This window comes from Pleurodeles waltl, chromosome 2_2 (assembly GCF_031143425.1).
Source record: "Pleurodeles waltl isolate 20211129_DDA chromosome 2_2, aPleWal1.hap1.20221129, whole genome shotgun sequence".
Taxonomy (NCBI): Eukaryota; Metazoa; Chordata; class Amphibia; order Caudata; family Salamandridae; genus Pleurodeles; species Pleurodeles waltl.
This window is the reverse complement of record NC_090439.1, coordinates 548,571,692-548,643,780: the sequence shown is the minus strand read 5'-3', so window position 1 is coordinate 548,643,780 and position 72,089 is coordinate 548,571,692.

Genomic DNA, 72,089 nt, shown 5'->3' with positions numbered 1-72,089 from the left:
GAGCAGTTACCTCCTTCCACTTCTAAATTGACACAGAGACTATTCCAGACCGAACAGCGTTGGGTCTGGAGATTACACTCGGACATAGACGGTCTGAACGACGAGATCCCTTGGTTCGCTCTTAATAAATGAGTCCTCAAGCTTTTTCTCCTTTTTCCTTCCTGGCCCCCCTTCCCTTTCTTTCTTCCTCCCTCTTTCCCCCCCTCTGCGTTCTCTGTTTTGTGTCACTGGTATTTCTGTTACCTTTCTCCTGGCTGTCTCTTATGTCCTCTTTTTCTCCTTTGTCGTCCTCCTTATCTCCTTTTTTCCTCCCCCTTCTTCCCCTTCTTGCGTACTTTGTCTTGTGTCACATGTATTTCTTCTCCTGGCTGCCTCTTATGTCCTCTTTTTCTCCAATGTCCTCCTCTTTGTCTCCCTTTTTTTTCCCCCGTAAAACAGTTTTTCCTCTTTTCTGTCCCCCTTCCTTTTTCAGTTAGTATTATGTCTATGTTTTTATCCTCTATCCGTTTGTTTCCCCCCTTTTTCTCTTCTTTTCTTTTCTTCCCTTCCCCCACCACCCTCTGCTTCCCTTCCCCCTTTTTTCTCAACCCCCCACCTCGCCCTCCTCCACGTCTCCCAAATCCCCCTTTAACCCCTCTCTCTCTCTCTGCCTTATTGCTTCTTTTTCCTCCTCTTTACCGCATCGCATAATGCGGCTGCTGGGAATTACATTTTTCAGCGGCCACAGGCGACATGCGATGCCTCCGGGCTCCATACCCCGGCCGGAGGCTTCCAGCCCCGGGCTCCCGCGGCACGCGCCTGCCCTTAGCCGGTGATTTCTAACAGCTGTGGCACACACGGCAACCATACTGAGGCCAGAAACGCACCGCGGGCCTGCGGCGGTGATCCTTTTCACCTGAGAAATGGCGAGTGCCAATTATCGCGCTAATTACGAGCGCCTCACACACCGAGCTGCCATAAAAAGACCGTCTCCCCTCGACCACTTGTACCAAGCGGTCCCAGGAGAGGACGGCATAGGCGCACGGCGAGCGCCCCCCTTGATGTAGTGAGTGATTGAATGGACCACAGACAGCACACCTCCCCTTTTCCCTTATTTTTATTATCTGTTTTTTACTATTACTTGTAGCCATCTCCTGTGACTACCATCCTCATAATGAGGTATCTCTTTATCCATTTATTATTGATGGTGGGTTCCTAGTGGGAACCTCGCCTACTGTTTCTTTTCCTCTTTTTATATACCCTACCCTTGGGTTATACTCCCCCTCCACTTTATTTGACATTCCTCACCTTTTCTCCCTATGTGTTTCCTTCCGCGTTTTTCCTTAGTGTTTGACTATATGGGATACTCCCCCTCTTGGATAACAGAGGCCAGTAGCCTCTAGGGAAAGGGTAAGACTATGTAATTCCCTACAGTGGTAGGACTGCCTACCTGCCTACTTAGATTTACCTTCTTTGTCACCTTGTGCATGAATATTGTCTACGATGAGCATATATATTTTGTGCATGAATGCATCCCCCTGACACGTGTGTGGTTGGTTTGATTTTGCAGTGGCGTGTGTCACAATTGTTCTAATTATCTGTTTATCCTCTACAAGCCGCCTCAAGGTAATTCCTTGGGTAAAGTAGACCTTTTACATTACACCTCTTAATATTTAATTAGAGTTTTTCTCCTCCAACGTGAGGCTTAGGGATCCTGGGCCCTTATGAATGCCCCGAGACCATCCTTGGCTCACTCCTGAGGGCAGAAACATGTTGGCTACCATTTGATAGTTAGGTGACCCTGTGAGTCCCTGTTCTCACAGATGAGTCCCAACCCCTTTTTTTAACCACACCAATCAGACACCATCATTAAAATTGTCACTTCTCACAGGTGTCTGCTTAGGTGTTTTTAATTTTTCACTAGATTAGCTGGATCCCGATCTTTCCAGAATAAAAGTTTATTTACGCACTCCCTCCTGTTCCTTTAACAGCGAGGTTGAGTCCACCCAGGTGGCACTGTCCTACCTGGGTGGGGCTAGGTGGTCAAATGATGAAGCATGACACTATATAGTGTGTGATACCACCTAGTCCGTGAAGGGAATTCCCCCCCTTTTCTTTCCCCCCCCCACCCACACACTTCGCAGCCTCTTACTGACCTCACACTGACCTCACCTATCCAAATAGGAACACGTACAACCAAGGGCAACAATTGTGCCCTTAACGTCTTCTCTATAGAACCCCGTACTTCTTTGTGTGCTTTATGGGCCTAGGGGCAACACAAACCATATACTAAAATAGTGGAATGCGAATCACAAATTCCCCCCTAGGCAAGTGTAGTGTGTAGAGTGGTGCTGGGAGTGTAAGAAAACACCAAAGAAAAGTAAAATACCCCACCCCAGAGCCCAGGAGAGCAGGAGCAAAGTACAGCAAGTTTCCTCAGGACACACTTCAAGTTGTGTTAAGAGATTTTGCAAGAACCAAGCAAGATTGCAATCAACAAATGGTGGATTCCTGGACCTGAAGACCTGTGGAGAGAGGAGACCAAGTCCAGAAGTCGAAGAAGAGTCCAGGAAGAACAGGAGCCCCTGCCAACCTAGACGATGGGCAGCAAAAGTGGGTTCTCCGGTAAGAAGAAGAGTACAGAAGAACACCAAAGAAGATGGCTGTAGGTTCCTGCTTGGTGCAGGTGACGTCCCACATTGAGTTGTTGGATGCAGGCTGTTTGTGTCACTGGATTCCACCAACAAGCCTTGGTGAACACAAGTATGCAGTTTGCGTCAAAATGGAGCAGCCTGGACCCAGGAGGGACCTGGGGGTCTCAACTCAGAATGAGGAGACAGAGGAGACTCTCAGCAGTTCAGAGAGCTGACAGAAGACCAGGCAGTACCCACAGGAGTCCCAGGACAAGGGTACAAAGAAGATGCAAAGTGTGGTTGTCGCAGAACAACAAAGGAAGTTCCCACGCCGCTGGAGAACAACTCAGGGAGTTGTGCGTCACAGGATGGAGTGCTGGGGTCCTGGGCTACACTGTGCACAAAGGATTCTTGGAAGAAGTGCACAGAAGACCAAGGAGCTGGAGATGACTCAGTGCACCGGGGTAGTGTCACAGCACGGAGAGGCAAGGTCTTACCTCCACCAAATTTGGACAGCTGGACCTTAGGACATTATGGGTCATATTGGTTCACCACCTGTGTTCCACAGAGCACGCTCGTCATCAGGAGAGGAGTCGGAGAGTATCGGTCGCAGAAGGGTGTTACACCCTCTCCCTTTGGAAATTGGTGTTACAGGCTTGGGGTGCCTGCAGAAGCAGGGAAGTGACTCTGTCACTCCACAGGAGATTCCTTGGTTCTTCTGGAGGAGGAAGAAGACAGGCAGTCCTCAGAGCGTGCACACCTTGGAAACTGTTGCAAATGCTGGCTGGAGCTGAATTTGCAGGTCACTAGATTCGTTCTGGATACTTTGTTGCAGTTATAGCGATTCATGGAGCAGTCTACAGGTGATCCGACAGTCAGAAGCTGAAGCAAAGGATGCAGAGGATACCTGGAGGAGTTTTGCAAGCTGAATCTGAGGACACACACCAGAGGAGAAACCCTAAATAGCCCTGAGAGGGGGATTGGCTACCCACCCAGGTATGCACCTATCAGGATGGGTATCTGGCATCACCTGCTGGCACTGGCCACTCAGAGGTCTCCAGAGGGTCCCCACACCTTGGAATCCAAGATGGGTAACACCAGGGACACTCTGGAGGAGCTCTGGGAACCACCCCTGGGGTGGTGATGGACAGGGGAGTGGCCACTCCCCTTTCCTTTGTCCAGTTTAATGCCCGAGCAGGGACTGGTGGTCCCTGAACCGGTGTAGACTGGCTTATTCAAGGAGGGCACCATCTGTGCAAAGCATTTCCAGTGGCTCTGGGAGGCTACCCCTCCCAAGCCTGTAGCACCTATTTCCAAAGGGAGAGGGTGTAACACCCTCCTCCCATAGAAGTGCATTGTTCTGGCTTTTGGCTTCGTGAGATTGAGCTGCTCAGTCCCCAGGAGGGCAGAGACCTGTCTGTCGGGTGGCAGCAGCTAGGGCTGCAGTGGAAACCTCAGAGAGCTCATTTGGCAGTGCTGGGGGTCCATGGTGGAGCCTCCAGGGTGCATGGGATTGCCCCCTCAATGCCAAATTTTGAATGGGGGGACAGTTCCATGATCTTAGACAACTTACATGGTCATATATAGAGTTACCATTGTGAAGCTACATATATGTATTCACATATATGTAGTGCACGCGTGTAATGGTATCCCCGCTCTCATGAAGTCCGGGGAATTGGCCCTGGACAACGTGGGGGCACCTTTGCTAGTGCAAGAGTGCCCTCACACTTAGTAACTTTGCACCTAGCCTTCAGTAAATGTAGGTTAGACATATAGGTAACTTGTAAGTTACATAAGTGCAGTGAAAATGGCTGTGAAATAGTGTGTGCACTATTTCACTCAGGCTGCAGTGGCAGTCCTGAAGATAGGTTTGTCTGAGCTCCTTATGGGTGGCAGAAGAAATGCTGCAGCCCATAAGAATCTCCTGGAACCCCAATGCCCAGGCTACCTAGGTACCATATACTAGGGACTTATAAGAGGGTCCAGTGTGCCAATTAGAACTGGAATATGGAGTCACTAAACTATAGTGACAAATCTGGTAAGTAAGGAGAGCATAAGCACTGGTTAGCAGAACTTCAGTGACAGAGTTAAGCATACTGACAACACACACATAGGCCACAAACTATGAGCACTGGGGTACTGGCTAGCAGTATCCCAGTGAGACAGGCAAAACACACTGACAAATAGGGTTTTAACTATGAGCACTGGGGTCCTGGCTAGCAGGATCCCAGTGAGACAGTAAAAACACACAAACACTCACAAACAGGCCAAAAATGGGGATAAACATGCTAGTAAGAGGCTACTTTCTCACATAACCCCTCCACCCCAAACGAAGGACAATAAGGCTAACCTTGGCCAGTTGATATGTTATTTTCAAAATTGTGATAAGTGGAGAGTAGATCTGCAATAGAGTTGTTACTCCCTTTATCATCCAGTGTATGGTTACTTCCCTGTGGGAATGTAAACCATCCAGTTTAGAGATTTTTACCTAGTTTCTATTTGTGAGTTTTAAAGTTGGGCAGTGGGATTGGTCCACTGGGCCTATGTCAAGACAGGGTTGCTGTCCTAAGGAAGAGAATGCCAGACAGGGATGTTGTCTCAGTAAAGCCATTGCTGGGCAAAAAGTTTATCCATATGGCTGGAAGAGAGGACAGGGCTGCTGTGTCTTTTGGGTTGAAGCAGGGCAGGGCTGCTGTCCTATAAGCTCCACACTAGGAGAGGGCTGCTGTCCTAAGTGTTCAGAGGTAGTGCAGGGGTGCTGCACTAAAGTTTCTCTTCTCTGGGAGGGCTGGATGGTTGCTCCAAATTTATTCAAACAGTGCAATTTTGCACCTCTGATTTAGTAGTTCCACAGAGAGGTACTTTTACCTCGGGAAGTCCAGCTGTGGTAACTGAGGGCTCCTTTGGTACATGTTCCACTCAAGGAGAGGTTTCTCCCACCACATGATTGGTTTCCTTAGTAGTAGGGTGGAGAGGGGATACTTTGATACCCTTTTTACCTGTTGGTGAAGAGGGATCCTGAGATTTCAGGCCTTTTCTCTCCTTTGCTTTTTCATTTCACTTTAAATGAGAAGAAGCAATTCCTCAGAGAAACCCAGCATGGATGCATTAGTCTTTACCTCTACCTCAGCCCAACTTGAGGCCTCTAGGTCATTACCTAAGAGACAGTCTACAGGTAAGCTAGGTGATACAACCACCTGCTTTGGGTGAGTAACACTACACCAACTAAGTTGTTCTACAGCTAAGGGAGAGACTGAGTGAAGTTGTTAACATCAGTAACCTGATACATATGTCCAAGCAGGTGTTGTACAGGTGACATCAATTTTTCAGTCACCAAACTGATACTAGCACCTGTGTCCCTGTAAGCCGGGGCCTCAACACCATTTATTACAATTGACTGCTTGTACGTGTCCATGTTAAGGGGACAAGCAGCCAAGGTGGCAAGGCCATTGCCACCAGGTGTGACAGAAACTTCTTGGGAGTGTCTACCTGAGTTTCTAAGATGAACCCAAAAGTGAACCCAACTACACCCTTTGTTTGACTATTGCCAGTAGTCCCACCACTATCACCACTACTGCTAGGGGCACGCAAGCTTGATGTATTAGTGGTGGTAGGCTCAGGGGATTTACCACGGCAGGACTTATCCCCTGGTCTATGGCCTTTACCTCTGCACACATAGCACAAAGGCTTTTTATTGTGTGTAGAGTGAGAAGAAGAGGAAGATGATTTATCAGCACCCCCAGAGGAGTGTTTTGGACCTGAAGAAGGATCTCTGTACTTACTTTTATCCCCATGCTTATCCTGAGATTTTTCACTATCTTTCTTCTTGCTGTCCTTGTCACCCCTTGTATGAACTTTTCTGCTCACCCTTGTTCCGACCCATTTGTCTGCCTTCTTTCCCAATTCTCGGGGAGAGGTCAGATCTGAGTCCACAAGATATTGGTGCAACAAATCAGCCACACAATTGTTAAGAATATGCTCTCTCAAAATCAGATTGTATAAGCTTTCAAATTCAGTCACCTTACTGCCATTTAAACAACCTTTTAAGGCCATCACTGAACAGTCTACAGAGTCTATCCTATCCTGTGAAGACTCTTTTCTGGTTTCTCTGAACTTGATTCTATACTGTTTAGTGGTTAAGACTAGTCCATGCAAGAGTGCACTTTTCAAAACATAATAGTTGTATGAGGCAATCTCTCTGACAATAAGGAGTGTGTCTCTCCTCTTGTCAGTGAAAGAGAACCACAGGATAGCAGCCCACTGTGCCTGAGGGACCCACTGAACTTTACAGGCCCTCTCAAGTGCAGCAAACCACTTGAAATTTCATCCCCATCCTTGTAAGGGGGTACAACCATATGCAGGTTTCTGGAATCAAATGTGTGTTCTTTTTTTTTGTGTTGTAATTTTTTTATTATTGAGAATAGCAATAAAGATACATTGTAACATAGCATCAATAAGCAAATAAGTAAGCAATAGGGACAAAGGCTAACAAACAACGGTTCTTACATAGTATGGTCCAAAGAGCACAAGCGTATTGCCTGAGGCAGAACTACAGAGACAGAACGTATGCATGTTCAGTGGAGTAACCAAACGCTGAGAAGAAAAGAAAGAGAAAAAATACCAGAAGAAATTAGGAGGGATGGGGGCGGCCAGCGATATGAAATGGAATGACCTACGCCAAGGGGAGGGGGAGAAGGGAAACGGGGGGTAAGTGGGGGATTCAGACCTTTTAGAAGTCTGCTGACAAAAGAGGAGGTCATCCAACATATTTGGGCAACATTCCGAGGTGGAGCCGTCTCCCAGGATCCCTGAATCCCTGTATGTCATTTCCTACGTTGGTGAGGATCGATATGGACAAAGATGCAGTACAACTGTCGCAAACGGGATCTGTCCTGCAGCAGAGGCTATCGGACAGGGGAGGTGCGGCTGCAGGGGAAGCAGCGCCTTGGCATTCAGACAATTCTAAAAGTAAAAGGTATGAAGATATGCATGAGGAAAATGTAGGATGTCTCCAGATCATGGAGGGTTAATTGAGAAACGAACAGAAAGAAAAAAAGAGAAGAGGGGGAGGGAAAGGGGGACGAGGGAAGGAAGACAGAGGTGACAGAGAGAAACAGAAAAAAGAAAAAAGAGGGGGAAAAAAACTGGAGGGAGGGAGGGGGTGGTGACTGGTGTCGAAGAAAGAAAGAAGAATAAGAAAATACAATTAAGTATAGATATAGATGGGAAGTGGGGTGAGGGGTGGAGGGGTGAGGGAGGAGAGCGAGACCAGACGGACGAGCGCAGTGGCCCCAGGGCAAGGGCAGCAAAGAGGAAGAGAGTGTAGAAAAGGAAAGGGAGGGGGGTGCATGGATGTGGGAGAGGGAAGGGGGAGGGAGAAAGAGAGAATGCGAGGTGCATAGAATTAACTGGGGGTCAGTAATGGCGACAATGGTGAGGTCGAGGCGTCAGTAAGGAAGGGGTCTCACACCTGAGCAAAGATGGCAGCCTGGTCCTAGAGGTTATAAATGACTCTCTCATGTGTAGCTATGCTAGTCATCGCCACAATCCATTCCTTGGGCACGGGGGAGTTGCAGATCTCCAGTGCTGTAGGATACATATTTTCGCAGTTGCCAGGGCTGTATGTAGAAGCTGTTTTTGCTGTCGTGATATGGCCAGGAGGGAGGCCATATCGTGCAGCATGAGTAGTGAAGGGGGAAAGGGGGTTGGAAGCGGCATGGATTCCATCAGAACATGTTCAACCACTCTCCATAGAGGTTGTACCAATGGACATCTGCTGAGTACATGGAGCAAGTCACAGCGTGGATCTGCGCAGCGCCAGCATGACGCATGCGGAAGACCAGTCTTGTGTAGTTTTACAGGAGTCCAGTACCAATCGTGGAGTATCTTGAAGAGGCAGAACTTTAAGCGAGCTTCACGCGTACCTCTGTCTAACGCTTTCACCGTGTCTACCAAGTCCTCCTCATCAAAGGTCTGCTGGAGGCGGGTTTGCCATTGCATACGCAACTTATCTAGAACAGGTTGTGAAAATAGGTGACTTATAAGGACTTCGTACAGGCCAGCCATTACACCCTTGTGCTTCCCCCATGTCACCAGGTAAGCTATTATAGGTGAGGGCTGCAGCCCCCGTCTGCAATGTCGAGGTTTTGGCGCATGCAATGCTGGAGTTGCAAGTATTTCCATTCCTGTGCAGGATGGAAGTGGAATTCCTCCCGCAGACTGGCGAAAGGTTTGAACCTGCCGTTCTCTAGCACCGGGTCTAGTCGGTTAAGTCCGGTGTCCCTCCATTACGGCCAGTTAAGAGCCATTTCCCATATGCGAATGCTTTCATTGTGCCACGAGGGAGCCTGGGTGTGGAGCAAGGGGTGGACCCCCAAAAGACAGTGGGCCCTCCTCCAAACCGCACCTGTCACCTTCAGGATCGTTTTTGGGTCATTAGAGGGTGCAGAGGTCATGCGGTAAAGCCCGTTAAGGTCTCCCTTGTGGGAAAGCAATTCTCTCTCTACGGATATCCATTGTAGTGACTCTGGGGGGTCAGACAGGGCACCTGCCAGTGATGACAGGTGGAGTGATAAGGCATAGTGTTCCACCGAGAGGAGTCCCATTCCTCTGTGTGATCTGCGCGCTATGAGTTTGGCCAATGGTAGTTGGGGGCGCATAGACCCCCACACAAATGACCTAATTGCGGCGTCCACCGATCTCAACATGGAGAGGGGTATCTGGAGGGCCAGAAGACCTAGTATGCATGTGAAGCGCGGTACTGTGACCATCCCCACCGCCTTCCCCACATGGAGAGGCCTAGTTGGGCCCATTTGTCAAAGTCAAGTCTCATGCGTGCAATGAGGGGATCCAAGTTATCTGCCGCCATGAGGACCCCCAAGTATTTAAGGTGTTTTGGGGTCCAGCGGAATGGGAAGCCCAAGAGTGCTGCTTTATTAATTCCCCGTGACAATGGGAGGGCCTTTCTCTTGTCCCAGTTTACCCGATAGCCAGAGAGGGGAGCAAAGCTGTCAATGATCTCCATAAGAGCAGGCAGTGAGCAATCGAGGTCGGTTAGGGTGAGCAGAACATCGTCAGCGTACAGGTAAAGTTTAGAGGTGGTACCGCCCGGCAGAGGGAGGCCCGCTATCCTGGGGGATGCTCAGATGGCAGCTGCCAGCGGCTCCAATGTCAATAGGAACAGAAGGGGGGAAAGAGGGCACCCCTGCTGTGTTCCTCTACAGATGGGAAAAGGATCCGAAAGAAAGCCACCGCAGTTGACCCAGGATGATCATATAGCAGACGGACTGTTCCAGTGTGCCAATTGAAATTGGTAAAAGTGGTCACTAGCCTATAGTGACAAATTTAAAGGCAGAGAGAGCATGAGCACTGAGGTTCTGATTAGCAGGGCCTCAGTGACACAGTTAGGCACTACACAGGCATACACATTCAGGCCACAAACTATGAGCACTGGGGTCCTGGCTAGCAGGATCCCAGTGAGACAGGCAAAACACACTGTCAAATAGAGTTTTAACTATGAGCACTCGGGTCCTGGCTAGAAGGATCCCAGTTAAACTCACAAACACTCACAAACAGGCCAAAACTGGGGATAACCATGCTAGAAAGAGGCTTCTTTGTCACACTGTATATATCAAATGTGACTTTATCCCAAACAATCCCATCAGGAATTGGTATAGTGGAAATTTTCATGAAAGATAAGTCTATGCGGACCTTTTGAGAAGAAAAGTGGGGTTTTAGGTCCTGATCCGCCAGTTCAACTGTTGATCTTTTTCAGGAAGAAAATGACCATGTATTAAAAGCAAGAATGTTATGGCAAAGCCAATCCAAAGGAGTAAAGCTAATACAGTCAAGGAAAGCCACAGATAGTTCCATGGTAAAATAAAGTAATTTGTTTTAAGCCAGTTTATCAGCTGACGTGTTCTGTGTTGTTTGTTGTAACTGATGTTAGTGGAATTACTGCAAGATCATTTTACACCCTCCCCAAGCTCGGAGTGGTGTCAGCGTTGCTGCTCAAAACTTGTAGAGGGACGTCTTGACCAGTAGTGAGAGGGATTCTGGACCTAGTGTCTGCTCCTCTTGATCTGCTGTGTAGGATCGGCCACATGGTGTAACTTGACTTTGTCGATAGATACAAAGCGATTTTCTTTAGCACCAACCAACAAATGTAGAATGACAGTTCTGGTACTGTGTATTCCCAAGAATTGGACCGGCGCACGATAAGAAGGACTAAACTACTTTTTCAAGTACTAGGTCCCCAACTTTTAGAATCTAGCTGGTGGGTGTTCTGCGGAGGCAGCACTGACAGAAGCGTTGTCTTCACAGAACTGTTGTAATTCCTGCAAGACAATGACACATTCATTTAAGTCAAAGGGTGTTTCTGCCGCCTCCACACCAGGAGCATCAAGATCTGGAACATACATTTGAGTTCCAAACAGGCACCTTCTAGGAAGATTGTCAAGTGCTCTCTGGACTCCATACAGGTTATTAAGCCAACTAGGACCTGTGCCTAATATTCTGGCTGTTAAGGGGTTAAATCACGGTTTTGTCACTCCACAACACTATTTCCCTCGGGTTGAAATGGAGATGAGTAATGGAGTTGGACCCCTAACGAAGCCATGGCATCCCTGAATGCCCTTGAGGCAACGGCAGGGCTCTGGTCTGAGTGGAAAGCCAAAACTTCATATGTGCCGATAAAAACTTGCAAATCTTTAATAACAGTCCAAGCGTCAGCCGAGCATTGTAGCCACAGCCATAGAAATCTGGAGCAAGAGTCAGCAGTTAATAAAATGTATTTTTATGCACTGTCCAGTGCTAGGGGAACCAATGGTCCAAGTACACACCTTGTAAATGTTTTTTGGAAATTAGGAGGGGTGTCTGCGGTGGGCGTTTGGCGGTGGAACCCTTGATTTGTTGGCAGATGTCACAACAAAGGACATACTGCTTGGCCTGTTTGTATAGACCTGGCCACCAATAATGTGCTTGCAATAATACTATTGTAGCTGCCACACCAGCATGGGCATATGCAACCCCCTCATGTGTTGCTTTAATGAACTCTGATCTCATGTCTTTGTTGGGAATTGCTAAAACTCCCACACCTGGTATCTTTACTTCGGTTTCAAGGAAGCCTCCATTCGGTAGGAATATGTGGCAAGAAATGCTTTTGGATAGCGCATGACTTCAGCCATGGCTTTCACATATGTTATTGTTCTGTTTCGTTCCAGAATGGATTACTGCAGCACCAACAGCCGTAGCTACTGCTGATTTGGCTGCTTCATCAGCCAGTGTATTTCCAGCAACATGTATTCCAACAAGCTGGTGTCCTAGTGTATGTACAACATGGACGTTTGGCAGTGTTTCCTTCAGATCTGCTACTTTCCCCCACGGAAGTCTGTGTTTAATGGTGTTGCCTATAGAATCTCTGAACCCATCCTGATGCCAGTGATGCAGGAATTCATTGAAGAACTGAGACAGTAATACGAATCACAGACTATCAGTGTTAGCTGTGCAGGATCCGTGTGTTCCAGTGCCATCACCAGAGCTTTTAGCTCTGCTAGTTGTGCTGGGCAATCCCCTAGGGTTTGGGTGAATGTATTCTGGGGACAGCATTTATTATCCTAAATATAGCCACTTACGACTGTGCAGGCAGCGGAGTATTGATGTTTTGTGCCTATTGCAGGTTGGGCTGAGCCATTGGTCTACATGACTCTTTGACATTGATCAATAGGCAATGTATTTTCTGGACCTGGGTATTCTAGTTCATATTGCAAAAATTCTTGAGTTTGTAACTTTGGGTCGAAAATGTAGTCAAAATCAGTGGCTGTCAAAGACCTTGCCAATTGAATCCAACGTGGATGTGATGCTTTAGTATTTGGAATGCTGGCTTTGGTAACAGCCTCAATGGCTGGAACTGGACATACAATAATAATGTGTTTTCCCTGGGCTAGTGGTCTTTCTTTAATGACAGCCATCTGAACAGCAGTGAGAATTTTCTCAGTGGGAGCAAAGCGTTGTTCTGCTGCTGAATACAAATGTGATTTGTATGCAATTGTAACCGTCTCACCCTCATTGAAAGTTACACAGGTGAAACCAATGGCAGCAGCAATTACTCTGAAGACTAGGGGCCTCATTACAACCTCGGCGGTCTTTGAAAAAGACCGCTGAGGCTGCGGGAGCCAGAATACCGCCATTGCCGGCGGTATTCCTGGCTCCCTATTATGATTTTTCCGCTGGGCCAGCGGACGGTATAGTGTTACCGCCCGCTGGCCCAGCGGAAAAGTCACATCAACATTGCTGCCGGCTCATAATAGAGCCGCCGGCAATGCTGATGTGCAGCGGTTGCAGTAGCACCCATCGCACATTTCACTGCCCGAAATTCAGGCAGTGAAATGTGCGACGGGGCTATGCCTGAGGGCCCCTGCACTGCCCATGCCAAGTGCATGGAGAGTGCAGGGGCCCCCAGGGGCATCCCAAGTCCCCTTACCGCCAGCCTTTCCATGGCAGTGTTTACCGCCACGGACAGGCTGGCAGTCGGGGACTCATAATCACCAGGGCAGCGGTGCTTGCACCGCTGCCCTGGGGATTATGACCGCCAGGCGGAAACCTGGCGGTATGTTGGAGGGGCCGGCGGTATGGCCGTGACTATTGCACCATGGTCATAATAGCTGGCGGAACACCGCCAGCCTGTTGGCGGAACACCGCCAGCCTGTTGGCGGTGTTACCGCCAGCTTACCGCCAGCCGCCAGGGTTGTAATGACCCCCTAGGTGTTTTTTATTGTCCCTTGTGCTGCAAGCATGTCTGTTTGCAAAGCTCTGAGTATGCATGTGTTCGACTGTCCAAAATTTATTGGAAAAGTCAGGACTTATTAAGGCATATAAAAGTTTTATGCGTCATGCGTAATCTGGAATGTAAGTTCTGCCAAAATTTAGGAAACCCAATAGGGATTGGAGTTTTTAAATTGTATTTAGATGTTGTAACTGCGTGCATTTTTCTAGGAATTGGCGCGCTAGGCTCTTCCTTTCACTTGGTAATTCGTATCCCAGAAACAGGATACTAGGGAAGGCTATTTTTGCTTTTTTTAAGTTGACTTTATAGGCGAATTCGTCAAATCCTACAACAATGTGGGCTACCCGTCTTAGATGTTGCAGTAATTTATCAACCATGAGATAGATATCATGTACATAGAACAATGCTTCATGGTCAATGTCATACACTATTGAAGTCACGTGAGCCGCAAACAGTCCTTGACTGTTCTTGTACCACTGGGGTAAACAACAGAATGTTTTCTGAGAGACTAGTGCGCTGACACTTTTTAAGTCTCTACTTTGAGGTGCTGTATTTTGGCAGAAGAAACCATTGGAAATATCCAGTGTTGTTTTCTATTTTTTGTGCACTATGTTGTTCATGAGTACTGTGCTATGTGAGTTTTGTATATCGTATGTGCGTGTATGACTGTTTAAATGTCTGTAGTTTTAGACTACTCTGTATGAATGGTCTTGCTGCGTAGACTCTCATTATTCTAATGAGACTACTGGATTTTGAGCAGCAAGATCGTCCACAGTGTGGGAGACTGAGTCTCACCCACGGTGAGTGACACCTGTCGCTCCAAATCCCGGTTTTGCTCCGGCTAACTAGCAGTGCCTCATCTCTCCCGAAAGGTAGAGATGATTGGGCAGCCGAGTGCATGACATATCATACTTCTCAGTGAAGTCGTGGTCACTCAGGTCGCATCCGGTTCTCTCATTCACAATTCGGTCTCCTACATAAATGACAATGAAAGCAGAATAAGTTTTAAAGACTGGTTTAATAAAACGACTGCATTTTAGATAGCAAAGCGTGAGCTGCAATAACCAAAATTACACAACATAACAATATTAAAATGGTGACAATAAGAGTGAAGCATAAGAATAATGCTACCATATTGCCACTAAAGTCAATGGACTATTTTCTATCTCAATCATAATTTGAGCACGGCATGTTAAGCTCTAATCCTGCCTTTCAGGTTCCCCCGGGAGGACATCAACCCTCATACCTGAGCAAAGGCCTGTAGTCTGCGTTAGCATCTGCAGCAAAGCATTCAGCATACAGTTGTGGTTCCCTGGATGGAATCTCCCTCTTGAAGTGTAATGGGACTAGGAAGTGTTTTTATAATAACACAGCTAATGTTTTAAGAAAATGTCCCTACGTAAGGATGTGCATTTTCTACGAATGTTGGAGACTAAACTTCTACCACGTTCACCAGCAATTAACCAAACTGTAGCCTTGACTGAAGCACAGAGTGACCAAGAATGTGTTGTTTGAGAACACAGTGATGGGCTAAGCAAAACAGTTAGATAGAAGAAATTAAAATAAGACCGTAAAACTGGTTAGTGTAAAAATAACAATGCAAAGCTGAATAAAATATATCTAGGTCAAGGTGCACAGCGGCCTAGTGTATTAAACTAAAGTGCATAGAGCTGTTACTAAAATGGCTACACAACAGTCTGGTTTAGCCACTGGGAATAAGGGATTATTCATTGGTGAGACACAGGTTTCAATTACGCCCTGATATTCCAGTTGTGTGAGGATTTCCCTCACTGGTGCTTTTGCATCATGTTTTATTGGATATTAGGGTTGTGGATGGGGTTGATTTTTTATTGGAATTACATGATAGGGGGAATCTTCATCCCACCCTACGTGGTTGCGCTATAACGCGGGTGCCTGCACCAATGCCCAATCTATGGCTTAGGATTCTGCAAGCTCTTCGGGAAGAAGGGGTGAGAAAGAGTGTTTGATAACATCTTCCCCATATGGGCAAGTACGGACAAATTCAGGTGGCCAATTCCTTTTGGCCAGTAGAATATCATATATATTTATGAAGCGGTCCCAAAAGATTGCATTGATTGTGCACTCAATGTCTCCTTCTAACTGTAACATTACCTTGCATAACCTATCACGCGTGGAGACACGCATGTCCGCTGTTTCAGCTTGTAGGAAGTCATCAGTTGCTTTCACCTCCAGATGCTCTCGAAGAGTCTAGCGAACTATTGTGACCCATGTCACGCTGTCTAATAGTGCTAATGCCCACTTCTTGTTCTTCAATAGAGCCCTCTTCTTGAGTGGAATATTTAACTGCAACTACTGCCACTTTTTTCTTTTTGAATTGGGGATTTTGTTGAGGAAGTTTCTCTTCTTTTTTAACAGAAACTGCTGTTGAGCATTGTGATTCCTGTCTCGGTTTCACCTATTCATTTCTTTGCTCTGACTGCCCACCTCTCTCACTGCGTTTTTCAGTGAGTCCTGAAAGGAACGAGATTGGGGTGTATCAGTATATTGATATCTGTCATGCGTTTTTCTATTATCTCAATTTCTGAGATTATATCTCTTCTGTGGGGTCTCCGTATGCGAAGATTCTTCCCTTTCTTTTTTAGGTGTTTTTTGTCTTTTATCCCAGCGTTTCTTAGTACCCTCAGGGGCTTGCTTGGTAGAATCTTTATTAGATTTACCCTGTAACTGTGGTTTTGTGGGTCTGGCTCTCAGACGATCTCGACCAATGCTAGAGTAGATCACCGCGATAATCTTTGGCAGCTCACGTTCTTGATCCTGTGTAGGAACGTCCCAGAGCCACATGTGCACCGCTAGAGCAACTGCTTCCTCTTGAAGGTTACTTAATATAATTGAGGGTACTGTGGCAACATTGCCCATTAGTTGCATCCCCAAATCCAGGGCCGGGGCAGCCCCGTATTCATCTTAGATTTGTTTCAACACTTCTGGTAAATTGGCGAGTGTCTGTGTACCGTGTGCTGTAGTATAGAGTGCGTCAAATACTGTGCCCCAAGTATTGCAGCTATCTATTGTGGCAACCATCCCAAATGGCAGGCACATAGTTAATAATCTATGCCTAACCTGAGGTCCCAGAATTTCTTCTCGTCTGTATATTACTGTCAGTTCAGCATATAAGCGACAGACTTCAGCTGCTGTTAAATTCGCTGCAGCAGGGTGAGGTGTATATGTGGTCAATAAAGGCCAGGTAGGACCATCACTACTTAGAGGACCTAACCTAATGTGTAAAATTTTATGAGTTAGGGTGCCATCAAGCCAATCATTATGTTCTTGATAAGATAGAGATATTTATAGATATGCATTGTTCAGGTATATTTGCAGGTGATGAAATGTATTTGTGCTCCCATCATCTGCTGAAAATGTGACCCAAGAATACAAAAAGTCTGTTCTATAGGCTGAATGAGCCTCAACAACAAATCTAACTGGACCCCCCTGGTCCATTAGGCCATGTGCGAGTAAATGTGCAGTAAGGGGTGATTGCATGCTGACTGTGATTGCTACCTGTTGCGGATTCGCCATAATGAATTGTCAATTTTGTTCGGAGATTAGCACACCAAATGGGGGTTATCCTTTTAAGAGTTCAAGCTTGAACAACCTACAGCGTTAGTTATGTACTCCCTACTTAGCTAAGGAGGAAAATCCTCAAAACCACGGACATCTCTGTATATAGTACTAAGGTGACTTTGTATATAGTGAGACAGAGATACTCAGGAGGACCCGAAAATTAGAGCCTGACCAAACGTTGGCAGCACCATGTCGCATAAGCTCTCATTATTCTGGTGAGACTACTGGATGTGAGTGGTAGAATCACTTGCACTGTGGGGGACTGAGCCTAATCCACTACAGGTGACACCTGTCGGTCTAAACCAGGTTTTGCCCCGGCTAACTAGCAGTGCCTCATCTCTACCCAAGAGCAGGGCCATGATACAATTGATTCCTCAGGGAAATCGTTGTCACTCAGATCACATCCGTTTCTCTCAGTTACATTAGTCTCACATATACAAGGACAATCAGAGCCAGTATATGTTTCAATAAAGTTTTAATGAAGGAACTGCATCTTAGATAATAAAACATGTACTGCAATAACCAGGACAATAAAGCATGACAGGATTAAAATTGTGACAAGGAGAGTGAATCTTAAAAATAACGCTACCATATTGTCTCTAAAATCATTAAAACAATTCCTACCTAGGCTATGTTAGAGCACAGTATGTTAAGCTCTAGTTCTGCCCTTGAGGCTCCCCTGGGAAGACATCATCCCTCATAACTGAGCAAGAGGCCTGTAGTCTACATAAGCAGCTGTAGAGAAGCATTCAGCAATCAGCATACAGTCGTGGTCATCTGGCTAGAATCTCACTCTAACGTGTATGGGAAAGAGAAGTGTTTTTATAATAAAACATCTGATGTTCTGAGAAAATGTCCCTACGTAAGGAAATGTATGTTTCTATGAACACTAGAGACAAAGCGTTACCACGTTTACCGGCAACGTATCTTACTGCAGCCTTGAGAAAAGCACAGAGTGAAAGAAATGTCTTGTTTAAGAACGCAGTGCTGACCTAGTCAAAGAACAGCTAGATAGACAGAAATAAGACCGCAAATGTAGCTATTGTTAAAATAATAAATTAAGTTGAATAAAATAGATCTAGGTTAAAGTGCACAGTTGCAGGCCTAGTTCACTAAAATAACATATATGAAGCTTTAACTGAAATGGCTACACAACATGATTATTCCTGGGGCTTGCAGATGAGTCGAATGATGAGGAATCCAAACAAGAGGTTCTTATACTCAGAGTCCAGACTTCAGTGAGGTGCCTATGCTCAGTAAACAAATTTTACCCTTTCCATAAACCTTCCATACAGGGTGGAGAAGATTGTTTTACTTAATACAGGCATATAGACCCGGTCCTCTCTTCAAAAGATTTTATGTAAGGAGTGGAAAATCATTGAGAAACCTCTTCATCCACATTTTCTGACTAGGAGATACCCTTTGCATAATGTCCAGGATGAGTTTTTGTCCTACTAGCTCATGTCACTTTGGGACCATAATCCTGGAAGATACTTCTCCATCAGACATGGTACACAGAAATGTGGACATATCAGTAAAGTATACAAGCATCTAAATTTGCCGGGAGAGCTTCTGCATATGCCTCTTACAATGTCCAGTCTGTTTTAGGGGATTTTCAGTCCCTAGAAGATGACATTTAAGATGGATTGATCTCTACTGAGATACTCCCAGCTACGGAACACCAGGCCAGGAACTTGGCTGATATTGCTTTTTATTTCTTTAGGGCTTCAACTTTTACATCAGACACTGCCATATCTGCAAGAAGACACATATGGGTGCATTAATGTATGATAGATGCTGCTCAAAGTGCCATTTTGCGTATTGTTCCTTTTACTGGAATTGAAATATTTGGAGCCCAGTAACAGGATCTGATTAAGAAAGCTGAGAATAGAAAGTTGATGACTCCACTACATTCACCTATAAGAAGACTTGTGCAGGCCTTGCAAGGAAATATCCCAGTCCCAGCTAACAGAATCAACCCCGTATTCCTCCCTAATGTCCTAACTATGCTGTCAGTAGAAGGTCATCTTCTTCGGTTCTTTGACAAATGAAAATGCTCCATATCAGATAAGGGGTGCTAGGCATAGTCAGGGAAAGATATATAAAAGGGTTTCAAGAAATATTAAGGGATTGTTTTACAGTGTCTTGCTCATCTTAGAATACTCAAAGAAGGAAAGTAATCCTACAGGGAGTTCAGGATTTATTACAAAAAAGGCCATAATTCCAGTACCACAATCAGAACTTGAAAAGGGCTGATATTCCATATTCTTTGGGGTAAAGAAACCTTCAGGAGGATACAGACCCGTTGTGGAGCTCAACAAACTGAACACATATCACTAGTCCAAACCTTTCAGAATATTAACTCTTCAAGTGTTTCTTTCTCTCATATGCCAAAGCAACATTCTTGCCTCCTTAGATTTATTTGTTTATTGTATATGTATATTTGTTTTTATATATATTTGTTTGTTTGAGGTATCATTATCAATATAGAGGTCTTCCCTTAGACTTTTCTTAAGCCCGTAGATTTTGCACTAAGGTGTTAGCTTTTTTAGTGAGTAAATGGAATGACCAAGGTAGAAAATAATTTGGTTACATTGATGATCTATTAACTAGTCAGTGCCTCCTCTTTTTCAAAGGCCCAGCAAGATGTTCAGGTGGTTTGTAGTTTTCCCCAGTGTTAGACCTGACATCCTTGGTGGTTTCCCCTAACTTTGTGCCTTCTGACCTTCTGTTTTGAAGACCTCATTTTACTGTCTTTACGATTCTGTACACTTTACCACTGCGAACCAGTGCCAAAGCACAGGTACTCTGGGGCATATTTATACTCTGTTTGAGCCGGAATTGCGTCGTTTTTTTTTACGCAATTCCGACGCAAAACTAACTCCATATTTATACTTTGTCGTTAGACGCGTCTAGCGCCAAAGTCCATGGAGTTTGCGTCATTTTTTAGCGTGGACGCCTACTTTGCGTTAATGATATGCAAGGTAGGCGTTCCCGTCTAAAAAATTTACTCCGAGGCATGTGCGCCGTATTTACACTCCCGGGCAAAATTCACGCCCCGGAGTGGGCGGGTCAAAAAAAATGACGTACGGCCGCTTTTGCGCCGTTTCTTAGCGCCTGGTCAGGGCAGGCGTTAAGGGACCTGTGGGCTTGGAAGGAGCCCAGAGGTGCCCTCCCATGCCCCCAGGGACCCCCCCCTGTCACCCTTGCCCACCCCAGGAGGACGCCTAAGGATGGAGGGACCCATCCCAGGGACATTAAGGTAAGTTCAGGTAAGTGTTTTTTAAAAAAAAAAATTGTGGCATAGGGGGGCCTGATTTGTGCCCCCCTACATGCCACTATGCCCAATGACCATGCCCAGGGGACAGAAGTCCCCTGGGCATGGCCATTGGGCAAGGGGGCATGACTCCTGTCTTTGCTAAGACAGGAGTCATTTCTATGGGGGTTGGGAGTCGAAAAAAATGGCGCAAATCGGGTTGAGGCGGAAAATTTGCCTCAGCCTGACTTGCCCCATTTTTTGGCGCCCAAGCTCCATATCCCCCTACGCCGGTGCTGCCTGGTGTACGTCGTTTTTTTTCACGCACACCAGGCAGCGCCGGCGGCTAACGCCGGCTAACGTCATTGAATAAATACGGCGCCCGCATGGCGCTTCAGAATGGTGTTAGCCGGCGCTAATTTTTTTGGCGCAAAACTGCGTTAGCGCAGTTTTGCGTCAAAAAGTATAAAGATGGCCCTCTGTGCTCTAAAAACATGGGGATATTGGCCTATTCAAAATTGGCATATTTAATTTACGTGTAAATCACTAGTTAAGCGCACTATATTTGCCCAGGGCCTGTAAATTAAATGCTGCTGGTGAACCTGCAGCACTGATTGTGCCACCAACTACAGTAGCCCGTTTAAAACATTTCTCAGATAGGCCACTGCAGAGCATATGTGTGTAGCCTTAGACTCTAATTTCAACCTGGCAAGTTCCCCCACTTGTCAGGCCAAAACCTCTCTTTTTAGTACATGTAAGTCACCCTTAAGCTAGGCCCTGGTCAGCCCTAAGGGCAGGGTGCAGGGTATTTAAAAAGTTAGACATGTACTTTTAAGTTTCACATATCCAGATAATGAAAAACGATTATATTTGTTATTCACTACTGCATGGCCTGTCTCTCACATAGGTTAAAATGGTGGTTACCTTGAAGCAACCATTAGCATAACCTCCAATTGGGAAAAGATAGAAGTTTGAAATCTTTCATACAGAAGCTGCAAAGGCTTGTTTTCCAGCCCCGAACAAAGTGAATCTAAGAGAGTGCCTGTTGAATTGTCTGGAGGAAAATTGTGCAACCTCAAGAGAATGGTTGAGAGTTCAAGGGGAGATGGCTTCCTGTATGGTTATCTTACCTTGATCATGTCTCTAATCTGTATCCCCTAGTCTAGCATCTCTTACATTGTTGGAATCCTTCAACTCAGGACTACGAATGGAACATTCCAGTGATGTAGACAGTAAGAGTACATCTGCATTAGTGGCTGTATCTGGTTTATCCAATTCCAAAGAATATTACTACAAATGCCAGGCTGAGAGGCTGTAGGGGAGTAATGGAGAATCTCTCTGTCCAGGGTATCAAGCAAAAGTTAGAAGGGCATCAAACCAGAGGGAGGTAGTAGTTATCTTCAATGCCCTTCAAGCCATATATGCATAATCAGGCTGTAAGAAAAAGAACAGGCATGAGGGTAGCCTGTACATATATGAACAGCCAAAGGTTTGGCCTTTAGCTCTTCTGGCCTAGAAAAAAGGGATTTGACTAGAGTCAAATCTCCTCTTTCTTTAGGAAATTCATCTTAAGGGAATGACTTTGGTTATATAAATACCACAATCCACTTTGTTCCCTATAAACTTTCTCATAAGACCAATTTACTGCACCAACAAAGAAAGTGTGGATGAGCAGCTTGGATTGCAAAATTTCTGGATGGGTAGCCAGTGTTGGTCAGTGGAGTAAGGAGTGATGTGAGCATTTCTGGGGACGTGTACGATGAGTCTAGTGGTGATGGTTTAGGTGGTCTGGAGTTTTTGCATGAGCTAGTTGGAGATGCTGACATAAAAATGTGCCTCCGTAGTTCAGTCAATTGTTTATCAGGGCATGGGCGACCGTGCATCTTGTGTGCATGGGGAGCCATTTGAAAATCAGGCAAAGCATTCTGAGGATGAGGCAGCAGGATATGATCACAGCATTAACCTGTTTGTTCATTGTGGTTTTGTTGTCAAGGATGATGCAGAAGTGGGTATCAAGGTCTGTGGGAGTGCGCATCAATCCTAAATCGTATAGCCACCAGGAGGAGTCCCAATGAGAGTTTTTGTTTCTGAAAATCTCTGTTTTATCTGTATTGAGTTTAAGACATTTCTCTTGCAACCTTTCTGCACGCCTCTGTGATAAAAAAAGAGCCTTGATATTGTTTGTTAACATCAAGTGACTTCATGGCATGGAAGTAGGCTGCATGACTGCTTTGGAGTGGCACCCCTTTTTTCCTTATCCCAAGCAGCGCATGCTGTTGATGCCAAATGCACACTATAAGAAGCATGGCGACTTGCCCTGACAAAGACACATTCAGCATCATCACGATGGACTGGCACTAAAAGCAGGAGGAGTGTTGCTGCTTTTTTAATTTCAAAAGAGAGAGGTAGGTACTGGAGAAGACTGAACTTGTTTGGCACTTCCTCAATAACTATCAACCCACTCAGTGAGTGGTTCATCCTCCTCTCAATCAACTCTGCTTCCCGGAACATTACTCTTGCCTTGCTGCCCATGGTAGGGCTCGAGTCCACTCTACTTTCATCTGAAGAGGGGCTTGAAGACGATGGGTAGTTGGCCTTCTATTTTTCAGAGGAGGAAATGACGAAGACAATGGGTATGACAAAAGAGCAGGCACAACATTCTGCTGTGCAGCAAGCAAAACATCCTGCTTTTCTCAAATGAGTTGGAGCAAAGTTGTGTTCATGTTATGTTTGTTGAGGTGATTCTTTTCACTAGAACAATTTCAGTTCTGACTCACTGATCTCAGCCATGACTGTAGTCCCTAGAGCACTAAGAAATAACTGATTTGTTTTTGGTGATGGTATTGTGAGACTAGAAATGACTCTAACAACCTCTTGTACAGAAGAAAGTACATTAGGTGCCCTGTGTTGTGTATCTTGACAGAAAATGCAAAGAGGTGTTGGGACTCCAGAATCATCAGATAAACAGATTTGTCTGTCTCAGACCATCCTACCCGAAGACAATAAAAAATCAAGATGGATGAATGTCAAACTTGACTATTCAGTTAAATGCGATACTCATAACACATAAGAATAATACCACCTATTGGTTGGCAGGGACATTAGATAGACAAACATCCTTCCTGAAATACTGATAATGCATAAATGTTAATTAATATAAATATTAAAACATTTACTTAATACAAATTCCTTCATAGTTAAAGGTGATGCAAGGACAATATACCCCCATGAGGCCTGCATAGGTGTATGGAAAAGAGAACATTTAAATGAATTATAAACCCCAACCATGGATAACATGGTCCAACAGCATGAGAGAACATTTGTCAATAAATGAACAATTGAGCAATACTATTTGGTGTCTGTGTGTGGCTCTTGAAACCCACACAGATAGGCTGACACAAATTGATTAAATACATTCAAATAATACCCATAGCCAAGCAGACCCAACCACAATGAAGAACATTTTGAAACAACAATTTTTAAATAGGAAATATTATCTAGTATCCATCTATAGCCAATGGGAACCACACAAGATAGGTTTTGCCATCATTCAACTGCATAGTAAGTGACATCACTGGACTTCCCATCACCCATTTGCACAAGAAGTGACCACTGTTTCTCATATCGTCCATCTGCACAGGAAGTGACATTACTGGTTTCACACCAAAACTCTCTTTAAAAGACGAAGCCAAGCAAGAGGATTTCATTTCCCATCCGCCATCTGCACAGGAAGTAACATCACTGGTTTCCTGCCCCTCGTACGCTGAGCTCCTCCCATGGCCTATTTAATGGCAGTTGCAGTGTGGACATGCTGTAGGTGCACCGCTGATGCCTCAACTCAAAGGCAAACACATCTGTGCCCATATGAGGCTGGACCACACCAAGAGCCATGAGACCTGGTGCTCCACCTACCCACAGATACCCTGCTGCTCCCCTCCATTCACTCCTGGCTGCCACTCACCTCATTGCTGCCATACTACACCACAGAATGCATAAGACTCATTCACTTGTGCTCCACAAGTTCTCATGCACTCTCCCACCACTCATGCACTCATGCACCAACAGCACCCAGCATGCACTCACTCACAATCACACAAACTAAAAACCACCCAAACAACACAAAACACTTGCATACATGCTCTACAATACCCACTCCCTAACCAAACATGCCACAGAGATATGGGACCTACAGCACAACCACTCTCCGGACCTGCTCTTTCTCACAAAAATATGGCCAAACCCAGCCTCAACACTGGACATCACTAATACCATCAACACTGGCTACAAGATCTTTCGGCATGACCCTCAGCACAAGTCTGGAGAATACCATTACCTGCAATGCCTACACTGACACCCCCACAAGCTACATTGAACAACTCACATTCAAGGTACAAATCACAGCCAACTCTCTGGGCAAAACTTACTTGGACCCCACAAAAATTTCTCCAGTGACATCACAGATTTTGTTACATCCCTCATAATCAAATCCAGCACCTTCATTCTTCATATAGAACTTAACTTTCAACTTGAAGACTGCACTGACCCAAATGGTATGGCTTTTCTAAAAAATTTAGCAAATCTTGCTCTCACCCAGCATGTTACTGAACCCACCCATACCGCCAGACACCTATTGGACATGATGTTCTCCTTAATCAGCTACATCGGAGTCAATAAGGTACCAACTATGACCTGTACAGAACATGCTCTCATCAGTTTCAATATACCCATCCTGCACCACCATTGACCTTCCACCACAGGAACTGCCCGCCGGAGCTAGAAAAGCATCTTAGATGAGAAGTGGGCTAATACACTCTTTGAGCATCAGTCTGAGCACACCAGCAACATGCTGAAAGCCATCAAAAACCTCCACAGCTGGATCATCTGATGGCCCAACATCTTGGCTCCCCCAAAGACAACCCAATGTCAAGACCCCAACCACAGGCTGGCTGGTACACAGAGTAGCTGAGCCTAATGACACGTCACTACAAGCAACTAGAGCACAAGTTAGTAATAAGTTAAGACACCGCAGATTGAGACATCTTCAAATCAGCCCTAAAACGCCGCGACCAGCAGGTATGGAATACCAAGCACACAGGACTTGCAGATTGCATTGATGCCAGTACTAACAGCAGCAAGAAAATATTCACCATTAGCAAAGATTTCACCATGCCTCCTACCATCTCCCACAACACCACACTCTCACAAGACCTTGACAACAAGATCTAGGAATTTTTCTGTAACAAACTCACCTCCATACACGAAATCGTTGATCCTCAACTGGACCTGTTACCACTCATCTTACTATCATGGCCGATTAATAATCCTGACCTCATGGCCTGCCCTCATCATTGTCAAAATCGCTGCTACCATGAAGACCATCCAGTTATGGGCTCCTTATGACCATTCCTGCCACCACAACTTCACCAAAGGATTACTGCCAATCAGAGAAGCACTGACACGCATCCTGAATGCCACCATTGACCACAGCCACATATCAGGACAGGTTGAAACATGCCACAATCATGCCATCTGCTGACCCAGCCAAGCTTTCCAACTGCAGATCCATCTCCTTCCTACTATACCCAGCAAAGGTTTTAGAGAAACTAATCAACTAATGCATTACTGACCACCTTAGCAACCACCAGCACCTCGTTGTCACTCAGTCTGGATCCAGGCCCAACTACAGCACACTTCGAAGGAGACACAGCAACCCTCATTCCCCTGCACCTCTCTGCAGCATTCAACATGTCTCACACCCTATCTCCATCAGGCTAGTGCACAAGATTAGCTGGATCTCTTCTTTCTTAATGGATTGAACACAAGCTGTCAGCCTGGCACCTTACTCCTCAGAAGGCCACAAATGTACCTGCAGAGTCCCTCCAAGATCATTGCTCAACCCTACCTTCTCAGCACATAAATGATCCCTCTAGCCAAGGTCATCCATGCACACAACATCAACATCCTCTCCTATGTAGATGACAGACAGCTCATATTCTCCCTCTCAGACAAGATCTCCAACACTAGTAACAAGCTCGTCGCCGGCATGACCTAAGTCGCTAGCTAGATGAAAGCCAACTATCTCTAGCACAACAGGAATAAGAGATCTTCTGCAAGAACACCTCACCATGGGACTACAACTGGTGGCCAACTGATCTTCGGACCCACATCAGCACACAGAACCCACACCAGAAACATCAGAATAATCATCAATAGCAAACTGGACATGACTGTATAAGTCAACACCATCACTGCATCCGGCTTCCACACCTTGAAGATGCTGGTCAAGATCTTCAAATGGCTCCAAAGCAACACAGGAAAAACTATCACTCATGTGCTAGCCAACAGCAAGTTGGATTATGGAAATAACCTCTAGATTGGGATCACCAGGCAGCTCACTAGAAGACGATGGACTATCCTGCAGCAGCCAGACTTATCCCCAACCTCCCACACAGAACTCAAAATACACCACACCTCAGGGAACTACATGGGCTTCCAATACACAAATGCGCACAAGTCAAACTCCTCAAACACATGTTATGATACTACAGCCTATTTCACTCTATGCCACTCAACTCTAAACCACTCCAGTGTACACCCCTCCACTGTATGCTATTCCACTATATGCCACTCAATTCTACAACACTCCACTCTATGACATTATAATGTACTCCACTCCACTCTACGCCACTCCACTCTACTCTGTTCTAATGTACACTGCTCCAATTTACACTACTGCACTATGGACTATTCCACTGTACAACATTCTACTCTGTGCTACTCCACTCTATGCTAATTCATTGTACTACACTCCAGTCTGCACTACTTCACTCTATGCTATTCTACTATAAGGTACTCCACTTTACGTCACTCCAATGTATGTCACTACACTCAATGTTAATTTACTCTAATTTCACTCCACAGCATGCTACTCCTCTGTATGTTACTCCACTCTATGCCACTGTACTCTATGCATCTGCAGTCCATGCTCTTCCACTTTGTGCCACTCCATTCTATAACACTACATTGTATGGCTCTCCCTTGCATGAGCCTTCACTCTACAACACTCCTCTCTACAATATTACATTCTACTCCACTCCATTCTATCACACTCCTGCCTGTACCAATTGTGAGAAGGTAGCCTCTTTCTAGCCTTGTTACCCCCACTTTTGGCCTGTTTGTGAGTGTATGTCAGGGTGTTTGTCACTGTTTTCACTGTCTCACTGGGATCCTGATAGCCAGGCCTCAGTGCTCATAGTGAAAACACTATGTTTTCAGTATGTTTGTTATGTGTCACTGGGACCCTGCTGGTCAGGACCCCAGTGCTCATGAGTTTGTGGCCTATATGTATGTGTCACTGGGACCCTGTCACACAGGGCCCCAGTGCTCATAGGTGTGCATGTATATGTTCCCTGTGTGGTGCCTAACTGTCTCACTGAGGCTCTGCTAACCAGAACCTCAGTGGTTATGCTCTCTCATTACTTTCAAATTGTCACTAACAGGCTAGTGACCAATTTTACCAATTTACATTGGCTTACTGGAACACCCTTATAATTCCCTAGTATATGGTACTGAGGTACCCAGGGTATTGGGGTTCCAGGAGATCCCTATGGGCTGCAGCATTTCTTTTGCCACCCATAGGGAGCTCTGACAATTCTTACACAGGCCTGCCACTGCAGCCTGAGTGAAATAATGTCCACGTTATTTCACAGCCATTTTACACTGCACTTAAGTAACTTATAAGTCACCTATATGTCTAACCTTTACCTGGTAAAGGTTAGGTGCAAAGTTACTTAGTGTGAGGGCACCCTGGAACTAGCCAAGGTACCCCCACATTGTTCAGAGCCAATTCACTGAACTTTGTGAGTGCGGGGACACCATTACACGCGTGCACTACATATAGGTCACTACCTATATGTAGCTTCACCATGGTAACTCCGAATATGGCCATGTAACATGTCTATGATCATGGAATTGCCCCCTCTATGCCATCCTGGCATTGTTGGTACAATTCCATGATCCCAGTGGTCTGTAGCACAGACCCTGGTACCGCCAAACTGCCCTTCCTGGGGTTTCTCTGCAGCTGCTGCTGCTGCCAACCCCTCAGACAGGCAGCTGCCCTCCTGGGGTCCAGCCAGGCCTGGCCCAGGATGGCAGAACAAAGAACTTCCTCTGAGAGAGGGTGTGACACCCTCTCCCTTTGGAAAATGGTGTGAAGGCAGGGGAGGAGTAGCCTCCCCCAGCCTCTGGAAATGCTTTGTTGGGCACAGATGTGCCCAATTCTGCATAAGCCAGTCTACACCGGTTCAGGGACCCCTTAGCCCCTGCTCTGGCGTGAAACTGGACAAAGGAAAGGGGAGTGACCACTCCCCTGACCTGCACCTCCCCTGGGAGGTGTCCAGAGCTCCTCCAGTGTGCTCCAGACCTCTGCCATCTTGGAAACAGAGGTGCTGCTGGCACACTGGACTGCTCTGAGTGGCCAGTGCCACCAGGTGACGTCAGAGACTCCTTGTGATAGGCTCCTTCAGGTGTTAGTAGCCTTTCCTCTCTCCTAGGTAGCCAAACCCTCTTTTCTGGCTATTTAGGGTCTCTGTCTCTGGGGAAACTTTAGATAACGAATGCATGAGCTCAGCCGAGTTCCTCTGCATCTCCCTCTTCACCTTCTGATAAGCAATCGACCGCTGACCGCGCTGGAAGCCTGCAAACCTGCAACATAGTAGCAAAGACGACTACTGCAACTCTGTAACGCTGATCCTGCCGCCTTCTCGACTGTTTTCCTGCTTGTGCATGCTGTGGGGGTAGTCTGCCTCCTCTCTGCACCAGAAGCTCCGAAGAAATCTCCCGTGGGTCGACGGAATCTTCCCCCTGCAACCGCAGGCACCAAAAAGCTGCATTACCGGTCCCTTGGGTCTCCTCTCAGCACGACGAGCGAGGTCCCTCGAATCCAGCGACACCGTCCAAGTGACCCCCACAGTCCAGTGACTCTTCAGCCCAAGTTTGGTGGAGGTAAGTCCTTGCCTCACCTCGCTGGGCTGCATTGCTGGGAACCGCGACTTTGCAAGCTACTCCGGCCCCTGTGCACTTCCGGCGGAAATCCTTTGTGCACAGCCAAGCCTGGGTCCACGGCACTCTAACCTGCATTGCACGACTTTCTAAGTTGGTCTCCGGCGACGTGGGACTCCTTTGTGCAACTTCGGCGAGCACCGTTTCACGCATCCTCGTAGTGCCTGTTTCTGGCACTTCTCCGGGTGCTACCTGCTTCAGTGAGGACTCTTTGTCTTGCTCGACGTCCCCTCTCTCTGCAGGTCCAATTTGCGACCTCCTGGTCCCTTTTGGGCCCCAGCAGCGTCCAAAAACGCCAAACGCACGATTTGCGTGTAGCAAGGCTTGTTGGCGTCCATCCGGCGGGAAAACACTTCTGCACGACTCTCCAAGGCGTGGGGGATCCATCCTCCAAAGGGGAAGTCTCTAGCCCTTGTCGTTCCTGCAGTATTCACAGTTCTTTAGCCTAGTAAGAGCTTCTTTGCACCAACCGCTGGCATCTCTTGGGCATCTGCCCATCTCCGAGCTGCTTGTGACTTTTGGACTTGGTCCCCTTGTTCCACAGGTACCCTCAGTCAGGAATCCATCGTTGTTGCATTGCTGATTTGTGTTTTCCTTGCATTTTCCCTCTAACACGACTATTTTGTCCTTAGGGGAACTTTAGTGCACTTTGCACTCACTTTTCAGGGTCTTGGGGAGGGTTATTTTTCTAACTCTCACTATTTTCTAATAGTCCCAGCGACCCTCTACAAGGTCACATAGGTTTGGGGTCCATTCGTGGTTCGCATTCCACTTTTGGAGTATATGGTTTGTGTTGCCCCTATCCCTATGTTTCCCCATTGCATCCTATTGTAACTATACATTGTTTGCACTGTTTTCTAAGACTATACTGCATATTTTTGCTATTGTGTATATATATCTTGTGTATATTTCCTATCCTCTCACTGAGGGTACACTCTAAGATACTTTGGCATATTGTCATAAAAATAAAGTACCTTTATTTTTAGTATAACTGTGTATTGTGTTTTCTTATGATATTGTGCATATGACACTAAGTGGTACTGTAGTAGCTTCACACGTCTCCTAGTTCAGCCTAAGCTGCTCTGCTAAGCTACCATTATCTATCAGCCTAAGCTGCTAGACACCCTATACACTAATAAGGGATAACTGGGCCTGGTGCAAGGTGCAAGTACCCCTTGGTACTCACTACAAGCCAGTCCAGCCTCCTACATTGGTTGTGCAGCGGTGGGATAAGTGCTTTGAGACTACTTACCACTCTTGTCATTGTACTTTTCATAAGAGAAAAATATACAAAACAAGGTCAGTGTATATACACATAGCCAAAAAGTTTTGCATTTCCTCTTTTCACTCTTTTCTAAGTGCTGAAAAGTACTTCTAAACTTTCAAAAAGTTCTTAAAAGTTTAAAAAGTTTTTTCTGTCTTTCCAAAAAGTTCTGAAAACTTTTTTCTCTTTGTCTATCACTTTAACTCTCTCTAAAAATGTCTGGCACAGGCCAAAAAGTTGAACTGTCCAAACTTGCATATGATCACCTTAGCTGGAAAGGAGCAAGGAGTCTCTGCATAGAGAGAGGTTTGAGTGTAGGGAAGAATCCTTCCTTAGAACTGTTAATTAATATGCTTAGAGTACAGGATAAGGCCATAAGTGCCCAATCTGTAGAAAAAGTAGCTAATGGTTCTCAATCTGATCCAGGGACTCCCCCAGGAAAAGGTTCAGGAAAGAAACTTCTCAGCCTGCCCATTACTAGACAGTCTAGCATAGTTGGTACAGAGGTTGAATCACATCATACTGATGATGTGCTCTCACATTATGCTGGTAGCCAAGCTGTTAGGGTGCCCCTTGTAAGGGACAGGTCTCCTTCTGTTCATTCCCATCATACCTCTGTATCTAGAAATGTCCCTCCCACCCACCCTGATGACAGATTGTTAGAAAGGGAGCTCAATAGATTGAGAGTGGAGCAAACCAGACTGAAGCTCAAGAAGCAACAGCTGGATTTGGATAGACAGTCTTTAGAAATAGAGAGGGAAAGACAGAAGATGGGTTTAGATACCCATGGTGGCAGCAGCAGTATTCCCCATAGTCATCCTGCAAAAGAGCATGATTCCAGGAATCTGCATAAGATAGTTCCCCCTTACAAGGAGGGGGATGACATTAACAAGTGGTTTGCTGCACTTGAGAGGGCCTGTGCTGTACAGGATGTCCCTCAAAAGCAGTGGGCTGCTATCCTATGGCTATCATTTAGTGGAAAAGGTAGGGATAGGCTCCTTACTGTGAAAGAAAATGATGCCAATAATTTTACAGTTCTTAAGAATGCACTCCTGGATGGTTATGGCTTAACCACTGAACAGTACAGGATAAAGTTCAGAGAGACCAAAAAGGAGTCTTCACAAGACTGGGTTGATTTCATTGACCATTCAGTGAAGGCCTTGGAGGGGTGGTTACATGGCAGTAAAGTTACTGATTATGAAAGCCTGTATAACACAATCCTGAGAGAGCATATACTTAATAATTGTGTGTCTGATTTGTTGCACCAGTACCTGGTAGACTCTGATCTGACCTCTCCCCAAGAATTGGGAAAGAAGGCAGACAAATGGGTCAGAACAAGGGTGAACAGAAAAGTTCATACAGGGGGTGACAAAGATGGCAATAAGAAGAAAGATGGTGAAAAATCTCAAGATAAGCATGGGGATAAGGGTAAAACCAAAGATCCCACTTCAAATCTTAAACACTCTTCAGAGGGTGGGGATAAAACAAATTCTTCCTCTTCTTCCCAACCTGCACACATTAAAAAGCCTTGGTGCTTTGTGTGTAAAAACAGAGGCCATAGGCCAGGGGATAAGTCCTGTCCAGGTAAACCCCCTGAGCCTACCACCACTAATACATCAAGCTCTAGTGCCCCTAGCAGTAGTGGTACTAGTGGTGGGACTGCTGGCAACAGTCAAGCAAAGGGTGTAGTTGGGTTCACTTATGGATCCATAGTGGAAACTGATGTAATCAGTCCCAAGACAGTTTCTGTCACACCTAGTGGCAGTGGCCTTGCCACACTGGCTGCGTGTCCCCTTACAATGGATAAGTACAGGCAGACAGTTTCAATAAATGGTGTTGAGGCCTTGGCCTACAGGGACACAGGTGCCAGTTTCACTTTGGTGACTGAAAACCTAGTGCCTCCTGAACAACACATCATTGGACAACAGTATAAGATTATTGATGTCCATAACTCCACTAAGTTTCTTCCCTTAGCTATAATTCAGTTTAGTTGGGGTGGAGTTACTGGCCCTAAGCAGGTGGTGGTATCACCTAGCTTACCTGTAGACTGTCTCTTAGGTAATGACCTAGAGGCCTCAGGTTGGGCTGATGTAGAGTTTTATGCCCATGCAGCCATGCTGGGCATCCCTGAGGAATTGTTCCCTCTCATTTCAAGTGAAATGAAAAAGCAAAGGAGAGAAGGCCTGAAAACTCAGGATCCCTCTCCATCAACAGGTAAAAAGGGTATCACAGTATCCCCTAACCACCCTACCATTCAGGATACCATTCCTGTGGTGGGAGAAACCTCTCCTGGGGTGGCACCTGTTCCAAGGGAATCATCAGCTGGCATAGCTGGACTCCCTGAGATAGAAGTACCTCTCTGTGGGATAACTAACATTGGTGACAAAAAGAGCACCATTTTAGTTAACATGGAGCATCCCTCCAACCCTCCCAGAGAAACGTTAGTGCAGAAACCCTGTACTGCCTCACAACACTTAGGACAGCATCCCTGCCCTAGTGTGGAGCTCATAGGACAGCATCCCTGCCCTGCTCCAACTCAAGAGAAACAGCATTCCCTGTTCTCTCTTCCAGCCAAATGGACAAAGTTTTTGTCCAACTATGGCTTTACTGAGACAGCATCCCTGTCTGGCATTTCCATCATTACAAATAGGTTCAGTGGATAATTCCCACTGCTCTAAACTAAAACTTACTGATAGAAACTCTGAAAATACATCTTCACATTGTTGGTTAGCTAAAAAACTTCAAACAGGGTGGTTTACATCCCCACAGGGAAGTAACCATATAGTGGATGATAAAGGGAGTAACCAGTCTATTGCAGAGCTACTCTCTACTTATCACCACTTAGACAATAAAGTCTCAACTGGCCAAGGTTAGCCTTATTGTCCTTCGTTTGGGGGGGGGGTTGTGTGAGAAGGTAGCCTCTTTCTAGCCTTGTTACCCCCACTTTTGGCCTGTTTGTGAGTGTATGTCAGGGTGTTTGTCACTGTTTTCACTGTCTCACTGGGATCCTGATAGCCAGGCCTCAGTGCTCATAGTGAAAACACTATGTTTTCAGTATGTTTGTTATGTGTCACTGGGACCCTGCTGGTCAGGACCCCAGTGCTCATGAGTTTGTGGCCTATATGTATGTGTCACTGGGACCCTGTCACACAGGGCCCCAGTGCTCATAGGTGTGCATGTATATGTTCCCTGTGTGGTGCCTAACTGTCTCACTGAGGCTCTGCTAACCAGAACCTCAGTGGTTATGCTCTCTCATTACTTTCAAATTGTCACTAACAGGCTAGTGACCAATTTTACCAATTTACATTGGCTTACTGGAACACCCTTATAATTCCCTAGTATATGGTACTGAGGTACCCAGGGTATTGGGGTTCCAGGAGATCCCTATGGGCTGCAGCATTTCTTTTGCCACCCATAGGGAGCTCTGACAATTCTTACACAGGCCTGCCACTGCAGCCTGAGTGAAATAACGTCCACGTTATTTCACAGCCATTTTACACTGCACTTAAGTAACTTATAAGTCACCTATATGTCTAACCTTTACCTGGTAAAGGTTAGGTGCAAAGTTACTTAGTGTGAGGGCACCCTGGCACTAGCCAAGGTACCCCCACATTGTTCAGAGCCAATTCACTGAACTTTGTGAGTGCGGGGACACCATTACACGCGTGCACTACATATAGGTCACTACCTATATGTAGCTTCACCATGGTAACTCCGAATATGGCCATGTAACATGTCTATGATCATGGAATTGCCCCCTCTATGCCATCCTGGCATTGTTGGTACAATTCCATGATCCCAGTGGTCTGTAGCACAGACACTGGTACTGCCAAACTGCCCTTCCTGGGGTTTCTCTGCAGCTGCTGCTGCTGCCAACCCCTCAGACAGGCAGCTGCCCTCCTGGGGTCCAGCCAGGCCTGGCCCAGGATGGCAGAACAAAGAACTTCCTCTGAGAGAGGGTGTGACACCCTCTCCCTTTGGAAAATGGTGTGAAGGCAGGGGAGGAGTAGCCTCCCCCAGCCTGTGGAAATGCTTTGTTGGGCACAGATGTGCCCAATTCTGCATAAGCCAGTCTACACCGGTTCAGGGACCCCTTAGCCCCTGCTCTGGCGCGAAACTGGACAAAGGAAAGGGGAGTGACCACTCCCCTGACCTGCACCTCCCCTGGGAGGTGTCCAGAGCTCCTCCAGTGTGCTCCAGACCTCTGCCATCTTGGAAACAGAGGTGCTGCTGGCACACTGGACTGCTCTGAGTGGCCAGTGCCACCAGGTGACGTCAGAGACTCCTTGTGATAGGCTCCTTCAGGTGTTAGTAGCCTTTCCTCTCTCCTAGGTAGCCAAACCCTCTTTTCTGGCTATTTAGGGTCTCTGTCTCTGGGGAAACTTTAGATAACGAATGCATGAGCTCAGCCGAGTTCCTCTGCATCTCCCTCTTCACCTTCTGATAAGGAATCGACCGCTGACCGCGCTGGAAGCCTGCAAACCTGCAACATAGTAGCAAAGACGACTACTGCAACTCTGTAACGCTGATCCTGCCGCCTTCTCGACTGTTTTCCTGCTTGTGCATGCTGTGGGGGTAGTCTGCCTCCTCTCTGCACCAGAAGCTCCGAAGAAATCTCCCGTGGGTCGACGGAATCTTCCCCCTGCAACCGCAGGCACCAAAAAGCTGCATTACCGGTCCCTTGGGTCTCCTCTCAGCACGACGAGCGAGGTCCCTCGAATCCAGCGACACCGTCCAAGTGACCCCCACAGTCCAGTGACTCTTCAGCCCAAGTTTGGTGGAGGTAAGTCCTTGCCTCACCTCGCTGGGCTGCATTGCTGGGAACCACGACTTTGCAAGCTACTCCGGCCCCTGTGCACTTCCGGCGGAAATCCTTTGTGCACAGCCAAGCCTGGGTCCACGGCACTCTAACCTGCATTGCACGACTTTCTAAGTTGGTCTCCGGCGACGTGGGACTCCTTTGTGCAACTTCGGCGAGCACCGTTTCACGCATCCTTGTAGTGCCTGTTTCTGGCACTTCTCCGGGTGCTACCTGCTTCAGTGAGGGCTCTTTGTCTTACTCGACGTCCCTTCTCTCTGCAGGTCCAATTTGCGACCTCCTGGTCCCTCCTGGGCCCCAGCAGCGTCCAAAAATGCCAAACGCACGATTTGCGTGTAGCAAGGCTTGTTGGCGTCCATCCGGCGGGAAAACACTTCTGCACGACTCTCCAAGGCGTGGGGGATCCATCCTCCAAAGGGGAAGTCTCTAGCCCTTGTCGTTCCTGCAGTATTCACAGTTCTTCAGCCTAGTAAGAGCTTCTTTGCACCAACCGCTGGCATTTCTTGGGCATCTGCCCATCTCCGAGCTGCTTGTGACTTTTGGACTTGGTCCCCTTGTTCCACAGGTACCCTCAGTCAGGAATCCATCGTTGTTGCATTGCTGATTTGTGTTTTCCTTGCATTTTCCCTCTAACACGACTATTTTGTCCTTAGGGGAACTTTAGTGCACTTTGCACTCACTTTTCAGGGTCTTGGGGAGGGTTATTTTTCTAACTCTCACTATTTTCTAATAGTCCCAGCGACCCTCTACAAGGTCACATAGGTTTGGGGTCCATTCGTGGTTCGCATTCCACTTTTGGAGTATATGGTTTGTGTTGCCCCTATCCCTATGTTTCCCCATTGCATCCTATTGTAACTATACATTGTTTGCACTGTTTTCTAAGACTATACTGCATATTTTTGCTATTGTGTATATATATCTTGTGTATATTTCCTATCCTCTCACTGAGGGTACACTCTAAGATACTTTGGCATATTGTCATAAAAATAAAGTACCTTTATTTTTAGTATAACTGTGTATTGTGTTTTCTTATGATATTGTGCATATGACACTAAGTGGTACTGTAGTAGCTTCACACGTCTCCTAGTTCAGCCTAAGCTGCTCTGCTAAGCTACCATTATCTATCAGCCTAAGCTGCTAGACACCCTATACACTAATAAGGGATAACTGGGCCTGGTGCAAGGTGCAAGTACCCCTTGGTACTCACTACAAGCCAGTCCAGCCTCCTACACCAATTCACTGTACATGTCTTCCCTTTATGCCACTCCACTCTACTCTATTCCACTGTATGTAACTCCACTGTATAACACTACATTTTATGTTAGTCTACTCTATGCCACTCCAAACAATGCCACTCCATTTTATGCCACTCCACCAAACACTACTGAACTATGTGTCACTTCACTCTATGATACTTCAATGTATGTTATTACACTCTACACCACTCCATGCTAGATTACTCCACTGTATGTCACTCCAATGTCCCCCACACATTTCTATGCTAAAACACTCTACGCTATTGCACTAAATGCCACTTCACTGTATGACACTCCACTCTATGCTACTCAGCTGTACACCACTCCAGTATATGATATTCTACTGTGCACTACTTCACTATAGGACAGTCCACTTTACACCACTACACTGTATTCCACTCCAGCACATGCCCCACCACTGTACCTCACTCCACTGTATGCTTCTTCACTATACACTATTCCACTCTACCCCACTCCACAGTATGCCATTCCACTCTACACCCTTCCTTTGTATGCTACTCTACTCTATGACACTGCACTCTCTGCTATTCCACTGTTTGCTACTACACACCATACCACTCCACTGTCCACCACTCCACTCTATGCCACTCCACTCTGTGCCGCTCCACTTAGCGCTACACAACTCTACGCAATCCACTCTATGCTGTTCCACTCTATCCCACTCTATTGTATGTCACGCCACTCTATGCTATACTACTGTATGCTACCCCAATCTATGCCAGTACATTCTATGCCATTCTACTGTAGGCCACTCTACTGTACACTATTCTCCTCTACTCCACTTCATTCTATGCTGTTCCACTCCACTATATGCCACTCCAGACTAAGCTGCTCTACTGTAACCACTCCACTGTATACTACCCTACGCTATTCCATTCTACACTACTACACTGATTTCCACTCCACTTTATGCTATAGCACTCTACGCTATCACACTCTACACCACAATAGTATATGATACAACACTCTTCAACACAACGCTATGTAGTACTGGATTGTACACCTTTCCAGTGTAAGCCACTCGAGTGTACTCCACTGTACAACCATTGACTCCCCTCTATGACACTCTACATCCCTCTACTCTTTGAAACCCTACTGCACTCTAAGGCGGTCATTCCGACCCTGGCGGTCATGGACCGCCAGGGCCGGGGACCGCGGGAGCACCGCCAACAGGCTGGCGGTGCTCCCAAGGGCATTCTGACTGCGGCGGTACAGCCGCGGTTAGAAACGGAAAACCGGCGGTGTACCGCCGGTTTTCCGCTGCCCTGGGGAATCCTCCATGGCGGCGCAGCTTGCTGCGCCGCCATGGGGATTCCGACCCCCATACCGCCATCCTGTTCCTGGCGGTTTTGGCCGCCAGGAACAGGATGGCGGTATGGGGTGTCGTGGGGCCCCTGGGGGGCCCTGCAGTGCCCATGCCAATGGCATGGGCACTGCAGGGGCCCCCGTAACAGGGCCCCACCATGATTTTCAGTGTCCGCCATGCAGACACTGAAAATCACGACGGGTGCAACTGCACCCGTCGCACCCCTTCCACTCCGCCGGCTCCATTCGGAGCCGGCATCCTTGTGAAGGGTGTTTCCCGCTGGGCTGGCGGGCGGCCTTCTGGCGGTCGCCCGCCAGCCCAGCGGGAAATCCAGAATACCCGCGGCGGTCTTGTGACCGCACAGCGGTATTCTGGCGGCTCCCGCCGGCCCTGCGGATACCGCAGCCGGCGGGAGTCAGAATGACCCCCTAAGTTTCTACAGTCTAAAACAAAGTACTCCGCTCTATGCCACATGACCACTCTCTACTTCACTATGTGAAATTCTATACGACTCCCTCCATGACACTCCCCCACAATTTACTCCACCGTAGTCTACTACATACTCCTCCACTCATTCCATTGTACTCTACTACTCCACTCTATGCCACTTCACACAACGGCACTGTATGACATTCAACTCTACAACATTCTATAAAACTCCACGGTACCACATTCTATGGCACTGTATCTACTCTATGCCTCTCCACTCTATGATAGTTCCCCACATGCTATGACACACCATACTACTCCACTAAACAAAACCATGTAACTCTATGACACTTAACTCCAAAGTATGCTATGCCATTTCACTCTACTTCACTCCATGGCACTATATTATTCGACACACCACTTTACTCTAAGATAGTATACTCCACTGTAAGCTATACCACTCCACTTGTACCACTGTATATTTTGCCATGTACAACAGCCTACTCTGTCCTGCTCCACTCTACAACACTTTGCTCTAATCTATACAAGTCCACTCTACCTCACTGTATGCCACTACACAATACTGTACTCCACTCATACAATGCACAGTACAACACTCTACAAGACATTCCAAGAGTCTACTACTCAGAACTATATTCTACTGTATGAGGTGCCACTCCAACTTATGACACGTCAGTTGACTCCACCCTACACCATTCAACTTTACACTACTCCACACCATTCTACTGCATGACACAACAAATCATCTCTATTATACTTCACTCCACACTATGTTATGTCACTACACTCAACGCCACTACAGTCTACTCAGCTGCATGGCACTTTACCTCACTCTAAACCACTGTATGACAATCCACTCTATGCACCTCTACTGTATAACACCCTAATGTACTCTGTGAAAACCCACTTTACAATACTCTACTATAGCATATGCCACTCTCTGCCACTGTACTGCACTGTATGACACTGCAGGGCATGCCACTCCACTCCTCTCTATGATACACCACTCTACTATATGACTCTGCACTCTACTGTACACCCCTTTAATCCACTCCACAACACTGGACCACAGTTCATTGTACAACACACCACTCTAAGGCACTCCACCATACAAAAATATAGTGTATGGGTCCACTCAACAACACTGAACCATAAAGCACTGTACTCTACTGAACTCCATTCTATGCCATTACCTTGCACAACACTCTATGCCACTGTACTTGCCAACATTCCACTCCACAACACTTGACTATATGATGCTGCAGTAGATGACACACCACTGTATGACTCTCAACTGTACAGCATAGCATGGTCTTCCATCACAGAACACACCATTCCGCTATAGGATACACCACTCCACTCTATAACGCACCACCCCACTCACCTGAATAATACTTTTCTCCTTTGTATGCTACACAGCACAATTCTACTTGGCTACTCTGTATTCCACTGTACAACACCAAACTCTAAGTCACTGTCCTCCACTATACTCAACAATACTCCACTTAACAACACTCAACTGAATTACACTCAACACTGCGATTAAAAACAAATGATTAAAAAATAAAAATCATTTAAAGCTAATGAAAAAAGCAAAAGGTTGAAAGTTACAGTTAGGAAAACTTTATATAGTCTTTGTATACAAACCCAACTTAAACTATACAAACATTACAAATTTGAAAGTTATTGTTCCAACTTAAATTTATAATTTACTCACCATGTTACAACTTAATTTTATAGAGTTCACAGTCACTCGCCACACTACATTAACTACAGCTCTCTCCATGCTTTGTTTATACCGTAGATATCATATGACTTATACCATGTGAAATCATAGCATTCATAACGATACTTATGACATCTCAAATGACATCATTTCTGAGATCACAGTGCATGGTAGATTGATGACCTATAGTTAATGTAGTGTGGTGAGTGATGTGACAACATCGTGTACGGAGATGCACAAGATTGTAAATTGAAGGTATTATGTACCTTATAAATTTAAGTTATAATAGGTGGCAATTAAATTATAGGTTGAAATTGGAAACATAACTTTAGAATTTGTAAAGTATGTATAGTTTAAGTTGGGATTGAATGGGAATAATAAATATTGTTTTTCTAACTATAACTTAGCTTTAAACTTTGTTTCATTAAATGCACACACAGACATGCACACATATATAGTTACTGTAAAAAATCAAAGGTTAAAATTATATGGTAGTTAGGTAGTAATGTCAGTTAAAACATGCTGTTTTAAATATAGAAAACCACAGAAATTCTGCAGTTACAGTTATCTCAAGTAACTATATCTCATACTCCAGGGTAACAATAACTCACACCCTCAACATGCACAGTTTACTCCTCAATGATGCAATTGAAAATGTTGTATTGATATTAATAATGATGTCATAGAAGATGTCATGAGTAATGTAACATTGGGAAATTCTCAGTGCATGCAGTGGTTGAGTGCTGCCTTGACCACTTGCAAGCACCCAACCGCAAGCCACACATGACTATCTGGTATGCCTAGGTCCTGGCTGCGCTCAGGTAGACTTACTGAAATTGCCAAAAAATCACAACACCAAATTATAAAAAGTGGCCCTATAATCGTCATTCTCCAAAAATCACCTATAGTTTTAATCCATTGTACGTTTCAGTACTTTACACAGTGCAGTGTTCAAAAAAGATTAATTACTATAAAAATATTTATTTAAAAAACATGTCTGTATGGCTTTTTTTGACATTGTTTTTATTATTGTAATTTGTGGGCTGAAACTTGTGAAAAGAAAGACTTTTTTTAGCTGTTTTTTTTAATTAAATGTGGCTTGTCTTTGAGTTACTCTTGTGCCATTTTTCAGGCCAGAAAAAATAGTCATAAAAACAAACATAAGAGGGCCTTATACTCCAAGTAACACGCATAAAGACCTGGCTAAAATAGTTTTTTAAAAATATGGCAAGCTAGTGTCATGTGCAGAGTTCTCTGCCCTGGCTCTGTAGTCTTCGCAGTCACATACTTACTATTAACTCTGTGATTGTGACTACCAAAACAAATGTAAACTTTTATAACAGTGCAAGTTTTTCTTTGTGAATCAGACTCTAATGTGCCAATTGGGTGTCAGCCAATAAACCATGGTTACTGGAGATCACTGTTTTCTCACCCTATTATCAATATATGTTAAATTTTATAAGGAAAGCATGGGGCATGCCCTCTAGTCACACACTGATATTGATCATTGATAACAAATACCAGTGTGTCTCTACAGGGGCATGTCTCCAACGCTCAATTGGCTTTTCATTTTTATCATGTGCTGTGCTGTGCACAAAATGAGCCTTCTTACAAGTGTGGCAGTCTTTTGGGAAGACTGCAACGGTGGCTGCCGCTAAAATACCTGCATGTTGGCAGTAATCCAACCACCATATTAAGAGTCACACTGTGAAATCTGCCCAAAACAGACAAATTTGTGAAAACACCAAGACACTGCAGGATGGAAAAGAGGCGGTTCTACCACCAGCACCTCCAGCCTAACAAAAGTCCTACCATCAGATTACGATACAAAAATCAAAACAGTGGTTCTTCCACAGCAGAAAACCATTGGTGGTGCAAACTGCGGTGGTCTCAACTCACTTCAGTCAGGACACACCACATTGAATAGTTTGAATACCCCCATCTGATACACATCCACACACCGACACACATACTCACTGCACTATATAACACACCCCTATACAACCCAGAATCCTTTGCAATAAAACACCACACACACCCAAAGACATCCAAGATCCCAGAGAGAATAAATTAGCAAGAATAGGCACCCAGTCACACTCCACTATGCACACATCACACACCTGCACAGCATACAAAACACACATATTAGTTCCGCACACAATCCACAATACCTGTCACCCCCTCATATCACAGCACCTACACCTCACCTTTTACCTAACTCTGCAGTCTTTGAAGAAAACCACACCGTCTTCACAACCACTACCATGTCCCCACAAAAACAGCCATGCTTTACTGATGAGGAGTTGAGGGTCATGTTGGATGAGCCATACCTGTTTGGAGCACAGGTCTGACAAACATCTATTACCAGGAAAATTGAGTTATGGCAGAGAACAGTTGACAGGGTGAATTCTGTAAGCAGTCATCCACGCACAAGCGAGGACATCAGGAAGAGGTGGAACAACCTCAAGGGGAAGGTCTGTTCCATTGCATCCAGGCACCAGCTTTCGGTACTGAAGACTGGTGGTGGGCCCCCTCCTCCACCCGATACTTTCACATCTTGGGAGGAGAAGGTCTTTGATATATTGCATCCTGAGGTCCAGGGAGGATACTTGGGGGAGTGGAGTCTGATAAGTACCCGCAACACACATGTCACCAAATTGTCTAGTCCTGCAGGCTCCCTCACCACCTAAACCCACACCAATTAACACACCACCCACTACAGCTCTGTCCTAATCAACTAATACCCCTCTGGTATGCCACATGTCCACTAAACTCATCTGACCCCTCAGCCCTTGGAATTGGTACGTAAAGTAATAGCTAATAGTTAATCTACAACTCCCAGAATGCAATATCCTAACATTTTCAAAACCTGGACACTGCACCAAATAGTCAATGTCATGCATGTTAAACTCATTTTCTATCTACACCATGTTGATTGTTCTAGTGTGGAACAGTACATGGCCATTACAGCAATGCAATGGTTTACTCACACCAGCATTCCAAGCAAAACACAGCTATCGCTGAGTGCCAATTTATAATGGCCACAGATTAAAGATCCCAAGCTATAAATATACTCACCTGGTTTGAAAATTCAGATGCCTGAGTGGACGCACATGCAGTACATCCATATACAGGTCAATGTCCATTGCTTTCTCACATACTGTGTTCCTACAAGGATATCAATGGGCATTGTACAACTCTTACTGTATAAGTCCCATCTATCATGCCAGACAGTTCACTAGGTAACAAAGGTGAACAGCCATGTCAATAATCAGATATTGGGTGTGGTCTGGTGGCCGTAGGAAATGGCTGCCTGAGAAGTGCGCTCCACGTGCCGGACTGAGCCCGGGGGCCCGGAGGGGCTGTAGAGGGATGGGAGTGCTTCCACTGCTAGGCACTGTCTGCTCACACATGTGGCGAGCAATGGAGGGGGCAGCTCCTTCTTTTAAGACGGCGTGAGCACTGCAGCGACCAGGACCGGAGCCTTACACTGAGATTGGGCTTGATTGCGGCGGGCCACGGCTGGGGAGTTGGCGTCACCAGGGCCCCAATCGGTTCACTCACCCTTGTGAGGCACGCTCAGCCTACCACTTCCGAGAGCGGCCACAACCACATAGTCGCCAGTCCCACTTTGCAGAACACACTGAGGGGTTCATATGCTGGATTTCCCAATACTAGGAGACGTCTACGTCTTCCGTACAGACACGACATAGCCCCATAACCACGAGGATCTCCTGCAGTTCCTCCCCGGGACCCCTTCTTCTCCCCAGGTGGCGATGCCCAGGAGGGAAATCATCGGGCAGACACTCCCGCCAACTACTGTTCTCAGAAGCTATTGTGCTACTGAAACCTGTGGCGGCACATGTGACCCCTCCTAGCTCCGTGGCCCAGCCGGCTGACCCTTGCCCTGCCGATGCCACTGACTGCATCTTGCAGGAGATCACAGCAGTGGGATGGTGTCTAGAAGCAATAGACTTGAAGTTTTCAGACGTCTCTGTGGCCTCTAACTCCATACGGGCAGATATAGCCCATTTCCAAGTAACGGTAACGGACCTAGATCAATGTCTCACAACCGTAGAGGATCACAGCTCTGCCAGTTCGGGACATGGAGATGCAGTCCTTGCAGGCGAAAATCACGGATTTAGAGGACAGAAGCAGGAGAGACAATGTCTGTGTTTTTGGCATACAGGAACACAAGGAAGGTTTGGACGTCAAGGCCTTTCTTAAAAACTTTCTCCCTGAACTCATAGGCCTTGATTTTTCCCCACCGCTGGAGCTTCAAAGAGCCCACAGAATTGGTCCTTTGCACAAAGCAACCTCTGGGCGACCTCGCCCTATTATCGCATGCTTCCTCTGCCATCAGCAGGCCCGCCAAGTCATCTCAGCAGCCAGAACTCAGGGCCCGTACACTCTAGAGGGTCATGAGATACAGGTGGCCGTGGACTTCTCCAAAGTAACGAACGAGAAGCGGAAAGCATTCTTAGCACTATGACCACAACTCAGGAAGCTGGACATCAAATTTGGCCTTTTCGAACCTGCTCGTATGTGGATTACCCTGGATGGTAAATCAAGAGACTTCCTTGATCCCGCAGACCTTAGCTCCTTCCTGGACGACCTTGCTATGCATCGCATGAACCACACACCTGCCCACCCGAAAACAGCTTCCCCGACCTTGGATGATCCTTCTTCTGTTGCTATTTCTCACCACATCAAAAGGTTACCACAGGGACTCAGTCCTACTCTTTATTATTCCCTTATCAGTCCCATCGCCTTCCAGCAATGGACCCAGGCCCCTTCCCAGTGTCCTCTGTCCGAGTTAAAGAGCAACCCTTAAAGTATACTAGGAACCTGGCACTGCACTACAGTGTGTCCTACCCAGCTTACAGGAATGCAGCAATACATATCTGTCTGGTGGCATTCCTCTTTCTCCTCTTCTCATGTTCATCCAGTCAGTCCGGGGTCTCCCAAAACGGAACCCAGACTCCTCCATGTATTGTGTGTTCAGAGTCATGCATACACCCAGCACATGTATATAGCCTACATGCACTACACAGCAATACATCATTCATGTATTACACAATGCAAAAGCACAAACACTCCCAGCCCATATATACCCCACACACACTGCACAGCACTACACACAAACTCGATGTAGGTCAAGGGTATGTTAAGCACAAGGCAGAAGAACTTACCATCAGTGAGTCTGTAGGCTTCACTCAAGTGGCACACATGAAACGGACCTCTTCTCTCCATCACTACACAGTATTCGGCCACCACCAAGCTTGTGTTGCTTAAATCCTGCAGAGGAAGTTTCCTTTCACCCCCAATAGGCTAGTGCTTTGGCCATCTCTCCAGTTCTAAAAAGATCACAATCCATGAGACTGGCCTATGTCATGGCACACACATGTGATCCATGTTTGCCCATGACAACAAAAATCAGCATTAGAGATCTAGACATCAGGAAAATTGGGGCACTCTGTGTAGGGGTGCACGTCCATCACCATGTGAAGGACTTTTCAGCCTCAACAATAAAAAAAGAAGGCAGACCTCAAACTGCCTCTTATGGAAATGATTTCTTATCTCAACACCATCATTGCAAGAAAGAAATACAGATAGAAGTCTTTTACTTGGCTGCATAACAAAGGTCCCTCCACCCATTTATCAAAGATATCAGACTACCTGATCAAGTAGCATCATACTTATACTGAGAGTTTAGCAGAAATAATTATAATATGCATCAGCACCATGCTAGTCAGTATATAACCAGATTATGGCCCTCGTTATGACATTGGTGGTAAATCCCGCTTACCGCCACGCTGATTGCAGTCAACTTACCACCGTGGTGGCAGATATCTGTTCACCATATTATGACACACACATACCAATCTGACAGAATCCAGCCACATACACAAATCCGCAAGACCGAAGGTCAGTGCAAAAGTGGCGGTCCCAAAACCCATACCGTTACGCCAACAACACAACATCCATCACATTATGACCCATGAATCACCCCGGCGGAAATTCAACAGCAGTGAACCATTGGTGATACATACTGCTGTGCTCAGAATGGATACCCACATACAAAGCAACACTACATTGGCCAATACAAAAAACACACACCTGACACTCATAAACACACCACACCCATCCACACCACTATAAAGAAGAGCACAGAGACAACTAGACACACACACCACTTACACCCATACACCCCTCACACACTCCACATCACATACCCTCACCAACACACATCACACAACACCCATGGCACCACAAAGGCACCCCCGTTTCACTGAGGAGAAATTAAGGGTCATGGTGGAGGAAAATTGTCGGGGTAGACCCACAGCTCTTTGGAGGACAGGTACAGCAGAAATATTCATTGCAAGGAAGATGGAGCTATGGCGGAGAATTGTGGACAGGGTCAATGCTGTGGGGCAGCACCCAAGAACAAGGGACGACATCAGGAGGAGGTGGAATGACCTACGGGGGAAGGTACGTTCCATAGCAGCAAGACACCATCTTGCCATACAGAGGACTTGCGGTGGACCCCCACCTCATCCCCACAGCTCACAGCATGGGAGAAGCAGATACTGGCAATACTGCATCCTGAGGGACTCACTGGAGTAGCCAAAGCACTGGACACTGGTAAGTCAACATTTACTAATCATCACCCCCATACCTCCATGCCATCACACCCCTTACCCTCACTCCCATCACTTCACATCATCCCATACACTGCACCTACACATATGACTAACCACAATGCCAAGCCCTGCATGGAATACTAATGCATGGACAGCCCTCCCATCCCTGCATGGACATCGATCACCAAAGCATGCACAGCATAGGGGAACTAACAATCCCACAATACATCACCATACACAAGCAAAGCTGGCAGTGTAACACCAACCATGGAGGGGGAAGCTAGGGAAGTACAGATGTCATACACTTGAAGCACCATAGTCATTGAAATGTGAAGTTTCACTGACTTACCTGTGTGTCATTGGAAGTACTAACGGATCACTAATGTTCTGTTGGCCACATCCTCATCCTCTGCCTCCTCAACCTCACTGCGCTCAGGGTCTTCTGCTGCCACAGGGTCATCTCCAGTCTCCTCCTCCTGCAGAAAAGGTACATGGCGTCTGAGGGCTAGGTTGTGCAACATGCAGCATGCCGTTTTATCTGGCAGACCTTCTTGGGTGAGTAGCACAGGGATCCACCTGTCAGATGGAGGCACCTGAACCAGGCCTTCAGGAGGTTGAAGGTTCTCTCAATGATCCTTCTGTTCGCCCATGTGCCTCATTATACCAGCCCTTAAGCCCTTGTCATGGCATTCCTCATAGGGGTCAGCAGCCATGATAGGTTTGGGTAGCCAGAGTCACCTGCAATTATTGAGGGACAACATTTAGCCACACACTATCCTATTTGGCCAACAGCATAGGCATACACCAACATACACTGGGTGGGGACCAAGGCTCACCTATAAGCCACACCCTGTGTCTCTATAGTTGGGCCATCAGATTTGAGATGCTACTATTCCTCAGGACAAAGGCATCATGCACCGACCCTGGATATTTAGCATTGATGTGGGAGATGTACTGGTCCACCAGGCACACAATCTGCACATTCATGGAGTGGAAACTCTTACGATTCCTGTACACCTGTTCATTCTGCCGGGGGGACAAACGTTATATGTCTACCATCAATTGGCCAAATATTATTGGGTTTATGTCCCATTGCATAAAATACGGCCTTGACAGTGGCCAAATCTTGCACCCAGGGGAAAACAATGTAGCTGCACATGTGTTTTACCAGGGCGGACAAAACTCTTGCCAGCACGATTGGGAACATTGGTTGTGACAGTCCTGCTGCCAAGCCTACTGTCACTTGGAAAGAACCAGTTGCCAGGAAATGGAGCACTGATAGAACCTGCACAAGAGGGGGTATCCCAGTGAGATGACGGATTGCTGATATCAGGTCATGCTCAAACTGGGCGCACAGCTCTGGGATTGTGGCTCTGCCCAGTGTATAGGTGAGTATCATGTGCCTGTCCTCTTGTGTAGCTAAGTCCACCCGAGGTCTGTAGACGGGGGTATGTCTCCATCTCCTATTCATCCGTAGTGGTAGGTATCTAAGGGACACCAGAGTGAGTAGGCTGTCACAATTTGAACAACTATACCACAACAGTACTCCACATCGTGCAATCATGTTTTGGGACAGTGGAATTTCAAAGTATGTGCCTATTTATCCTGTCACTCAGCAATTATTGATAGGTCTGTTCCTCCCACCCCCAAAATGGCGACCACCTGTCCTGTGTGGAGGGACAGGTGGAAGTGAGGTAATTCCGCCGACGTTGTGCTTCATGGCGGTAGGCGGTAGTGAACCGTTGTGCAATTCCTCATTGGATAATATTGGGCCCTATGGGGTAAAGTGGCCAATGGGGATCTACGCCAGTGGTGACGGTATATACCGCCGCAGACGTAACCACCATTTTCAATCATCACTTGTTTCCTGACTTTCCAAAGGAGAAGACCTACACTGCATGTGCTGCTGTGACCAGTGACTGAAACCTACCATGGCCCATGTGACCGGACCCCGTGCCCCAGCCTTCACTTCTGAGGAATTGGAGTGAATGGTGGAGGGGGTACTATCCCAGTACGGACTGCTGTATGGGCCTTCAGACCAACAGGTGAGTACACTGTGGGCACAGTGCATGTGGCATGACTGCATGGAGATGTGTGTGAAGTCATCATATAAGGGTCAGTGGGAAGTGAGGGGATTGTTTGTTGGTGGTGTACATGTTGTGAGCTGGCCTATGTGTGTTTCAATGGTGATGGGTTTGGGTATGGTGGGCAATGTGTGTGACAGGCTGGACTGTTCGTTTAATGGAGATCTACTGTCTGTATTACCTCTGCAGGTCAGCGCCCATCAAAAAAAGGTATTATGGTGTGCCATCGCCAAGGACATGCGGACCCTGGGGGGCTATGACTGGTGGTGCACCCACTGTCATAAATGGTGGGAAGACCTGAGACGCTGAGGACGGAAGACTGCAGAGGCTCAGCTGGGGATGGCCACCAAATGAGGAAGGGGTGCCCGTCGGACCCTGACCCCCCTGATGGCCTGCATATTGGCGGTGGCCTACCCTGAGCCGGATGGGCTCTTAAGGGAATCATAGCAGCTACAATGGGGTGAGTACAGTGGGTATAATTACAACTTATGGCTGGTGGGGTGGTATCCCGGTGGTGGTTGTGTGTTAGTGGGTGTCCCTAAGGCCAGGCCAGACATAGCAGTGTAGGTCCTCTGAAGGGTAATGGTTTTATGGCAAATACAGGTAACCTACCATGGTAGTATTCACTTCTAGGTAGGACTGCGTGGGTCCCAGGTGTGCTGCAGTTGGTAATTTGTGCTCCTCCTTATGCCTTGGTGTCTAGCCATTTCACTGGTAGTGCAATGCATATTGCGTAGGCCTGTTGTCTGTGTGTGAGAGTGCTGTGTAAGCCAACATTGGTGGTGGTGCAGTCATTGACCCAGTGTACCAGTTGTCTCCCCCCTTTTCTGTTTTGTCATCCTGTCCTTTTGTGCATTAGCATCATCTGGCAAGGAGGAGAGGCACCGGCGACAGAGGGAGGTGCATCCCACAGGACCCTGGAGGCAGGTTCCACCGACGCCGAGGGTACAAGTGGGACAGAGGCCGAGGGGAGCACAACGGCAGATACTGGAGGGGACAACTCAGACTCTGATACCTCCTCCAATGGGAGCTCCCTGGTGGTGGTGGACACCTCTGTGACCATCCTAACTGCAGGTACAGCCTCTACCCCGTACCAGCACCGTCCTCCCAGTAGCCCCTGAGCGAGTTGCCCAGAAGGGTGGGCATCTGCTTCACCCCAGGCACCTCAGGCCCTTCCCCAGTGAACCCTGCTACACTGAATGAGGAGGCTATTGACCTTCTGAGATCCATCCCTGTAGGGCAGTCAACCATTGTGAATGCCATCCAGGGGCTGGCTTCCCAGATGCAGCAATGCAATGCATTCCTGCAGGGCATTCATGGCGGTTTGGCAGTCCAACAGAGATTGATTCAGGCTCTGGCCTCCACTCTGATGTCAGCCATTGTCCCTGTTTCTACTGTTCCTCCTCCAGCTACCACTTCCTAGTCCCATTCTCCTCAACCCCAACCCATCCCAAGTACACAAACAGACGAGCATGCACACAAAGCAACACACAAGAGTGTAACAGGCAAACACAAGCACCACACTTTATCCCACAGGCACATAAACAACATACCGTTTCAGACACAACATCCACAGCCTCCATTGTCTCCCCCTCCTCCTCCTTCTCCACCTCCCTCCCAGTTATGTCCACACAAACACCTGCATGCACTACATCTACATCCACTACCAGCATCACCACACCAAGCAGAACGCACACCTCACTGGCAGTTACCTCCACAACATCCATGCACGCGTCCCCTGTGTCTTCTCCCACTGTGTCTGTCCCCCTCCTAAAGGACACAAACACAAGCACTCAGACACCCAATGGCCATCCACCTCACATCAGCATGCAGCCTATGCACCTGCCCCCAAATCAGCAGATATACACCTCCAACAACCACTCCCTTATCCTCCACTCCCATTACTCCTCCCTCCTCCCGCCCCAACATCCCTAAAAAGCTTTTCCTTTCCCAAATTGACCACTTCCCTACCCCTCCCCCCTGTCCTGCACGTATGGGCAGGGTACCAAGGACACAGCCTAGCACCTCAGCCAAACAGTCCACGGGGACAGTTGTAGCACCACGTACTCGTGGTGGTAAGGATACCAGACCTGTGACACTGAAAGGGAAGGATCCAGCACCACCAGGGATGAAAGGGAAGAGTCCTGCATCAGCTGTGAGGAAGGGGAAGGAGCCTACACCAGCTGTGAGGAAGGGGAAGGAGCCTGTACCAGCTGTGAGAAAGGGGAAGGAGCCTACACCAGCTGTGAAGAAGGGGAAGGAGCCTGCACCAGCTATGAGGAAGAGGAAGGAACCTGCACCACCAGGCAGAGAGGGGAGGAGCCCATCCGCCCCTGCCAGGAAGGGTAAGGGATCCCCGACCCATAAACAGGAAGAGATGAAGCACTCTACGCAAGAGGAAGCTGTCAGGCTAACATTGCCACCACCACCAGCTGTCATGATGCCCCTGCAGTGTTCTATCCGGATGTGGTCAGGATTCAAGTTGGGCCTTGGACTGTACCCCGTGGCCATGTGGGCCCTTTGAACTTTGGACTGGGCAGTGTCCCTTTTGAACATGTGTACATATCTGTTTCATTGACAAATCGAATTATTAATTTTGATGTTGATATGATTACAATCACTTTAGTCAATTCCTGTTGTCCTTGCATTATTCTGCCGTATTTCAGGGACAAGTTGATTTTTCTTGTGCAGCTGGTTGTGTGTATGGTGTGTGTCGGGTGTGTGTTGTGCGTGTGTGTCACTCTTGTTTTTCTCCCACCCTCCCTTGTGTGCTAGGCGCGGCTGTACTCACTGTTGTCATCTTCGTCGGCGTTAGTGTTCTAGGTGGAGCATAATGTAGAAGATCACCGAGAAAACATGCAGTTCGGGTTCCATGGTGGTGTGGTTCTCCCTGTGTCTCTACTGGTGAGTTCTTTCACTTCTGAGCTCTGTTTCCACCAGGCTTTTGTTGGCATTGGTACCGCCCCAGAAAAGGTGGCGGTTTGCAGGGTCCCAATACAGTATGGTGGGCGGTACTTCCTCCTGGCTGTTGGCGGCTACGGCCGTAGTAGCTGTTGGTTCCATCCTGGCGGTTGGTGTGGTACATTGGCTGTGTGTGGGAGTTATCACCGCCATGGTCATATTTTGGCGGTACTTACCGCCAGCCTGTTGGCAGTATTACCACCACTTTATCACCCACCGCCAGGGTCGTAATGAGAGCCTATATGCTTATAATTGTTGGTGTCAAGATGAAAAAATCACAATTGACTTACAAATTGCTAAACAATATAATTGTTTTCCATGTGTTGAAAAGGATGGTAGGTCTATAAGATGTGTCAGAACAACTATCAGCTCCAATTGGTTTTAACTAGAGATGATAATGCATATAGTCAAGTCCCTTTTAATATGCTGATCTGGGCGATGGAAAAGCAAAAAGTTTTCTTTTTTATGCAAAGGGTAGTGCTGGTCAATAGCCTATTAGGGTATAACACATTTTGGAATGCACAACTATAAAACAATCCATCAGCAGGCCAAACGGACCTAAATCATTGAATGTAAAAAGGAATGCTGTTGTGTTTCATTATGCATTAGTGACTCATAGCCCAATATGTTAGTACATTAAGTCACCTGAGATGTGGCCACTTCAGAAGAATTATGAGCTGAACATGTCTCAATAAACATAGGCCCTCATTCTGAGTCTGACGGGCGGCGGAGGCCGCCCGCCAGACTTCCCCCCTCCGAAATACCGATCCGCGGTCGAAAGACCGCGGAGGGTATTCCGAGTTTTCCCCTGGGCTGGCGGGCGGTCTTCGCAAGACCGCCCGCCAGCCCAGGGGAAAACTCCCTTCCCACGATGACGCCGGCTCGTAATAGAGCCGGCGGAGTGGGAAGGTGCGACGGGTGCAGTTGCACCCGTCGCGTATTTCAGTGTCTGCTTTGCAGACACTGAAATACTTTTAGGGGCCCTCTTACGGGGGCCCCTGCCGTGCCCATGCCATAGGCATGGGCACGGCAGGGGCCCCCAGGGGCCCCGCGACTCCCCCTCCCGCCATCCGGTTCCCGGCGGGAGAACCGCCAGGAACTGGATGGCGGGAGGGGGAGTCGGAATCCTCCATGGCTGCGGAGCGCGCTCCGCAGCCATGGAGGATTCCTACGAGCGGCGGAAAGTCAGCGGGAGACCGCTGGCTTTCCGCGTCTGACCGCGGCTAAACCGCCGCGGTCAGAATGCTCGTAGGAGCACCGCCAGCCTGTTGGCGGTGCTCCCGTGGTCGGTGGCCCTGGCGGCCACCGACCGCCAGGGTCGGAATGACCCGCATAATTTGTGCTAGGGAAAATCATAGGTGGCAGTTATAGTGGGCAGTGTCAATCTTCAGTTAGAAGCACTAAAGTCCAGTAGAATTAGTAGTAAACTAAACAAACCTTTTCTTGTCACATTTGTTTGTCTCACCTTTCAGGAAATACTTAGGCCTTTAATATTGTTTTTTTTCTGTTTTTTAGTTTTCCAGTAAAGGAGGAAAAAGGCTTGTGTTTGAACCCATCTCCTGCTTCCTGATCTCTTTCCTTTGTTTGTGTGTCAGGAAGGCAAAAATATAGACAGGAGTACAGGTACTATGTTTTGAAACATTTAAAAAGGTATATCTCTACTTGTGTATGTTGGATGTTTGTTGTTTTGGCCTTGTTTTATTCAGATAAATATTGACTATTTTTCTAAACTGATGTGGAATACTTTTGTGGTGTTTTCACTTTGTTACTGTATGTGTGTACACATACTTTACACATTGCCCATGAGATAAGCCTGCCTGCTCATGCCAAGCTACCAAGGGGGTGAGCAGGGGTTATATTAGCTGTGTGTATCCCTTACCCTGACTAAAGTGAGTGCCCCTACTTGGACAGGGTACAAACCACTGCCAGCTAGAGACACCATTTCTAACAGGTCCCAAAAAGAACATTGCTTTTTCAAGCCAGCATAAGCATTTAAAAACACATGCTGGCATTCTCTACAGCAAGTCTACATTGAATAAAGCCAGACTGATCAGATTTAACAAGAAGGGGTACAACAGTTTCTAGGCGCGATGCTAGGATCATAGCATCAATCCTGGAATCATAATTGATCAAGGTTTGGGGATGCTAACAATAAAGTCTTTTAAGAAAGAGCCACTAGCTTTCAAACGTAAAAGAAATGAATTTGAAAGTTCAATAATTTGGGTAAACAAATTGCAGTAAGGGAGGAAATTAGTTCAATGGAGAATCCATTTGGACCAGATGCCTTAGCTCTTTTCAGGGATTTGATTGTGTTTGAGATCTCTTGGAGTGTAATGCTAGCCTGTAATTCCTCAAATAAATGTGAAAGGGCGGAAGGTTTAGGGAGTCCATTAAAAATCTGTTGCATGTCAAGTTCTGATGGGGTAGTATCTTCTTTTAAAGTGTTGGAAGGTGCTGGAGATGTCAGAATGCAAAATCAAATTGGTATTAGTAGTTTCATTGAGAATGGGACCTATAGTTTTACTTTCTGTGTTTATTTTTAAATAGCTAGCATTTTACCATGCTTCTATTAGAAGGGCACTGGGCGCCTTTAGTAAGGAGAAAGAATACGCTGAGTGTCACCTATTTTCCACCATCGCAATAGCCTCTGGGTTAACGACACTCATTGAGACAGTGCCCCTGACTGAAAATGGCACTGCACCTTCACCTGCCCTGGATGTATTGTCAGGGCCAGTCCCACAATCCTCACATACAGTGTCTCCTGTTGTTTCTATTGACCATGGCCAGGATAATTGTTTCCATCTTTGCCCCCATAATAGTGCACCGCCGGCTAAATGCACAAGATGTCAGGGGGCAAGGAAATTGAGCCTTACCTCAGTATCTCAAGCCAGCAAGAAGACTTTTGGGCAGAGTAAATGGAATGATGGAACGTTACTTTTACCTATTACTAAATGGTTGGGGAAGATCAAAGATCTCTTGTGTAGTTTTAAGACATTGTAAACTGTTGATTTAGGTAAAGATGGTGCTCAACTCTCCCAAACATTGGCTTTGCAATTGGTTCCTGAAATGCCTATAACTAATGAAAACTCTCCCCTTAGCTGCACCAAAGATAACTATTTAGGTAGCTGCCAATCTGAACTGCATCAAGCTTGTTGAAATCAAACAGTTTGTGGGCCATGTGGTGGGGGTGGTTCTCCTACTTCAGCAGATGATTCAGTGATTCATTCTAATAGTATGGTAAGGGACCCTGGTATTACAAAATTAATTGAATATTCTTTCAGTGGTCTTTCATAAGCCCCAGGAAATGGGAGAAGACAAAGGCCCTCAATACAACCCTGGCGGTCGGTGATAAAGTGGCGGTAATACCGCTAACAGGCTGGTGGTAAGTGCCGCCAACTATGACCATGGCAGTGAGAACTCAGATAGACAGCCACTTTACCACACCGACTGCCAGGGCAGAAACAACAGTCACCATGGCGATAACCGGGTACAGCCAGGCAGAAGTCAATGTTCCGCCCACCGTATTATGAGACAGGAAACCTCCACCTTTTCTGGGGCGGTACCAACAACATCAAAAGCCTGGTGGGGGCAACATGCCCTGTACTCTGCCCTGGGAAGTGCAAGGCCACAGTCTCTCAGGTGGGTGAATTGCCCATCTGTTCTGGGGGGGGGCAACATGCCCTGTGCTTGGTCCTGGGGAGTGCAAGGCTACAGTCTCTCAAGTGGGTGACTTGCCCACATGCTCTGGAGGGGGTAACATGCAGTGTGCTTTGTACTGAGGAGTGCAAGGCCACAGTCCCTCAGGTGGGTGACTTGCCAACATGCTCTGGGGGGGGCAACATGCCCTGTGTTCTGTCCTGGGGAGTGCAAGGCCACAGTCTCTCAGGTGGGTGACTTGCCCACTGGTTCTGGAGGAGGCATTGTGCCCTGTGCTCTTGATCCTGGGGAGGCTAGGGTAGGTGGGTGTCTTACCCACTGGTTCTGCAGGGGCATCGTGCCCTGTCCTCTTGATCTTGGGGAGTGCAAGGTCACTGTCTCTCAGCTGGGTGTCATACCCACAGGATTTGCAGGGGGCAGGCTGCACAGCAGCCCATGGTGGTAGGACTACATATCGTCCGCCGGCGGTGATGGCTGCTTAGTGGTGGTGGTGGTGCTGCTGCTACTACAGCCACTGGTGGGGGTAGGCTCCAGCCCATCCCCAGCAGTATTGGATGACTTCCCACTGGTGGTGGTGGTGCTGCTGCTGCAGCCACTGGTGGAGGGAGGCTCCAGCCTATCCCCTGCAGCTTCGGACGGCTGCCCACTGGTGGTGGTGGTGGTAGTGGTGGTACTGCTGCTGCTGGTAGTGGTTGGGGGAAGCTCTTGCCCATCACCTGCAGCCACGAATGGTTGCCAATGGTGGTGGTGGTGGTGCTGCTGGTAGTGGGTGGAAGCTCCTGCCCACCCCCTGCAGCCTCGGACAGCTGCACAACCATGGTTGGTGGTGGGGCCTCCGTCTGAGTCTCTGCACCAGGCCCTTTGTCCTTCCTGTCTGCTGGTGTTGGCTCCTTGCCCTTCCTGGCAGCAGCTGGGGCTGGCTCCTTGCCCTTTCTGGCAGCAGCTGGGGCTGGCTCCTTGGTCTTCCGGTCCGCAGCTGGGGCAGGCACCCTTTCCTTGACGCTGCCAGGTGCCCTGGATCCTTTCCCACCACAAGTGGGTGTGAAGACTACTGGGCAAGTGGACTGGGTGGCTGAGGTGCTTGCCTGGGTTTTTGCCACCTTGGCCAGACGTGGGGGCAGGGGTAGGGAAGAGGTCAACGGTGGAGAGGAATAACTTAGGGACACTGGGGCAGGAAGAGGGAGAAGGTTTGGGAGTGGAGGAAAAGGGAGTGGTTGTAGGAGGTGTCTGTCTGCTGTGTTTGGGTGCATGGGCTGGAGGCTGTTGTGAGGTGGATGGCTGTTGGGTGTCTGAGTGCTTGCGTTTGTGTACTGTGGGGGGACAGACACAGTGAGAGAGGACACAGGGGACGTGTGCATGGCTGATGTGGATTTGTCTGCCTCTGTTGCATCTGGGCATCTGGGCAGCAGGAATGTCATAGCCAATGTTCTCAATATTGCTGACAAGAGTGTTGTCTGCCCTGATTAAACACATGTGCAGCTACATTGTTTCCCCCAGATGGAGGATTTGGCCACAGTGAAGGCTGACTTCTCTGCAATGTGACATATCAATAAAACATAATTGGGGCGATTGATGGAACTCATATTGCATTTGTCCCCCCCAGCAAAATGAACAGGTGCTCAGAAATCTAAAGAGTTTCCACTCCATGAATGTACAGATGGTGTGCTTGGTGGACATCTCCCATGTCAATGCTAAGTGTCCCGGGTTGGTGCATGATGCCTTTATCCTGAGGAATAGCAGCATCCCTAATGTGATGGCCCAACTATAGAGGCACAGTGTGTGGCTAATAGGTGAGCCCTGGTTCCCACACAGTATATGTTGGTGTATGGGTATGGTGTAGGCCATATAGGATAGTGTGTGCCTAAATGTTGTCCCTCGATATTTGCAGGTGACTCTGGTAGACCCCAAACTATCATGGCTACTGATCCCTGTGAGGAATGCCATGACAAGGGCAGAAGAATGTTACAGTGAGGCGCATTGGCGAAAAAGAAGGATAATAGAAAGGACCTTTGGCCTCCTGAAGGCCAGGTTCAGGTGCCTCCATCTAACTGGGGGATCCATGTGCTACTCACCCAAGAAGGTCTGCCAGATAATTGTGGCATGCTGCATGTTGCACAACCTTGCCTTGAGACGCCATGTGCCTTTTCTGCAGGAGGAGGAGGCTGGAGATGGCCGTGTAGCAGCAGTGGACCCTGTGGAAAGTGAGATTGAGGAGGCAGAGGATGAGGATGAGGACAACAGAACAGCAGTGATTTGACAATACTTCCAATGACACACAAGGAAGACAGTGTTACTTCACATTTCATTGTCATTATTTAGATTATCTTTGGCACTGGCATTTGTTATTTCACACTTGCCCCCTCACTGTACCCTTTGGCAACTCATTTTGCAGATGTTGGTGCCCCACTATCGGTCCTGGTGTGATCACTGCAGCAAACTACAGGTCTTTCCTATGTGAACATTACTGTACAGTTGAATTGCAATGTTTGAACCTGGTTAAACGAGTACATACTTCAATAAGTTGGCATACTCCATAGGTGGAAGGCAGTTCAGATGTCTGGCTATTGGCAGGGGCCCGGTGTTGTCACACTGCCTCCCTCATAATGTTGGCCATTTCTGCCAGCACCCCTGCTATGGAGACCAGGGTGGTGTTGATGGCCTGCAAGTCCTCCCTGATCCCCTGGTACTGTCCCTCCTGCAGCCGCCTGTTCTCCTGCACGTTGTTTAGGATCTGGCCCAGCGTATCTTGGGAATGTTGGTAGGCTCCCAGGATCTCAGAGAGTGTCTCCTGGAGTGTCGGTTCCCTGGGCCTGTCCTCCTGCTGGCACACAGCACTCCTCCCAGTTTCCCTGTTGTCTTGTGCCTCTGTCCCCTGAACCGTGTGCCCACTGCCACTGACCCCAGGCCCCTGATTGTCCTGGGTATGAGGTGTGCCCTGGGGTCCCTGTGCGGGTGGACACACTGCTGATTGACGTGTCCTGGTGACAGAGGTATGGGTACGCTGGGCGAGTGCTGTGGTGGTGTTTCCAGATGGGGGAGGGTCTTGGCGGTGTGTGACTGTGCCGGGGTAACTGACTGCCCAGAGGTCCCTGATGGGCCATGTTGGTCATCCAGTTCCAGGCGACCAGAGTTGCTGTCATCACTGTGGGCCTCTTCAGTTGGGGGACTGGATAGTGCTGGCACCTCTTTGCCGCTGACATTGGCTGGGATACCGGTAGAGATGTAAATGCAGTGTTATTGTTTCTGTGTGTGACATATTGTTCATCATGGGTTGCCCTCTTTGTTTGTGGTTGCCCTGTCAGCTTTCACTTGTATACTTTAGTATATGGTGGGACGATTAGTTCTCTCTAGTGTGCATGCTTTAGTGATAGGTGTCCATGCAGGTCTGTGAGTGGTGTCCATGCATTGGTATGGCACGCAGGGCTTGGCATTGGGATGAGTGAGATATGATGTTGGGGGGTGTGGGAGGTGGTGGAGTGATGGGAGTGACAGTGAGGGTGGGGGTATGTTTTGGCATGCAGGTACGGGGTAGTAGTAGAATAGAGTTGACTTACCAGAGTCCAGCCCTCCTGCTACTCCGGCCAGGCCCTCAGGATGCATGATTGCCAAGACTTCTTCCTCCCATGCTGTTAGTTGTGGGGGAGGAGGTCGAAGTCCACTGCCAGTCCTCCGTACAGCGAGTTGGTATCTTGCTGCAATGGAACGCACCTTCCCCTGTAGGTCGTTCCACCTCTTCCTGATGTCATCCCTTATTCTGGGGTGCTGTCCCACGGCATTGACTTTGTCCATGATCCTCCGCCATAGCTCCATCTTCCTAGCAATGGATAGCTGCTGAACCTGTGCCCCAAATAGCTGTGGCTCTACCCGAATGATTTCCTCCACCATGATCCTTAGCTCCTCCCCTGAAAATCTGGGGTGTCTTTGTTGTTCCATGTGTGTTGTGAGAGTTGTATAGGTGAGGGTGTGTTGGGTAATGTTTTGGGGTTCTGTGATGTGGAGTGCATGAGTGGTGTATAGGATGTATGTTTTGTGTGGCTCTGGTTTTGTCTGTAGTTGTGGTGTCTCTCCTCATGCCAATGGTTTGTATTCGTAAAGGGTTGTCGGTAATGTGGGTGTGTGTTTTATGGTGGCGTGGGTGTGGTGTGTGTATGGTTGTCAGGTGTGTGTTGTTTGAATTGTCCAATGTTATGTTGTTTTGTATGTGTGTGTGTAATTGAGCGCAGCGATATGTACTGCCAATGGTTTACTACCATTGAATGTCCGACGTGGTGATTTGTGGATCATAATGTGGTGGGCATTGTTTTGTTGGCGTAACAGTGTGGGATTTGATACTGCCACTTTATCATTGACCTTTGGTGTGGCGAACTTGTGTCTGTGGTTGAATAGTGACGGATTGGTATGTGTGTGTCATAATATGGTGAATGGATAGCCGCAGCGGCAGCGGTATGTTGGCGGCAGTTAGCATGGTGGTAAGTGCCATTTACCACCAATGTCATAATGAGGGCCAAAGTAATGAGGAGGATCTCTCCAACCTACTGACCATTAACACCTGCTTGCTCTCCATATGATGAACATTCCTTCTCAGATCTCTGGTACAATTGAAGCACCTATCCAGTTAAGGAACAAAGTCCTCCATTGGCTTCAATCTAGGTTTGTTTTCCAATTGCCAAAGCCAACCAAATCTTGATGACAAGAAGGGCTTGGTGGATTGGTGCAGGTAAGAAATCTATCAAGGGGGACTGTGTTTTTATTAATTGTAAGCAACCTAGGTTTTCTGGGGAGCCCTTATCAAGGTCACTGTTGTTTATTCCAACTGGTGGGAACGTTGTGTTTATTCCCTTGGGCTATTTTTATCATCATTTGTATCAAACCCCAAAGGTGCCTGTGAGAGAACAGGGCTGATTGCAGAGGCCCCCTAACTTTTTGCCCCCATTTTCCACTTTTTCCCCACTTTTTGCTGGTGTTTTCCTGATTCTGATGGTGCCCTGGGCACTGCTAACCAGTCCCAGGGCCTGTGCTCTGTGTAAAATCAGTATGCAAATTAGGTTAATTATAATTGGCAAAGTTAACCTACCTATAAGTCCCTAGTATATGGTAGGGTATGGCGGTTTAGGGACCCCAGCATAGGTGCACTGCTGAGGTGTCATTCGACTTTCGAATTAAAAGTAGTTCCAAAGTCTTAAACTGCCTTATTTTTGCATATGTCACCCCTAAGGTGTGCCCTATGTGCCCCTAGGGCTGGGTGCCATGTATCTATAAGCAGGGACCTTATAAAAATAGTTTTATAAGCCCTGGTGAGGTAAAAACAGCCAAATTCATTTTTCCCTCATTGTACTGAACGGCCTCCATAGGCTAGTATGGGGAGACTTTATTTTAATTTTAATAGTCCTCTTAAGTGACAGATTCAAAGCGTTTGGTATCAAATTAATTGTGATAATAAATTCCACAACTTCCAGTTCTTGGATTTAATATAACTTGTTCAGGTGAAGAGTTTTAAACTTTACCTGAAAAGTTGCCACCTTCAGCCCGGCATTGTTATTGCTGCTGTGCTCTGATTGGCCAGCCTCTGGCAGCCTGGCCAGGCTGCCTTGATGAGATGTGAACTGGCCTGGCTTCACACAAAGAGATGTGCCTGTGGGAGGGGATCTCCCCTCAGCAGATGGTGAGGCAGGAAGGGGGAGGGCTGCCAAACTGGTCTTCAAAGGCAGAGAAGGACATTTGGAGCAACCCAGCAACACCCCCACATCCTGCAACCCCAGATAACTAGGTGCCACCTTGATTTGATTAGGAGAGGGCAGGAGAGGGGAGTGTTTATGATTTTTAGCCACACCAGTGGCTGGGCTCAGCCAGATGTAACCTCCAAAAATCACTTTCAGCAATGATGGATTTTTCAGGAATGTTGCCTCCTGGGATTGATTTTTGCCACACTTCCCAGGAAGTGGTCATCACAGGGAGAAGGACCCTGTCCCTGATTGGAGAACCAGGACCCCCCTGTTTTTCACCCAGGAGCAAGGATAAAACTGGCAGACCTGGTTTCCAAGTAACGGTAACGGACCTAGATCAACGTCTCACAACCGTAGAGGATCACAGCTCTGCCAGTTCGGGACATGGAGATGCAGTCCTTGCAGGCAAAAATCACGGATTTAGAGGACAGAAGCAGGAGAGACAATGTCTGTGTTTTTGGCATACAGGAACACAAGGAAGGTTTGGACGTCAAGGCCTTTCTTAAAAACTTTCTCCCTGAACTCAAAGGTCTTGATTTTTCCCCACCGCTGGAGCTTCAAAGAGCCCACATAATTGGTCCTTTGCACAAAGCAACCTCTGGGCGACCTCGCCCTATTATCGCATGCTTCCTCTGCCATCAGCAGGCCCGCCAAGTCATCTCAGCAGCCAGAACTCAGGGCCCGTACACTCTAGAGGGTCATGAGATACAGGTGGCCGTGGACTTCTCCAAAGTAACGAACGAGAAGCGGAAAGCATTCTTAGCACTATGACCACAACTCAGGAAGCTGGACATCAAATTTGGCCTTTTCGAACCTGCTCGTATGTGGATTACCCTGGATGGTAAATCAAGAGACTTCCTTGATCCCGCAGACCTTAGCTCCTTCCTGGACGACCTTGCTATGCATCGCATGTACCACACCCCTGCCCACCCGAAAACAGCTTCCCCGACCTTGGATGATCCTTCTTCTGTTGCTATTTCTCACCACATCAAAAGGTTACCACAGGGCCTCAGTCCTACTCTTTATGATTCCCTTATCAGTCCCATCGCCTTCTAGCAATGGACCCAGGCCCCTTCCCAGTGTCCTCTGTCCGAGTTAAAGAGCAACCCTTAAAGTGTACTAGGAACCTGGCACTGCCCTACAGTGTGTCCTACCCAGCTTACTGGAATGCAGCAATACATATCTGTCTGGTGGCATTCCTCTTTCTCCTCTTCTCATGTTCATCCAGTCAGTCCGGGGTCTCCCAAAACGGAACCCAGACTCTTCCATGTATTGTGTGTTCAGAGTCATGCATACACCCAGCACATGTATATAGCCTAGATGCACTACACAGCAATACATCATTCATGTATTACACAATGCAAAAGCACAAACACTCCCAGCCCATATATACCCCACACACACTGCACAGCACTACACACAAACTCGATGTAGGTCAAGGGTATGTTAAGCACAAGGCAGAAGAACTTACCATCAGTGAGTCTGTAGGCTTGACTCAAGTGGCACATATTAAACGGACCTCTTCTCTCCATCACTACACAGTATTCGGCCACCACCAAGCTTGTGTTGCTTAAATCCTGCAGAGGAAGTTTCCTTTCACCCCCAATAGGCTAGTGTTTTGGCCATCTCTCCAGTTCTAAAAAGATCACAATCCATGAGACTGGCCTATGTCATGGCACACACATGTGATCCATGTTTGCCCATGACAACAAAAATCAGCATTAGAGATCTAGACATCAGGAAAATTGGGGCACTCTGTGTAGGGGTGCACGTCCATCATCATGTGAAGGACTTTTCAGCCTCAACAATAAAAAAAGAAGGCAGACCTCAAACTGCCTCTTATGGAAATGATTTCTTATCTCAACACCATCATTGCAAGAAAGAAATACAGATAGAAGTCTTTTACTTGGCTGCATAACAAAGGTCCCTCCACCCATTTATCAAAGATATCAGACTACCTGATCAAGTAGCATCATACTTATTCTGAGAGTTTAGCAGAAATAATTATAATATGCATCAGCACCATGCTAGTCAGTATATAACCAGATTATGGCCCTCGTTATGACATTGGTGGTAAATCCCGCTTACCGCCACACTGATTGCAGTCAACTTACCACCGTGGTGGCAGATATCTGTTCACCATATTATGACACACATACCAATCTGACAGAATCCAGCCACATACACAAATCCGCAAGACCGAAGGTCAGTGCAAAAGTGGCGGTCCCAAAACCCATACCGTTACGCCAACAACACAACATCCATCACATTATGACCCATGAATCACCCCGGCGGAAATTCAACAGCAGTGAACCATTGGTGATACATACTGCTGTGCTCAGAATGGATACCCACATACAAAGCAACACTACATTGGCCAATACAAAAAACACACCTGACACTCATAAACACACCACACCCATCCACACCACTATAAAGAAGAGCACAGAGACAACTACACACACACACCACTTACACCCATACACCCCTCACACACTCCACATCACATACCCTCACCAACACACATCACACAACACCCATGGCACCACAAAGGCACCCCCTTTTCACTGAGGAGAAATTAAGGGTCATGGTGGAGGAAAATTGTCGGGGTAGACCCACAGCTCTTTGGAGGACAGGTACAGCAGAAATATTCATTGCAAGGAAGATGGAGCTATGGCGGAGAATTGTGGACAGGGTCAATGCTGTGGGGCAGCACGCAAGAACAAGGGACGACATCAGGAGGAGGTGGAATGACCTACGGGGGAAGGTACGTTCATAGCAGCAAGACACCATCTTGCCATACAGAGGACTTGCGGTGGACCCCCACCTCATCCCCACAGCTCACAGCATGGGAGAAGCAGATACTGGCAATACTGCATCCTGAGGGACTCACTGGAGTAGCCAAAGCACTGGACACTGGTAAGTCAACATTTACTAATCATCACCCCCATACCTCCATGCCATCACACCCCTTACCCTCACTCCCATCACTTCACATCATCCCATACACTGCACCTACACATATGACTAACCACAATGCCAAGCCCTGCATGGAATACTAATGCATGGACAGCCCTCCCATCCCTGCATGGACATCGATCACCAAAGCATGCACAGCATAGGGGAACTAACAATCCCACAATACATCACCATACACAAGCAAAGCTGGCAGTGGAACACCAACCATGGAGGGGGAAGCTAGGGAAGTACAGATGTCATACACTTGAAGCACCATAGTCATTGAAATGTGAAGTTTCACTGACTTACCTGTGTGTCATTGGAAGTACTAACGGATCACTAATGTTCTGTTGGCCACATCCTCATCCTCTGCCTCCTCAACCTCACTGCGCTCAGGGTCTTCTGCTGCCACAGGGTCATCTCCAGTCTCCTCCTCCTGCAGAAAAGATACATGGCGTCTGAGGGCTAGGTTGTGCAACATGCAGCATGCCGTTTTATCTGGCAGACCTTCTTGGGTGAGTAGCACAGGGATCCACCTGTCAGATGGAGGCACCTGAACCAGGCCTTCAGGAGGCTGAAGGTTCTCTCAATGATCCTTCTGTTCGCCCATGTGCCTCATTATACCAGCCCTTAAGCCCTTGTCATGGCATTCCTCATAGGGGTCAGCAGCCATGATAGGTTTGGGTAGCCAGAGTCACCTGCAATTATTGAGGGACAACATTTAGCCACACACTATCCTATTTGGCCAACAGCATAGGCATACACCAACATACACTGGGTGGGGACCAAGGCTCACCTATAAGCCACACCCTGTGTCTCTGTAGTTGGGCCATCAGATTTGAGATGCTACTATTCCTCAGGACAAAGGCATCATGCACCGACCCTGGAAATTTAGCATTGATGTGGGAGATGTACTGGTCCACCAGGCACACAATCTGCACATTCATGGAGTGGAAACTCTTACGATTCCTGTACACCTGTTCATTCTGCCGGGGGGACAAACGTTATACAGTATGTCTACCATCAATCGGCCCAATATTATTGGGTTTATGTCCCATTGCATAAAATACGGCCTTGACAGTGGCCAAATCTTGCACCCAGGGGAAAACAATGTAGCTGCACATGTGTTTTACCAGGGCGGACAAAACTCTTGCCAGCACGATTGGGAACATTGGTTGTGACAGTCCTGCTACCAAGCCTACTGTCACTTGGAAAGAACCAGTTGCCAGGAAATGGAGCACTGATAGAACCTTCACAAGAGGGGGTATCCCAGTGAGATGACGGATTGCTGATATCAGGTCATGCTCAAACTGGGCGCACAGCTCTGTGATTGTGGCCCTGCCCAGTGTATAGGTGAGTATCATGTGCCTGTCCTCTTGTGTAGCTAAGTCCACCCGAGGTCTGTAGACGGGGGTATGTCTCCATCTCCTATTCATCCGTAGTGGTAGGTATCTAAGGGACACCAGAGTGAGTAGGCTGTCACAATTTGAACAACTATACCACAACAGTAGTCCACATTGTGCAATCATGTTTTGGGACAGTGGAATTTCAAAGTATGTGCCTATTTATCCTGTCACTCAGCAATTATTGATAGGTCTGTTCCTCCCACCCCCAAAATGGCGACCACCTGTCCTGTGTGGAGGGACAGGTGGAAGTGAGGTAATTCCGCCGACGTTGTGCTTCATGGCGGTAGGCGGTAGTGAACCGTTGTGCAATTCCTCATTGGATAATATTGGGCCCTATGGGGTAAAGTGGCCAATGGGGATCTACGCCAGTGGTGACGGTATATACCGCCGCGGACGTAACCACCATTTTCAATCATCACTTGTTTCCTGACTTTCCAAAGGAGAAGACCTACACTGCATGTGCTGCTGTGACCAGTGACTGAAACCTACCATGGCCCATGTGACCGGGGAAAGGGCCCCAGCCTTCACTTCTGAGGAGTTGGAGTGAATGGTGGAGGGGGTACTATCCCAGTACGGACTGCTGTATGGGCCTTCAGACCAACAGGTGAGTACACTGTGGGCACAATGCATGTGGCATGACTGCATGGAGATGTGTGTGAAGTCATCATATAAGGGTCAGTGGGAAGTGAGGGGATTGTTTGTTGGTGGTGTACATGTTGTGAGCTGGCCTATGTGTGTTTCAATGGTGATGGGTTTGGGTATGGTGGGCAATGTGTGTGACAGGCTGGACTGTTCGTTTAATGGAGATCTCCTGTCTGTATTACCTCTGCAGGCCAGCGCCCATCAAAAAAAGGGATTATGGTGTGCCATCGCCAAGGACATGCGGACCCTGGGGGGCTATGACTGGTGGTGCACCCACTGTCGTAAATGGTGGGAAGACCTGAGACGCTGAGGACGGAAGACTGCAGAGGCCCAGCTGGGGATGGCCACCAAATGAGGAAGGGGTGCCCGTCGGACCCTGACCCCCCTGATGGCCTGCATATTGGCGGTGGCCTACCCTGAGCTGGATGGGCACTTAAGGGAATCATAGCAGCTACAATGGGGTGAGTACAGTGGGTATAATTACAACTTATGGCTGGTGGGGTGGTATCCCGGTGGTGGTTGTGTGTTAGTGGGTGTCCCTAAGGCCAGGCCAGACATAGCAGTGTAGGTCCTCTGAAGGGTAATGGTTTTATGGCAAATACAGGTAACCTACCATGGTAGTATTCACTTCTAGGTAGGACTGCGTGGGTCCCAGGTGTGCTGCAGTTGGTAATTTGTGCTCCTCCTTATGCCTTGGTGTCTAGCCATTTCACTGGTAGTGCAATGCATATTGCGTAGGCCTGTTGTCTGTGTGTGAGAGTGCTGTGTAAGCCAACATTGGTGTTGGTGCAGTCATTGACCCAGTGTACCAGTTGTCTCCCCCCTTTTCTGTTTTGTCATCCTGTCCTTTTGTGCATTAGCATCATCTGGCAAGGAGGAGAGGCACCGGCGACAGAGGGAGGTGCATCCCACAGGACCCTGGAGGCAGGTTCCACCGACGCCGAGGGTACAAGTGGGACAGAGGCCGAGGGGAGCACAACGGCAGATACTGGAGGGGACAACTCAGACTCTGATACCTCCTCCAATGGGAGCTCCCTGGTGGTGGTGGACACCTCTGTGACCATCCTAACTGCAGGTACAGCCTCTACCCCGTACCAGCACCGTCCTCCCAGTAGCCCCTGAGCGAGTTGCCCAGAAGGGTGGGCATCTGCTTCACCCCAGGCACCTCAGGCCCTTCCCCAGTGAACCCTGCTACACTGAATGAGGAGGCTATTGACCTTCTGAGATCCATCCCTGTAGGGCAGTCAACCATTGTGAATGCCATCCAGGGGCTGGCTTCCCAGATGCAGCAATGCAATGCATTCCTGCAGGGCATTCATGGCGGTTTGGCAGTCCAACAGAGATTGATTCAGGCTCTGGCCTCCACTCTGATGTCAGCCATTGTCCCTGTTTCTACTGTTCCTCCTCCAGCTACCACTTCCTAGTCCCATTCTCCTCAACCCCAACCCATCCCAAGTACACAAACAGACGAGCATGCACACAAAGCAACACACAAGAGTGTAACAGGCAAACACAAGCACCACACTTTATCCCACAGGCACATAAACAACATACCGTTTCAGACACAACATCCACAGCCTCCATTGTCTCCCCCTCCTCCTCCTTCTCCACCTCCCTCCCAGTTATGTCCACACGAACACCTGCATGCACTACATCTACATCCACTACCAGCATCACCACACCAAGCAGAACGCACACCTCACTGGCAGTTACCTCCACAACATCCATGCACGCGTCCCCTGTGTCTTCTCCCACTGTGTCTGTCCCCCTCCTAAAGGACACAAACACAAGCACTCAGACACCCAATGGCCATCCACCTCACATCAGCATGCAGCCTATGCACCTGCCCCCAAATCAGCAGATATACACCTCCAACAACCACTCCCTTATCCTCCACTCCCATTACTCCTCCCTCCTCCCGCCCCAACATCCCTAAAAAGCTTTTCCTTTCCCAAATTGACCACTTCCCTACCCCTCCCCCCTGTCCTGCACGTATGGGCAGGGTACCAAGGACACAGCCTAGCACCTCAGCCAAACCGTCCACGGGGACAGTTGTAGCACCATGTACTCGTGGTGGTAAGGATACCAGACCTGTGACACTGAAAGGGAAGGATCCAGCACCACCAGGGATGAAAGGGAAGAGTCCTGCATCAGCTGTGAGGAAGGGGAAGGAGCCTACACCAGCTGTGAGGAAGGGGAAGGAGCCTGTACCAGCTGTGAGAAAGGGGAAGGAGCCTACACCAGCTGTGAAGAAGGGGAAGGAGCCTGCACCAGCTATGAGGAAGAGGAAGGAACCTGCACCACCAGGCAGAGAGGGGAGGAGCCCATCCGCCCCTGCCAGGAAGGGTAAGGGATCCCCGACCCATAAACAGGAAGAGATGAAGCACTCTACGCAAGAGGAAGCTGTCAGGCTAACATTGCCACCACCACCAGCTGTCATGATGCCCCTGCAGTGTTCTATCTGGATGTGGTCAGGATTCAAGTTGGGCCTTGGACTGTACCCCGTGGCCATGTGGGCCCTTTGAACTTTGGACTGGGCAGTGTCCCTTTTGAACATGTGTACATATCTGTTTCATTGACAAATCGAATTATTAATTTTGATGTTGATATGATTACAATCACTTTAGTCAATTCCTGTTGTCCTTGCATTATTCTGCCGTATTTCAGGGACAAGTTGTTTTTCTTGTGCAGCTGGTTGTGTGTATGGTGTGTGTTGGGTGTGTGTTGTGCGTGTGTGTCACTCTTGTTTTTCTCCCACCCTCCCTTGTGTGCTAGGCGCGGCTGTACTCACTGTTGTCATCTTCGTCGGCGTTAGTGTTCTAGGTGGAGCATAATGTAGAAGATCACCGAGAAAACATGCAGTTCGGGTTCCATGGTGGTGTGGTTCTCCCTGTGTCTCTACTGGTGAGTTCTTTCACTTCTGAGCTCTGTTTCCACCAGGCTTTTGTTGGCATTGGTACCGCCCCAGAAAAGGTGGCGGTTTGCAGGGTCACAATACAGTATGGTGGGCGGTACTTCCTCCTGGCTGTTGGCGGCTACGGCCGTAGTAGCTGTTGGTTCCATCCTGGCGGTTGGTGTGGTACATTGGCTGTGTATGGGAGTTATCACCGCCATGGTCATAATTTGGCGGTACTTACCGCCAGCCTGTTGGCGGTATTACCACCACTTTATCACCCACCGCCAGGGTCGTAATGAGTGCCTATATGCTTATAATTGTTGGTGTCAAGATGAAAAAATCACAATTGACTTACAAATTGCTAAACAATATAATTGTTTTCCATGTGTTGAAAAGGATGGGAAGTCTATAAGATGTGTCAGAACAACTATCAGCTCCAATTGGTTTTAACTAGAGATGATAATGCATAGAGTCAAGTCCCTTTTAATATGCTTATCTGGGCGATGGAAAAGCAAAAAGTTTTCTTTTTTATGCAAAGGGTAGTGCTGGTCAATAGCCTATTAGGGTATAACACATTTTGGAATGCACAACTATAAAACAATCCATCAGCAGGCCAAACGGACCTAAATCATTGAATGTAAAAAGGAATGCTGTTGTGTTTCATTATGCATTAGTGACTCATAGCCCAATATGTTAGTACATTAAGGCCCTCATTCTGACCCTGGCGGTCTTTGACCGCCAGGGCGGAGGACCGCGGGAGCACCGCCGACAGGCCGGCGGTGCTCCAATGGGGATTCCGACCGCGGCGGTAAAGCCGCGGTCGGACCGGCACCACTGGCGGGCTCCCGCCAGTGTACCGCCGCCCCATTGAATCCTCCACGGCGGCGCAGCTTGCTGCACCGCCGCGGGGATTCCGACCCCCCCTACCGCCATCCAGATCCCGGCGGTCCGACCGCTGGGATCCGGATGGCGGTAGGGGGGGTCGGGGGCCCCTGGGGGCCCCTGCAGTGCCCATGCCACTGGCATGGGCATTGCAGGGGCCCCCGTAAGAGGGCCCCTGGATGTATTTCACTGTCTGCTGCGCAGACAGTGAAATACGCGACGGGTGCAACTGCACCCGTCGCACAGCTTCCACTCCGCCGGCTCGATTCCGAGCCGGCTTCATCGTGGAAGCCACTTTCCCGCTGGGCTGGCGGGCGGTCTGAAGGCGACCGCCCGCCAGCCCAGCGGGAAAGTCAGAATTACCGCCGCGGTCTTTCGACCGCGGAACGGTAATCTGACGGCGGGACTTTGGCGGGCGGCCTCCGCCGCCCGCCAAGGTCAGAATGAGGGCCTAAGTCACCTGAGATGTGGCCACTTCAGAGGAATTATGAGCTGAACATGTCTCAATAAACATAATTTGTGCTAGGGAAAATCAGAGATGGCAGTTATAGTGGGCAGTGTCAATCTTCAGTTAGAAGCACTAAAGTCCAGTAGAATTAGTAGTAAACTAAACAAACCTTTTCTTGTCACATTTGTTTGTCTCACCTTTCAGGAAATACTTAGGCCTTTAATATTGTTTTTTTTCTGTTTTTTAGTTTTCCAGTAAAGGAGGAAAAAGGCTTGTGTTTGAACCCATCTCCTGCTTCCTGATCTCTTTCCTTTGTTTGTGTGTCAGGAAGGCAAAAATATAGACAGGAGTACAGGTACTATGTTTTGAAACATTTAAAAAGGTATATCTCTACTTGTGTATGTTGGATGTTTGTTGTTTTGGCCTTGTTTTATTCAGATAAATATTGACTATTTTTCTAAACTGATGTGGAATTCTTTTGTGGTGTTTTCACTTTGTTACTGTATGTGTGTACACATACTTTACACATTGCCCATGAGATAAGCCTGCCTGCTCATGCCAAGCTACCAAGGGGGTGAGCAGGGGTTATATTAGCTGTGTGTATCCCTTACCCTGACTAAAGTGAGTGCCCCTACTTGGACAGGGTACAAACCACTGCCAGCTAGAGACACCATTTCTAACAGGTCCCAAAAAGAACATTGCTTTTTCAAGCCAGCATGAGCATTTAAAAACACATGCTGGCATTCTCTACAGCAAGTCTACATTGAATAAAGCCAGACTGATCAGATTTAACAAGAAGGGGTACAACAGTTTCTAGGCGCGATGCTAGGATCATAGCATCAATCCTGGAATCATAATTGATCAAGGTTTGGGGATGCTAACAATAAAGTCTTTTAAGAAAGAGCCACTAGCTTTCAAACGTAAAAGAAATGAATTTGAAAGTTCAATAATTTGGGTAAACAAATTGCAGTAAGGGAGGAAATTAGTTCAATGGAGAATCCATTTGGACCAGATGCCTTAGCTCTTTTCAGGGATTTGATTGTGTTTGAGATCTCTTGGAGTGTAATGCTAGCCTGTAATTCCTCAAAAAAATGTGAAAGGGCGGAAGGTTTAGGGAGTCCATTAAAAATCTGTTGCATGTCAAGTTCTGATGGGGTAGTATCTTCTTTTAAAGTGTTGGAAGGTGCTGGAGATGTCAGAATGCAAAATCAAATTGGTATTAGTAGTTTCATTGAGAATGGGACCTATAGTTTTACTTTCTGTGTTTATTTTTAAATAGCTAGCATTTTACCATGCTTCTATTAGAAGGGCACTGGGCGCCTTTAGTAAGGAGAAAGAATACGCTGAGTGTCACCTATTTTCCACCATCGCAATAGCCTCTGGGTTAACGACACTCATTGAGACAGTGCCCCTGACTGAAAATGGCACTGCACCTTCACCTGCCCTGGATGTATTGTCAGGGCCAGTCCCACAATCCTCACATACAGTGTCTCCTGTTGTTTCTATTGACCATGGCCAGGATAATTGTTTCCATCTTTGCCCCCATGATAGTGCACCGCCGGCTAAATGCACAAGATGTCAGGGGGCAAGGAAATTGAGCCTTACCTCAGAATCTCAAGCCAGCAAGAAGACTTT